Source organism: Haematobia irritans, chromosome 3, assembly GCF_050003625.1.
Source record: "Haematobia irritans isolate KBUSLIRL chromosome 3, ASM5000362v1, whole genome shotgun sequence".
Lineage (NCBI taxonomy): Eukaryota > Metazoa > Arthropoda > Insecta > Diptera > Muscidae > Haematobia > Haematobia irritans.
Window position 1 is genome coordinate 78,687,011 of NC_134399.1, and position 72,089 is coordinate 78,759,099.

Below are 72,089 nucleotides of genomic sequence, written 5' to 3' on the forward strand. Positions count from 1 at the left end.
AGGCCAATTTTTTGCTCCGATTTAGTTGAAATTTTGCACAAGGAGTAGATTTAGCATTGTAGCTATGTGTGCCACATTTGGTTGAAATCGATTCAGATTTAGATATAGCTCCCATATATATCTTTCGCCCGATATGCACTTATATGGACCCAGAAGCCAGAGTTTTATCCCGATTATCTTGAAATTTTGCGCAAGGAGCACAATTGGTAATAAAGTCATGTGTGCCAAATTTGATTGAAATCGGTTCAGATTTAGATATAGCTCCCATATATATTTTTCGCCCGATATGGACTTATATGGCCCCAGAAGCCCGAGTTTTGGCCCAATTTGCTTAAAATTTTGCACAGGGAGTAGATTTAGCATTCTAGCTATGCGTGCCAAATTTGATTGAAATCGGTTCAGATTTATATATAGCTCCCATATATAGCTTTCGCCCGATTTACTTTCATATGACCACAGAGGCCAATTTTTTGCTCCGATTTAGTTGAAATTTTGCACATGGAGTAGAATTAGCATTGTAGCTATGCCTGCCAAATTTGGTTGAAATCGGTTAAGATTTAGATATAGCTCCCATATATATGTTTTTCTGATTTCGACAAAAATGGTCAAAATACCAACATTTTCCTTTTAAAATCGCCACTGCTTAGTCGAAAAGTTGTAAAACTGACTCTAATTTTCCTAAACTTGTAATACATATATATCGAGCGATAAATCATAAATAAACTTTTGCGAAGTTTCCTTAAAATTGCTTCGGATTTAAATGTTTCCCATATTTATACCCTGCTCCACACTGTGGAACAGGGTATTATAAGTTAGTGCATATGTTTGCAACACCCAGAAAGAGACGAGATAGACATATGGTGTCTTTGGCAAAAATGCTCAGGGTGGGTTCCTGAGTCGATATAGCGATGTCCGTCTGTCCGTCTGTCCGTCTGTCCGTCTGTCCGTCTGTCCGTGAACACATTTTTGTAATCAAAGTCTAGGTCGCAGTTTTAGTCCAATCGACTTCAAATTTGGCACAAGTATGTGTTTTGGCTCAGAATAGATCCCTATTGATTTTGGAAGAAATCGGTTCAGATTTAGATATAGCTCCCATATATATATTTTGCCCGATATGGACTTATATGGCCCCAGAAGCCAGAGTTTAACCCTAATTTGCTTAAAATTTTGCACAAAAAGAACAATTAGTACTATAGTCAAGTGTGTCAAATTTTATTGAAATCGGTTCAGATTTAGATATAGCTCCCATATATATCTTTCGCCCGATATGCACTAATATGGACCCAGCAGCCAGAGTTTTATACCGATTTGCTTGAAATTTTGTATTAGCATAACACTTAGTAGTATAGTCAAGTGTGCAAAATTTGATTGAAATCGGTTCAGATTTAGATATAGCTCCCATATATATCTTTCGCCCGATATGGACTTATATGGCCCCAGAAGCCAGATTTTTGGCCGAATTTGGTTGAAATTTTGCACTAGGAGTACAATTAGTAGTATAGTCAAGTGTGCAAAATTTGATTGAAATCGGTTGAGATTTAGATATAGCTCCCATATATATCTTTCGCCCGATATGGACTAATATGGACTAATATGGTCCTAAAAGCTAGAGTTTTGACCCAATTTGGTTGAAATTTTGCACAGGGAGTAAATTTAGCATTCTAGCTATGCGTGCCAAATTTGATTGAAATCGGTTCAGATTTATATATAGCTCCCATATATAGCTTTCGCCCGATTTACACTCATATGACCACAGAGGCCAATTTTTTGCTCCGATTTAGTTGAAATTTTGCACAAGGAGTAGATTTAGCATTGTAGCTATGTGTGCCACATTTGGTTGAAATCGATTCAGATTTAGATATAGCTCCCATATATATCTTTCGCCCGATATGCACTTATATGGACCCAGAAGCCAGAGTTTTATCCCGATTATCTTGAAATTTTGCGCAAGGAGCACAATTGGTAATAAAGTCATGTGTGCCAAATTTGATTGAAATCGGTTCAGATTTAGATATAGCTCCCATATATATTTTTCGCCCGATATGGACTTATATGGCCCCAGAAGCCCGAGTTTTGGCCCAATTTGCTTAAAATTTTGCACAGGGAGTAGATTTAGCATTCTAGCTATGCGTGCCAAATTTGATTGAAATCGGTTCAGATTTATATATAGCTCCCATATATAGCTTTCGCCCGATTTACTTTCATATGACCACAGAGGCCAATTTTTTGCTCCGATTTAGTTGAAATTTTGCACATGGAGTAGAATTAGCATTGTAGCTATGCCTGCCAAATTTGGTTGAAATCGGTTAAGATTTAGATATAGCTCCCATATATATGTTTTTCTGATTTCGACAAAAATGGTCAAAATACCAACATTTTCCTTTTAAAATCGCCACTGCTTAGTCGAAAAGTTGTAAAACTGACTCTAATTTTCCTAAACTTGTAATACATATATATCGAGCGATAAATCATAAATAAACTTTTGCGAAGTTTCCTTAAAATTGCTTCGGATTTAAATGTTTCCCATATTTTTTTACTAAAATTGTATTCCACCCTAGTGCATTAGCCAACTTAAATTTTGAGTCTATAGATTTTGTAAAAGTCTATCAAATTCTGTCCAAATCAAGTGATATTTAAATGTATGTATTTGGAACGAACCTTTATATAGCACCCAACACATTTGACGGATGTGATATGGTATCGAAAATTTAGATCTACAAAGTGGTGCAGGGTATAATATAGTCGGCCCCGCCCGACTTTAGACTTTCCTTACTTGTTTTTTACTAAAATTGTGTTCCACCCTAGTGCATTAGCCAACTTAAATTTTGAGTCTATAGATTTTGTAAAAGTCTATCAAATTCTGTCCAAATCAAGTGATATTTAAATGTATGTATTTGGAACGAACCTTTATATAGCACCCAACACATTTGACGGATGTGATATGGTATCGAAAATTTAGATCTACAAAGTGGTGCAGGGTATAATATAGTCGGCCCCGCCCGACTTTAGACTTTCCTTACTTGTTTAATAATGGGCTCAATATTAGTGGCATACTAACTCCGTAGGTGCAATATCAACACAGCCAGTGTTGCTAGAAGTAGGGGAAATTCCCTATATGTACGGTTTTTCTAATATTTAGCGTCTTGTAGGGACGTATGGCCACAACATAGGACATTTTCACTCAACACAATTTGCAATAATTTTTACATTTTGGTGGCTCTAGAGGAGGAAATTAGAAGCCGGCAAGGCTTGATCTTTAACAATGTGTGGTAACAACAGTTACCACTCGTGCCAAAAAAATCTAACAAAATTTGAAGATTACCACAAATTACCACAAATCTATCAAACAAATATTTCGATAGAAATTGTTGTCAAAACTTTATTCCTGTAGAAAATTTTGTCAACATTTTATTTCTATAGAAAATTTTGTCAAAATTGTATTTCTATAGAAATTTTTTTCAAAATATTATTTCTATAAAAAAATTTCTCAAAATTTTATTTTTATAGAATTTATTGTCAAAATTTTATTTCTATAGAAAAATTTCTCACGAAAATTTGTTTATAGAAACTTTTTCCAAAATTTTATTTTTATAGAGATTTAACAAAAAAAACTATTTTGGGTAGAATTGTACCAACTGTGGCAACCGTGGTGGTAATACAAATTTATATTCTAAGTTATATACGTTGCATATTCATGTTTTAAGATAATAAAGTACTTAGAACCATTTTTGTTTTGTAAAATTTGTTTAAATTTAACGAAAAATATTGTAGGGAAAATTGTTTGGGAATAAATGAGAAAGTAGGGAACTTGTTTTGTCCTTGTAGGGTAAACCGTGGCAACACTGACTATGAGCTATAGTCAGATTGAAACAAAGCACCCATAAACATGTACCCCTTAATTTTCTTAAATATGCAACTGCGGTTTTTCTCCCATACCTATATCAATGTTACCCCACAATTGCTTATGTTTACTAATTCAGAAAGGGTGGTTTAGGGTATGATATAGTTGGCCCCGCCCGACTTTCTACTTTACTTACTTGTTATTTATGTTATTTATTCAATTTTTTCTGTTTTGTTTTTTTTTTCTTCAGGAGTAAAAATCGTCTTTAAAATAAAGTTTTGAAAAACAACTCATATTTAAAAAAAACAAGTAAGGAAAGTCTAAAGTCGGGCGGGGCCGACTATATTATACCCTGCACCACTTTGTAGATCTAAATTTTCGATACCATATCACATCCGTCAAATGTGTTGGGTGCTATATAAAGGTTCGTTCCAAATACATACATTTAAATATCACTTGATTTGGACAGAATTTGATAGACTTTTACAAAATCTATAGACTCAAAATTTAAGTTGGCTAATGCACTAGGGTGGAACACAATTTTAGTAAAAAACTATGGGAAACATTTAAATCCGAAGCAATTTTAAGGAAACTTCGCAAAAGTTTATTTATGATTTATCGCTCGATATATATGTATTACAAGTTTAGGAAAATTAGAGTCAGTTTTACAACTTTTCGACTAAGCAGTGGCGATTTTAAAAGGAAAATGTTGGTATTTTGACCATTTTTGTCGAAATCAGAAAAACATATATATGGGAGCTATATCTAAATCTTAACCGATTTCAACCAAATTTGGCAGGCATAGCTACAATGCTAATTCTACTCCATGTGCAAAATTTCAACTAAATCGGAGCAAAAAATTGGCCTCTGTGGTCATATGAAAGTAAATCGGGCGAAAGCTATATATGGGAGCTATATATAAATCTGAACCGATTTCAATCAAATTTGGCACGCATAGCTAGAATGCTAAATCTACTCCCTGTGCAAAATTTTAAGCAAATTGGGCCAAAACTCGGGCTTCTGGGGCCATATAAGTCCATATCGGGCGAAAAATATATATGGGAGCTATATCTAAATCTGAACCGATTTCAATCAAATTTGGCACACATGACTTTATTACCAATTGTGCTCCTTGCGCAAAATTTCAAGATAATCGGGATAAAACTCTGGCTTCTGGGTCCATATAAGTGCATATCGGGCGAAAGATATATATGGGAGCTATATCTAAATCTGAATCGATTTCAACCAAATGTGGCACACATAGCTACAATGCTAAATCTACTCCTTGTGCAAAATTTCAACTAAATCGGAGCAAAAAATTGGCCTCTGTGGTCATATGAGTGTAAATCGGGCGAAAGCTATATATGGGAGCTATATATAAATCTGAACCGATTTCAATCAAATTTGGCACGCATAGCTAGAATGCTAAATTTACTCCCTGTGCAAAATTTCAACCAAATTGGGTCAAAACTCTAGCTTTTAGGACCATATTAGTCCATATTAGTCCATATCGGGCGAAAGATATATATGGGAGCTATATCTAAATCTCAACCGATTTCAATCAAATTTTGCACACTTGACTATACTACTAATTGTACTCCTAGTGCAAAATTTCAACCAAATTCGGCCAAAAATCTGGCTTCTGGGGCCATATAAGTCCATATCGGGCGAAAGATATATATGGGAGCTATATCTAAATCTGAACCGATTTCAATCAAATTTTGCACACTTGACTATACTACTAAGTGTTATGCTAATACAAAATTTCAAGCAAATCGGTATAAAACTCTGGCTGCTGGGTCCATATTAGTGCATATCGGGCGAAAGATATATATGGGAGCTATATCTAAATCTGAACCGATTTCAATAAAATTTGACACACTTGACTATAGTACTAATTGTTCTTTTTGTGCAAAATTTTAAGCAAATTAGGGTTAAACTCTGGCTTCTGGGGCCATATAAGTCCATATCGGGCAAAATATATATATGGGAGCTATATCTAAATCTGAACCGATTTCTTCCAAAATCAATAGGGATCTATTCTGAGCCAAAACACATACTTGTGCCAAATTTGAAGTCGATTGGACTAAAACTGCGACCTAGACTTTGATTACAAAAATGTGTTCACGGACAGACGGACAGACGGACAGACGGACAGACGGACATCGCTATATCGACTCAGGAACCCACCCTGAGCATTTTTGCCAAAGACACCATATGTCTATCTCGTCTCTTTCTGGGTGTTGCAAACATATGCACTAACTTATAATACCCTGTTCCACAGTGTGGAGCAGGGTATAAAAATTTGTTTTGTTGTCAAGATGCAAAAAGACAACAAATTTAAAGACAATTTCATTCATTTTGAAGAATTTTTCACAATTGTTAAAGACAAGTTGACCTTAATCAAACAAAATTTTCTTTCATTTTCAGACACCCACTTTTATCGTTTATCGTCTTTAGAACAAGGAGACAAATTTTATATCAGAGAAATGCGTCGTCTATTCTAAACAAAACACGATTTGGCATTTGAAGGACATGAAATCTATGGCCTCACGACAATATTTCTTTCAGTGTAGATTGTCATTGCCAATAGTTAGGATTTCAAAGCCCCAGATGCGAAAATTTTGCTTTTTACGATTATTAACAAAAAGCGATTTGAATTTATCATACGCTAATTAAAACCATCTGGCAGCACTCAATACGAATAGTACTGCTTCTAGTTGCCAAATAGATTTTTTGGTATTTATATCTTCCCTTCTAGTCTTCATTTGTATTCTTTTTTTTTGTTTGTTGGTGATCCTCACCACTCATAGTTTTGTTCGTCGTGGCTATAGGCTTTGGTATCTTTGTAAGATTGGACCATTGCCGCTTTATTTTATTTTGCGTTCATGACCCAACAAGAGCTCAATAGTATTGCCATAAATTATGCTAAAGTTATGAGGGAGAATCTCCCAGTTCGCATATTCCAACCCAGCACCACAAATAGCACAAAAAAAGAACAACAGCCAACGGAATCCAATGAAGCAACGTGCATCAAAAAGAGGATACCACCAAAGAATCTGCCGATCGTTCGCGTCCATCGTCCATTCAACTGCCTATGCAGTCAGTCACTCCACCACCCCATACCACCAGTCAACTAACCCACAAGGCAGCCTCATCATCAATGGCCCCTTAACAATAAATAAGTTTTATTTCTTTAATTTGCTAAAATCATGAAAATCCAATGAAAATCGTGATCGTTGATAATATGGAATTGTTTACGAGTTGAGGCCAACTTTTCCTTAGCCATATATCTTTGCTAAATTCTTTTTCGAACTCTACTTTTTTTCGCCAATCTCTAACAGGAAATAATATGGAATGGTAAATTAATATGAAGTGTTTCCTCTAAATATTGAATGAAATAATCGAATGATGTTTTATTATAATAGTATTAGATATCCTTCATTAATGGAGTTAAGGTAGATCAAAGATTTCGTTTTTGTGATAAAATAGTGGGAAATGTTCCATCTTCATGGATGTTAAATTCTCACTTAAAATGAAATTTAATTGAACCAAATGATTTCGATCCAAAAATCTTTTGGGCTGTAATACAAATGCCCATATGCAAAACAATTTATTGGTAGTTTATTAAATGAATTTCTATGGTAAATGTAGGCTTGAATTTTTCTATAACTTTTTTTTGTATATGGGTGAAAGAGTTTAAGGAAATCACACTTTTATATACTGGAGGCTACATTAGGTAAACCTGGAGATTGGATTATATGGGGGCTACAGATATATTGCCAAGTTAAGTGTAATACCTAAACTGTTTGAGCTTTTGGTAACTAGGAGAATTTCGTGCTCCCTTTCTAATATTATATCAGGATGCCAACATGGTTTTATGAGAGGTAAGTCTACTGTGACTAATATACTTGAATTTGTTGGTCGTGTGTTCGAATCATTCTCTCAAAGACGTCAGCTGCATGTAATCTATACGGATTTTAGCAAGGCGTTCGACATGGTGAATCATAGGCTGCTATTGTACAAATTAGATGTTTTGGGATATCCACCTATTCTTCTCCGCTGGATCGATTCCTACTTGCATGGTAGAACTCAGAGAGTTGCATTTAGAGATAGTTTATCTATGCTTATACGTGTGACATCTGGAGTGGCTACCTTGGCACTTAGGACCGGTTCTGTTTAACCTATATTTGAACGATCTTCCGTCGGTTATCGTATCATCGAGGATACTGATGTACGCAGATGATGTTAAGCTGTTTCTTTCATTTGATAATGCTAGTGATTCTGTACTTCTTCAGGAGGACATTGACAAGTTTGCAGATTGGTGTGCTTCTAATTGTATGTTACTCAATCTTGTGAAGTGTAAGAAGATGACTTTTTCTCGTAGAGTTTGCTGACAGACTGAGTACTAACAGGTTGGCTGATAAGTCCCCGGTCTAACAAAGAAAAACACATTTTTTTGTCAAAATTAGTTTTTATTATTCAACATAGTACCCTTCAAGAGCGATACAAGGTTATAACGATCTTCCAATTTTTTGATACAATTTTGGTAGTACTCCTTCGGTTTTTCCTCAAAATAGGCCTCAGTTTCGGCGATCACTTCTTCATTGCAGCCAAATTTTTTCCCTGCGAGCATCCTTTTGAGGTCTGAGAACAAGAAAAAGTCGCTGGGGGACAGATCTGGAGAATACGGTGGGTGGGGAAGCAATTCGAAGCCCAATTCATGAATTTTTGCCATCGTTCTCAATGACTTGTGGCACGGTGCGTTGTCTTGGTGGAACAACACTTTTTTCTTCTTCATATGGGGCCGTTTTGTCGCGATTTCGACCTTGAAATGCTCCAATAACGCCATCTAATAGTCACTGTTGATGGTTTCCCCCTTTAATCGATAAAAATTATTCCATGCGCATCCCAAAAAACAGAGGCCATTACTTTGCCAGTGGACTTTTGAGTCTTCGGAGACGGTTCACCGGTCGCTGTCCACTAAGCCGACTGTCGATTGGACTCAGGAGTGTAGTGATGGAGCCACGTTTCATCCGTGTATTACGAGTTAACAGCTGCAAACACCGCTCAGAATCATCAACACGTTGTTGTTTTTGGTCAAATGTGAGCTCGCGCGGCACCCATTTTGCACAGAGCTTCCGCATATCAAAATATTGATGAATGATATGACCAACACGTTCCTTTGATATGTTTAAGGCCTCTGCTATCTCGATCAACTTCATTTTACGGTCATTCAAAATCATTTTGTGGATTTTTTTGATGTTTTCGTCGGTAACCATCTCTTTCGGGCGTCCATTACGTTCACCGTCTTTCGTGCTCATTTCACCACGCTTGAATTTTGCATACCAATCAATTATTGTTGATTTCCCTGTAGCAGAGTCCGGAAACTCATTATCAAGCCAAGTTTTTTCTTCCACTGTATTTTTTCCCTTCAGAAAACCGTATTTTATCAAAACACGAAATTCCTTTTTTCCATTTTTTCACAATAACAAAAGTTGCTTCACAAAAGACGCTCTATCTCACAAACTAATTGACTTACAGACGTCAAATTTTGACACGAATCATTTGAAGGTTGGTACTATATAAAAATAATATGCATTTAATACTAGCGACGCCATCTATGTGTCAGACCGGGGACTTATCAGCCAACCTGTTATGTTGGGAATTATAGGCTTGAGAATGTGCTTAGATTTAATGATTTAGGTGCACGCTCACAAAAAATCGCTTCTGTAACATATACTCCCAAACATATTTTGCTTCAAGCATATACATTTTTGGGTATTGCCCAAACATTTATATGTTTGATCTCTTCCAATATATAATATGTTTGAAAGCATATTGGTCTAAACAATATATGTTTGGGTAGTCAATTTCCAAACATTTTGTATTTTTGCATCCAAATTCAATAATGTTGTCTTCCAAAAAACAATATGTTATTATGTGAACATATAATATGTTTGGAAGCATTTTGCACCCAAAAATATTATATGCTTAAAAAAATTCTCCCAAACAATATTGTGCTCAAAATTTTATTTATTTATTTATATATTTACAATCATAATGAATTATGAAAATAAACAGGTAATATAGGTGCTAACAACATAGGTTTTCGACCTGAATGCTCAAAATTTTGTTTTTGCCTAATTGTATATTCCCTCACATCTTTCTCACTTCCACGAGATTTTTTAGTTCTTAGCACCTTTTTCTGTAATACAAACATTGTAGAAGAAATTATTCAATTTTATGATTTTTTTATTTTAATTTTACCTTTTGCCGGACGGGGATTCGAACAGCGGACCACACAGTTTGTAAGGATCAAAGAAGTAGCGGATCAATTGCCCATGGAAAAATAAAATGTTAATTTTGTAATAACAAGCAACAACCACCAACTTAATTCAATATCGCTCCCTGTTAAATAGCGCTCCAATCTACTAAACACATATATGTTTATAGGCTATTTCTAAATTAATATATGTTTGCATTCAAGCATATTATATTTACAAACATTTTATGTCCCAAACATAATATGTTCTAACATATTAACATATATGTCCCAAACATGTTATGCTAGTTTATGAACATTATATGCTTGCACTCAAAAATATTGTGTTTAAAAATTTGTGTTCCAAACATATAATGTTTATAGCCAAACATATGAAAAACAGTCTTTTTCAACCGTGTGTATTGTTTGATTCTAGGCTTGACTTTGGTCCTCATATTGAGGGATGTGTCAATAAGGCAACTGGTGTTTTTTGGTTTCATTAAGAGATGGTCTAAGAAATTTGTTGATCCTTATCTTACGAAGAGGCTCTTTACGACTCTAGTTAGACCGATATTAGAGTATGCGTGTGTTATCTGGTCACCGAGTTATCGTTGTTCTATTGATCGTATTGAATCTTTACGGAAGCAGTTTCTTATTTTTGTTTTGAGGGGGCTTGGCTGGAATAATTTATACAATTTGCCTCTATATTCAAGTCGTCTTATGTTAATTGATCTTCCATCTCTGGAACGTAGACGGTTTATGTACGGTACCACATTGTGTTTCTCACTAAACTTATTAATGGAGATACTGATTCACACTACTTGACATCGAGAATTTACTACAATGTTCCAAATCGTATAACTAGGAACTTTGTATTCTTAACTGAACTGAATTTTGCAGACATGACTATGAATTATTTAATCCCCTTAATGTTTTGTGTAAAAACTTTAATTCGGTCTATTCATTGATTTCTTTAACCGATCCGATTCCTGCCATCAAGGAAATTATTCTTAATTTTTAACAACAGAGTTTCTGATCCAAGGGTTGTTGCCTTCTAAATTTCCAGCTGTATTATAAAAAATTGTTGATTCTGCTCATCCAATTGCTGTTTCTATTATGTGGTAATTCCGAAACAGCTGTACATCCAACCATCTTGCAGTCTATAGGGCTTTGCCCAAATAAATTTGACAAGCATACTTTTTCTGTTGGTTAAGCTACACTTGTTTAGTCAATGCATGGTTTTAAGCTGAAATCAAAAACAACAATAATGATTGAAGAGAAACCAACAATAACAAACAAAACGAAAATAATTATGTCTAATAAATTTTCTGGAACTTGTCGAAAATTATTTATTTATTTTTGTGAAATCGGCGTGACATCTGCGTTTCTAATACAATTTAGTTAAAATTAACTAAAATTTTATTTACTGGTGGGTTCACTGTTTTTTTTTTCAGTGTATAGGCCGATCCATCGGTTTGATTTATTAGAAATTCTCATCTGATTTTCCTGAAAGTTTAAACCTAGATGTATTTTAGACACGCAAATAGATGAACAGAATAATTTAGTTTAGTGAGTTCTTCATGACATCGAAGCCGCAATTTTTATTGCGACTTGACTGTAATCCTAAATCTAAAGAAATTTCAGGTCCATCAAAGACCTTTTTATGGTATAGCCACCATACACTCAAAAAAAACTGTGAACCCACCGGAAAGGAAAATGTTGCTTAATTTTAGAAAAATAAAAAAAAAATAAAAAAACTGGATTACAAACACAGATGCCACGCCGATCATTTGTTTTACAAAATTTCTAAGCTTGAAGGACAAAATTGGAGTTCAAAATTGCAAAACTGTCTTTAGTACCATAAGAAGTTTATGATGGGCGCATTATTAGTAAAATTTAAAAATTTTAAGAAATTGGTAGATTTTGGGATAAAATTTTTAGGGTTCATTTGTGTATAATTCTCCCCCTTTTTAAGTTTCTTTAACTAGCGTACAAACAATTTATTAAAGCCAAGAAAACTTTCTCAAAACATAAAATTCTATGAACTTAAATAGATTTAATTTAGTTTTAGTGACATATAGGGTTCATTTTTTTTTTGAGTGTTAGGCACCGTTATATTCATCCAAATTTGCCTGAAATGTTATGCGCTTTACAGACTATCAGCTATTCGAATGTCGGTGTTTGTAAAGAATCTTACAGTGTGTCGGATCGATACGACTTGTCGGCGATGACTAAATAATCGGAAAATGTGTTATCGATCCCATAAACATGCAGCAGTATCGATTATGCCTTCGGACTTAACTTATAATGTGCACAATATATGGGATATGTTCGACACGAGCACTGTCTTCCGGAACTGATAGTATGTAAAGCGCATTAAACACAATATTGGTTTGAACCCACAAATTCATCCAAATTGGCCAGAAATTTTAAACAGTAACACTTACGCTTGTCGATGGCAAGGTATCTTAAAATTTGTTCACGTTGTCTTCTACAATGTCAATTAGTCCCTATGGGGTATATGTTAGACAAAACAAGTATATACGGTCGTAAGTTCGGCCAGGCCAAATCTTATGTACCCTCCACCATGGATTGCGTTGAAACTTGTGGTAATACTTGCCGATGGCAAGGCATCTTAAAAATTCTTAATATCGTCTTCTCAATTGTAAGTTAGTCCATACGTGGTATATATTAGACAAAAAAACAGGTTAAATCGGTATATAATTCAGTTCTTGACCGGTATATTTAGGGAAGTATACAAATAATTACGAACGGATATGAAGTTTTGTCCGGCAATTAGAGATCCAAAAATGCAATATGGGGATCGCTCTATATGGGGGCTATATACAATTATGAACCGATATGGACCAATTTTTGTGTGATTGGGGATGGGTTTATCCGGGGGCTATATCTAAGTATAGACCGATATGGACCAATTTTGGCATGGTTGTAAGCGGTCATATACTAGCACAATGTACCAAATTTCAACCGAGGCTCCAGAGGTCAAATCTGGGTTTATATAGGGGCTATATATAATAATCGATCGATAAGCACCAATTTTTGCACGGTTGTTAAAGACCATATACTAACATGACGTACCAAATTTCAACCGAATCGGATGAAATTTGCTCCTCCAAAAGGCTCCGGAGGTCAAATCTGGGTATCTGTTTATATTGGGGCTATATTTAAGCATGGACCGATATGGATCAATTTTTACATGGGGTTTAGAGACCATATACCAACACCACGTACCTAATTTAAACCTGATCGGGTGAATTTTGGTCGTCCAAGAGGCTCCGGAGGTCAAATCTGGGGATCGGTTTATATGGGGGCTATTTATATATAATTATCGACCGATATGAGTGGTTGTTAGAGACCATATACTAACACCATGTACCAAATTTCAACCGGATCGGATGATATTTGCTACTCTAAGAGGCTCCGCAAACCAAATCTGGGTGTCGGTTTATATTGGGGCTATACGTAAAAGTGTTCCGATATGGCCCATTTGCAATACCATCCGACCTACATCAATAACAACTACTTGTGCCAAGTTTCAAGTCGATAGCCTTTTTCGTTCGGAAGTTAGCGCGGCCACCAATATTACGTGATTTCGACAGACGGACGGACGTGGCCAGATCTACTTAGAAAGGCAGATTAACTACCTATTGAATTCAGTTATTTATAGATTCAGGGAAATCTATAAATAATCCCGGACCGATATGAATCAATTTTTGCGCTATAATTAGATAGCCAAAAGTGAAATATGGGGTTCGGTTTATATGGAGGCTATATATAATTATCGGCCGATATGCATGGTTGTTAGAGACCATATACTTACACCACGTACCAAATTTCAACCAGATCGGATAAATTTGCTCTCCCAAGAGGATCCGCAAGCAAAATCTGGTGGTTGGCTTATATGGGGTCTATACGTAAAAGTGGTCCGATATGGCCCATTTGCAATACCATCCGATTTACATCAATAACAACTACTTGTGCCAAGTTTCAAGACGATAGCTTGTTTCGTTCGAGTGATTTCCACAAACGGACAGACACCACGATCCATAATATATATAATTTAATGGGGTTAAGACCAATATTACGATGTGTTACAAACGGAATGACAAAGTTAATATACCCCCACCCTATAGTGGACGGTACAATAAATTGAATCAATACATTTCGTGATTGAATCGAAAAAGAAATATTTGAATGCGTAGCACCGAGAAATAAAATAAATAAAAACACAAGGATTTAGTTTTTCTTTTCAATAATGTTTCAATAAAACGTAATTTTATTGAATTTTTTGGGAGATTAATTATTTACCTTTTTTAACAATTCGCTGTTATATGGACGTAATCCAGAAAACGAAGAATAACAAAAGCTAGACGCCGCAAGACGGTAATGGCGCGACTCGTTAGAAAAATGTAACGAATTGTGCTGAAAGCACAGAGCTGCATCCAGAGCTTAGGGTACATTTTCTAGCGAGGGGGAAATTGTCATTTTACAAGATTTTAAGTCCCCATCTAACGAATAAATTTTGACCTTACGAATTTGAACTTAAACATTCCGCCCGCCTTGCAACATCCAGCTATGTTGTAATTGAAATTCATTAATACATAGACATTACATACAATATTTTAATATCAAAATAAATATAAAGTGCGATGTCAGTTTCATTTTCAAATTGAGCAATTTTTTTTTTTTATTAGTTCTTTAAATTTTTTTCAAACTTCATGAATTCTTAACTAAATGCTCGTAGAGCCGTTGACCCGGAGGGTCTGCAGTGTCTGGGTTATTGGCCAGGATGACCTACGACACTTATGGTTGGCATTGACCTGACACTATCCAGCCAAACATCGTTAGCTGCGCCAATGGGAATCCAGGACTCGAAAATATTTGTGTCTTTAGAACCCGTGCGTAGACATCGGGCCCTAGAACCAACCCCACCCCGGAAGGACGGTAAAACCTTGGGTCGGCCAGCTGGAGACACTCGAAATGTTCCCGTATCGTATCTGGAGCCGACGACGATGGGGTGACAACACGGGTCAGGTCTGTTACCCGGGCAGAAAAAACCAATTTACTTTCTGCATTGTGTCGGGAGACAGCAACAAGCGGACAAAATGCGTCTTGCGACGTCATCGCTGAGACAAGCCGTAGGCTGAGAGCTAAACTGCTACAAATCATACTGTACCCCGCACACGGGTCGAGGACAGCTCGGACAGGAATTCGACGATCGGACAAGACAAGCAAGAGGACTATAGTGGGACCAAGCGTGACGATTGGTTGTAGAACCAACATCGGATCAGATAGGGGAGCGGTATTCGTGATACAGTACGCGGACGAGTTAACGGACGAACTTGACTTGGACTTTCTCTTCGACAAGGTTTGAGCGGAAGGACGTTGTTGCTGGTCAAATGAATGTAGCAGCGTATGGTGGCTATCTCCACATTCGCGGCACCTCTCGCGACTATTGCAGGTCGATCGCATGTGAGACCTGCCCAGACAGTTTGAACATACCCGATGCAACACTACAGTGCGCAATCGTTGCTCCAAACGCATGTTCAAAAATTTGCGACACGACCGTAGATTGTGACTTCGCATACACAACACACAGACATTCGAGTGCCCTCTTTTATTCACACCTGAATTCTTTTGGGCAGTCCCCGTAGGGGATGACGATGGTTTGGCTACGTTGGTTGCGGATACGTCAGCAGGAGCCGTATCAGCCCCCGACGGAGGGACAACTTTCTGCGTCGGTACTACCCCTTGTGAAGAGGCGACGACTGGGGTCATCCCGACGTCAGGGACCTGCTCGATGGCTGGTAACGGCTCGCGGAGAACCGGTGCAACATTATTTTCTAAAATCTCTTTTTCCTCATCGGACATCGGGACGTCATCCTCGTAGTCAGGGAGAGTCTTAACAATTTCCCTCATATTTTCCATTGTACTGCGAAAAGAAAGATGACGCTTACTATATGAACGATCGAAAACTATTCGGTCAGTATGACCAATTTTACCACCGGTCGTCTTACAACACCGTTTGCCGTTCTCACGTCTGCAACTCTAACGCGACCGTCAGATCCTGGGTGGACGTCATCCACACGACCTAATTTCCACGATGTAGGAGGCAATTGCTCATCACGAATTACTACCAAGTCCCCTACTTCGATATCACGCTGCGGAAATTTCCATTTATACCTTTTCTGTAAGCCTTTCAAATATTCATCTTTCCACCGTAAGCAGAACTGTTGCGACAGCGCCTTCATTTTCCTAAATCGATGCACCAAATGAAGTGGTGATTCCTCCTCTAACTGTTCAGGAGGCGCCAAGATCGGAGATCCTACCAAAAAATGGCCAGGCGTAAGTGCCACCAACTCTTGAGAACTTTCACTCATCGGGCACAACGGCCTAGAATTTAAACAAGCCTCAATTCTCGAAAGAACAGTCGAAAACTCTTCAAATGTATATTTGAATCCAGATGCATGTTTCCTAAAATGCGTCTTGAAGCTTTTGACAGCAGCTTCCCAGAGACCACCCATATGTGGCGCCCCGGCAGGGATAAACTGCCAGGAAAGCTGCTGAAACTGGTATGCGGAACACACCTTATCACGTCCTTCTTTAAAAACACATCTCAAATCCTTTTCCATTTCGCGTGAAGCGCCTACAAAATTTGTACCATTATCCGAAAAAATGGTCTTGGGACAACCGCGTCGAGATATAAATCTGTGAAAAGCGGCCAGAAACGTTGTCGTAGACAAGTCTGATGTGGCTTCCAAGTGTATGGCCTTCGTCGAAAAGCATACAAAAACGCAAACATAACCCTTTGTTATCTTACATGCGCGCCCTATAAATGACTTAATTTCGAAAGGCCCCGCAAAATCAACGCCAGTCGTAGTAAACGGTCTGGTAAGTACAGTTCTCTCCGGTGGGAGAGCCGCCATGATCTGCGTACAAGACTTCTTCCTATCCAACAGACACCGTTTACACCGGTTAATAGTCGATCTAATCAAAGATGTTAAACGAGGAATCCAATACTCAATCCGAATAAGACGTAGAACCAACTGGTTCCCTCCGTGAATAGATATGTCGTGAACATATTTCACTAGTAACCTAGCGAATCTACTATTATACGGCACTATAATTGGATGTCGCTCACTATACGACAGGGTAGGACACCTACTCAAACGACCATTCAACCTCATAACCCCCTCCTCATCCAGGAATGGATTCAATGACAACAGCGAGCTCCAGGAACCTAACGGTTTCTTTTCCATCAAAAAACGGCACTCATCCGGATAATGAGCCCTTTGAGAAAGAACAGCTAGACGTAATCTCACTGCCTTTAATTCGGTTGCCGTCAACGTCGTGTCGTGATACACATTTCGACTAGCATGTGAATAATGGGTCCTGTGATAAAACCTAAATATATATGCGATGACTCGTAGAGCCCTATCTAACGAAGAAAATCTCTCTAAAATGTCCTCATAGTTCGTAAAAAACGATGCGTGAGTCTTGACCGCCCGTACCTCAACGTCAGTCTCAAGAGGGGTGAAATCATTTATATCCCACTGAGAACTATCTGAGCAGAGCCACTCTGGTCCATGCCACCAAAGCGACGAAACCGCCAACTCTGCAGGCGACACTCCGCGACTCCCCAAGTCGGCCGGATTGTCCTCAGAGCGAACATGGTACCAATTCTGTCCCCCAGTATTCTCCTGAATCCTACATACGCGATTCGCAACGAAAGTAGACCACGTAGATGGCGTCTTTCGAAGCCAAGAGCGGACGATCGTAGAATCCGTCCAACAATAAACACGTCGAAATTCAATATCTAACTCCCTGGCTATAGACTTGTAAAGTTCTGAGGCCAGAACTGCCCCACAAAGCTCCAAACGTGGCAAAGATATAGATCTGATGGGGGCTACCTTAGTCTTACAAGATAGCAAATGGGTGAAGATATGTCCCTGCGGCGTAACCACACGAACATATACTACCCCCGCGTATGCTTTTTCCGAGGCGTCGGAAAAAACATGTAATTCTACTTCACAGTCTGTGGAGTAATTGACCCATCGAGGAATACGAACGTGATTCACATCCTGATAGGTCTCGACAAACTTTCGCCATTGTCGCTCAGTTTGTAACGGAAGAGACTCGTCCCATCCTATCTTATCCAACCAAACCTGTTGCATAATTATCTTCGCCACTATAATAACTGGCCCCAGCCAGCCAACAGGGTCAAATAGCCTAGCTATAGCCGATAAAACCTCTCTCTTCGTAAACCGAGATTTTCGCTCAATCGGTTTCATCTCAAAATAAAATAAGTCCAACTGCGCATTCCACCTAATACCCAACGGTTTCGAACTACTGGCCTCAACAAATGCCAGTAATTTGGCGTCAACCAAATGGTCAGCCGGAAGCGATTCCAAAATGGCTAGCTCATTAGAAGTCCACTTCCTCAGTTCGAACTTTGCCGATGATAATACCCTAATCAATTGATCCCTAGATTCAACAGCAGTATCCACGTTATGGTACCCTGTCAAAACATCATCCACGTACATGCACCTTCGTAGAATATGTGCCGCGTGGGGATATTCATCTTCGGAGTCATCGGCCAATTGCAATAACGTCCGTATGGCTAAATAGGGAGCACAATTCACTCCAAATGTCACGGTCTGCAGCTCATAGTCTTGTACATCTTTTTGTGGGGAGTCCCTAAAGACAATTCGCTGCAGAGAAGTATGGGCCGAATTTACCCTAATTTGGCGGTACATCTGTGTGATGTCGCAATTAAAAACATATCTGAAAAATCTCCACCTCAAAATCAAATGAACCAATTCCAATTGTAATGTGGGTCCCACATAAAGAATGTCGTTCAGACTTTTACCATTTGAGGTCTTATGCGAAGCATTAAAGACAACTCGAAGTTTGGACGTCAATTTGTCCGGATTGATTACCGGGTGGTGTGGCAAATAACACACAGTTTGATCTGCAGGAGAAGTCGACGACACTGGTCTCATATGTTGCAAGTCCAAATATTCTTTAATCACCCCGTCATACATTAATTTTGTTTCAGGCTTTCGTAAAAGCGAAGCCTCACCACGAATAAACTGCTTCAAACAACTTGTCCGCGAATGTCCAAGCAAAACTTGTCCCTTTAATTCGGGTTTTATCGGAAGAGTCACTACGTATCTTCCATCGGAATCCCTATATGTGGTATTCTTAAAATTTTCTTCACAAAATTTATCTGCGGGAGAACAAATTGCCCGTCTTGGTAAGTCCTCTAATTCCCAAAACCGAAGAAGAGTCTTGTCAAGACCATCTTCCTCCATAAATTCTACAGTCGTTGAAAAAACTGTCACACTGGAAGTGGGAATTGAACCAGTAATGAGCCAACCGAAGACTGTCTGTTGAGCAATCAACGAACCTAAAATACCGGAGCGAACCCCCTGTAATATAATTCTGGGATACACGTCTGCCCCCAACAATAGATCAACCGGACGACTATCGAACAGATTAGGATCAGCTAAACGTAAATTAGGCAAACGTGACATATAATTCCGACTCACTTGGAAAGACGGTAAATTCCCAGAAATCTTAGGCAGGACCAACGCAGTCGCCTCTACCAAGACCGATCCATCTATGGGTGACCCTATACTCAGAGGGCAAATACCGCGAGAAGTTATCGAAACCGATTGATTCACGCCCGATATCGAAGACGTCGCACTCGTTATCGAAATCCTAAGCAACTTTTGCATTTTTTCGGTAATAAAGGAGGCTTCCGATGCTGGGTCAATAAGAGCCCGAGCTGGGTACGTCATACCCTGATGAACGATGTTCACCATAGCCGTCCCTAATAGTACCGACCTGTTCTGGGAAACATGAAATACTTGCCTGGCCGAAGTGCCAGACACGATTCCAGACGAAGTGGAAGGCTGCGGGTCAATCAAACCGCTAGAATCCGTAGGACGAGCGGCCGAAACCGTCGAAAACGTAGTCGCCACATTCGTAGAATGGGAAAAATCGCGATGAAGCAAAGTATGATGCCTTCCTTGACACTTCTCACAACTGCGAGATGTAGCACAGTTGTTAACGTCATGTCTACGAGATAGACAATTGAAACAACAGCGGTACCGTTTCACAGCAGTCAACCGATCATTCACAGAAAGATTCCTAAATCTCGGACAAACACGAAGATGATGGCTTTGTCGTGGACAAAGAACACACATCTTATCGACGGAATCTCTAGAAGAATGAGAAGTGTATTGCGAATTACGCGACCTAGATGGCGAAGATTTCGGAGCTGCATTCGTAAAATGCGTTCGCAGTTTCCTGCCATCAGTTTTCTTCGAAGCATCGATACCCTTCAAATCGCGGAGACACGTGAGTGTCTGAATCCTTTCCGTAAGAAAACGATCCATGTCCACCCAAGACGACAACGCAGACTTATCACTTATACCCTGTTCCCACAAAGTAACACTAATCTTCGGTAGACGTTGCACACACAAATATATCAAAATCGGATCCCAATCGTTCGTAGGAACGTTATTCACAGCCATCGCCGAAATACATGCATTTATACCACGCTGCAAGTTCTTCAACCCAGAACTTGTCTCAGTGTCTAAGACCGGAAGGTCAAAAAGTAGTTTCAACTGATTGCTGACTAAAATTCTCAAGTTGTCATAAGTTTCCTTTAACGTCCTCCAAGCTAACTCGAAACTCCTATCAGTGAGAGGAAATCTTCTTACAACTTCACGGGCGTCGCCACTAGTCTTTTTGAGCAAATGACACAAGCGCTCAATATCACTCAGACGGGAATTTTTTACATAAACAGCAGTAAACAAATCCCTAAATGTTGGCCAAGACTGAAAGTCACCATCGAAAACCTCAATATCGCATGGTGGTAAAGCCAAACTATGGACCGCACCATGGTCAACACCTAACAAAAGAGAATTTCCCGATACATCCACATTACCAGAACGAGCAGAAATATCCGCCACATCGGCCTGCTGTATAGGAGTTGACGCCCTAGGAACGGCTTTTAGACCGTCTATCTTCCTTTCGATAGAGGAAACAATACGAATATAGGCATCATAAGTTGCCTCATACTTGCCGTCAGCAGATTCTACCTTTCCCTTATCTGAATCCTCCTGAAGATCGTCTAAACACTCCTCATACCTCTCTTTCACTCTCTCCCAGAGTGATTTCGCCTCTTCGACCTGAGCCCTTAGAGAATAAACATCTAAATTCTCCTCCTTCAAAGAGCTAACCCGTGTCCCAAACTTCACAACCGCATCAGCGGCTCTAATGAATCGCGCGAATGTATTAACTGGCATATTGAAAATAATTTAGCGTCACAAAAATTCACAAAAACTCGTAAAGTATGTGAACACGCACTTATCGACAGCGAAAACTGGCCGAAAAATCAATAAATTTGCACAAAATGCCCAAAAATGCAAAAACAAAAATTTACAAAATTTTTCTTTCAGTGTATCAAATTCTCACACTGCACCAAAATTACCACAAAATTTCTTGAAGTGTAAACAATTGTTCGTAAAACAACCACTTCAAAACTTAAAATCAAAAATTTCAAACAATTTGTAAACTATTGGACTATTTTTCTCTCAGTGTAGAGACAATTAATTTTCGTTCAGTGTACCGAATCACAAAATATTTTTCCCCGTGTACAAAAAAATGAGCAAATTATTCAAGTCAAATTCTAAAAATCTCAAAATTCTACTAAAATCTTCGAACTATTTCTCTCAGTGTATGAATGAATTTACGAAAATTACGCTCAGTGTATCGAAGAATACTGACTGCCGCCAATTTGTATCAAAACTTCACACACGAAAACCAGATGATCAAAAAAATTCAACAAATTATAAGAAATTATAAAAAAAATGTCTGTAAGACCAAATGTAGGGTGCACGGACTGTAAAATACACCTCTACACTTCCACGCCAGATAATCTCCCCAAAAAAAATTCAAAATCACAAATAATAAAAAATATAGAAATAAAAATATATATACGTAATATATACGATAAAATAAAAATTATACGATCGTACCGGACCGCCTGTAGGGTGCACAGTGACCAAAACGATAATTTTTACTAATGCGCGTAACGCTAATGGGTCATACAACACGATAACCCAAAAAACTCAATTTCAAAAATTTTTATAATTTTCTTCAAAATATTTACGACTCGCGGCCCCGTGAGGGTTAACAAATAAACCAAAGAAACACAGCTCAAAAAAAATATGTATGTATATACGTGTGTGTATCACTGATCATACGTAGGTATGTAATTCAAACGTTGACTGCAGTGACGATTGATGTTTGTTTACAATAGTAATACGACCAACAGAGCCTTTGGAGTCTGCGTGTATTTTGTTATTGTTTTATTTACTTCAAGTTAAAGGCAACGTAATTGCAAATAATGTTTTGAAGTAAATAAGCACTGTCAACGTTTAAATTCACCACACAACACCAATATATACAATAGATTTTTCACTTTTTATTTTGATTATTCTTTCACTTGAATATCATTTAACAAAACGAAATTAAACAAACGAAAGAAATGTACGTACGTATGTAGCAACGAATGTGTGTTTTTTGAAATGCAATTTGCCGTCGGCAAAACGAAATAATTGTATCGATGTTGTAAAACGACCGCGGTTTAAATTTAAAAACACTCGCGATTTGCTCAATTATTTTAATAAAACACTGACATACGCACCTGTGTGTTGATAAATAATTATTTAAATAATTTTTCAAATGAAATCTTCCACAAATATGGCTGCAAAGTGGCTGCTTTTTTGTTGTTGCTTCACAATATCAGCACTTTCCTTTGAAAAAAAGACAAAACAAAATCCTTTATTAATTGCTGTAAGCAAGTATCCGGCTCGATTGGACCAATGAATGCGTAGCACCGAGAAATAAAATAAATAAAAACACAAGGATTTAGTTTTTCTTTTCAATAATGTTTCAATAAAACGTAATTTTATTGAATTTTTTGGGAGATTAATTATTTACCTTTTTTAACAATTCGCTGTTATATGGACGTAATCCAGAAAACGAAGAATAACAAAAGCTAGACGCCGCAAGACGGTAATGGCGCGACTCGTTAGAAAAATGTAACGAATTGTGCTGAAAGCACAGAGCTGCATCCAGAGCTTAGGGTACATTTTCTAGCGAGGGGGAAATTGTCATTTTACAAGATTTTAAGTCCCCATCTAACGAATAAATTTTGACCTTACGAATTTGAACTTAAACAATATTTGTCTAAAAAATCTCCACAATTAATAAATTTGTTGACTTTTTGCATCTTGAATACAAAGCAAAAAGCATTTAAAAATAGGACACTTTATTTTCAACACTTTATTTTAAAGACTTTTTTACTTGAAACAATTTCTACTTGTAGTCGAGTCCGAATTTGAAATTTAACTTGTTGTTAACTTGATTTGGAAGCATAAGAAGAAAACAAAATAAAACAAGGAATAAATTGAACATTGTTTCCTAGAATCTGTTGGAGAACAGCAATCATTGATATTTCAAATGTATATAATTTTAGAATAGCAAGCCTTGGGTTTTCCCTTTATAGTTTTTTTTTTTGAAATAGTATGTATACTTTTTCACTCTCTAGAAACCTTTTGTTGCAATCGGATCTAATTCAATAAATTAAAATTTTATTCAAATAAAAGCCAACCAAATCTATAAAAGGTTATGGGCGAACAAAAAGATAACGTTGGCATTCCGCAATTTAACGGTCGCGGTTATGATGAATGGCAATTTCGCGTAAAAATTCATTTTGAAAATTTGAATTTGGTGGAAGTTTTAACAGATTTACCACCATCTGAAGAAGTTGCTAAAAATGTTTTCATGAAGAAGGACCGACTGGCGAGAGACAAATTGGTATCATTCGTGAGCAATGACTGCTTGGGATATATTCGCGAAAAGCAAACGGCTAAAGATATGTGGGAGAGCCTGAAGAATGTATTTGCGAAGAAATCCATAGTAAATCAAATCTTGGTAAGAAAGCAAATAATGCATCTTCGTCTAAAGGAAGGCGAGTCAGTAGCTGAGCATCTTATGAAATATGAAAATCTTGTAAGAAATTTGAAGATGGCTGGGGCTGAGGTTCCAGAAAGCGATGTTTTAACACAATTATTTATGACACTTCCTGAAAAATTTGATCCGTTAATTACAGCACTTCAAAACATGGATGAATCGTCCATAAATTACAACATGGTCAAGGAAAGGTTGTTACTGGAGGAAACTAAATTTCAAAATCGAGCTGAGGAGGAAGAAATGCCGGTGAAAACAGCCTTTGCAGGAAAAAAAAAAAATTTCAAGGTCGCTGTTATAAGTGCAACAAAATTGGTCACAAAGCAAACGAATGCCGACAAAGTGAAGCCCGTAGTGCAACAAAGAATGGGAAATCTGAACAAACTTCAAAAACAAACTCTGTATGTTTCATGGCAGATGCAGGCAAGCCATCGAGCGGTAAGTCACGAGTGACATTTAAATTGGATTCTGGAGCAAGCGACCATTTAGTTAAAGAGAGCTGGCCCTTTAACTCAATGTCGAAATTGTCCAATCCAGTTGAAATTAAAATTGCAAAGGATGATCAATTTTTAGTTGCGGAAAAGTTTGGAGTTATAAAAGGACGAAGTGATAAAAATTTCGATATCACTTTGAAGGACGTCCTGTATGTGCCACAGCTAAGGGATAATTTGTTGTCTGTTAAAAAGATGACAGCTGCAGGTATTAAAGTTATGTTCTGCAAAGACAAGGCCTTTATTATGAAGGGAAATGATCAAATCGGTACAGCATTTTTGAAAGGAAGTCTCTATGAAATAAGTTTTTGTGTTGATCAAGGAGTTGCCCATCTATCCAGCGTTGAGAGGAACCAGTTGTGGCATAAACGATATGGGCATATAGGTTCGTTTTTGTTCAACGACTTACTACATAAAAATATGGTTGTCGGCCTAGATGCAAAACCACAAAAAGGAGAATTTTGTGACATTTGTGTTAAGGGAAAACACTGCCGTGATCCTTTCAATAAAACCCGTGAAAAATCAACACGTCCATTAGAGACAATACACTCAGATGTATGCGGACCAATATATCCAGTTTCTTGGGACGGCTCTAAGTATTTTGTATCGTTCATTGACGATTTTTCCCATTTTTCAGTTATTTATACGATAGAAAAGAAGTCAGATGTATTTAAAAAATTCAAAGAGTATGAAGCAATGGCAACAGCAAAATTCGGCACTTCAATTTCTAAACTAAGAGTTGACCAAGGTGGTGAATACGGGTCTAGAGAACAAAAGGAATGGTACAAAACAAAGGGCATTCAAGTGGAGGAAACGATTGCCTACTCCCCACAACAAAACGGTGTTGCCGAAAGGTTTAATAGAACCTTGATTGAAAAGGTAAGAACAATGCTTTTAGAGTCAAATATGCCTAAGAATATGTGGAATGAAGCTGCCTTGACTGGAGTGTACCTGATTAATCGTAGTCCATCAAAAGCAATATCTAAAGACATAACGCCAGCTGAAATATGGTTTGGAACAAAACCGGACGTCAGCAAACTCAAAGTTTTTGGATGCAAAGCCTATGCTTGGCTGCCAAAACAAAAGCGGCTGAAACTCGATGCTAAGAGTAAAAAGCTAGTTATGGTTGGTTATGTACCAAATGGTTACAAACTATGGGACATCGAATCGGAAAAAATCTTCATGTCCAGAGATGTTAAGTTTGATGAGAGAAGTTTTCCATTTAAAAATAAGAAGATCGAAAAATCTACTGTGGTTATAACAAGTAACATGCAAGAAGAGGAAGATGAATCTGTGCCTGTTACAAATAACCAAAAATGAAAACGAGCAAATTCAAAATACTGATTATGGCAGCGACGACCAAAGTGATGAGTTTTTTGAAGAACCAAATGAAAATGCCACAAATGATACAAATGCTATCATTCAAGATATTAATGACCAAAATACATCAGAAACTCTCAGAAGAAGTGATAGAAAACGAAATCCACCAAATAGGTTTCTGGGATTTATGATGGGATACGCAGCGTACAATGTCGACTATACTGAGTTAAAACCGCCCGAAAGTTATTGTGAAATACCTAAAAGACCAGATGCTGAGAAATGGCAGCAAGCTATTAAAGAAGAATTGGAATCAATGAAAATAAACAATGTTTGGAATCTTGAGAAACCACCACAAAATGCGAAGTTACTAAAATCAAGGTGGATTTTCAAAATAAAGCATGACGAAGATGGGAATCCAATTAGATACAAAGCTCGCTTAGTCGTCAAGGGTTACCTTCAACGCAAGGGGGTAGATTACAGTGAAGTATATGCACCCGTCGCAAAACTTTCTTCAATTCGGGTGATATTAGCAATTGCAATCAACAAGAACTTAATACTTTACCAGTTGGACGTAAAAACTGCGTTCCTGCATGGAGAATTAAAAGAAAATTTATATATGATGGCGCCAGAAGGGTTTGATGTACAGAGAGGATTAGCCTGTCGGCTTTTAAAATCGTTGTACGGATTAAAGCAAGCTCCAAGGTGTTGGAACGAAACTCTAAATCAATATTTAATCGTATTGGGATTCGACAGATCCAAACACGACTATTGTCTCTACGTAAAACTCGATGAAGACGGAATAATGTACGTTATTTTATACGTAGATGATTTAATAATTGCTGCAAGTGAAATGAAACTGATTGAGAAATTTATTAAACAATTGGAGAAGAAATTTGAGTTATCGCAACATGGACCACTTAAACATTTTTTGGGAATCAAGATAGAATGCAATAAAACCCACATATCCTTGTCACAAGAAGCCACTATCACAAGAATATTAGACAAATTTTCAATGCAAGATTGTAACCATGTAAAGACTCCCATGGAAAAAGGATTAAAACTTTCATTAGATAAAAACAAAGCAACCATCAACAAACCGTACAGAGAATTGTTAGGAAGCCTTATGTATGTTATGGTATGTTGTAGACCGGATATTTGTTATCATGTGGGATACTTGGGTAGATTCCAAGAACATCCATCTGATGAACATTGGCAAGCAATAAAAAGAATTCTGCGATATCTGAAAGGGTCACTAACTACAAAATTAGTGTATGAAAAGAATGATAATCAATATCCACTCGTTGGCTATGCCGATGCTGACTGGGCAAGTGATGAAACAGATAGAAAATCAGTCAGTGGCTACGTCTTTAAAGTTTTTGGGTGCACCGTTTCTTGGGCAAGCAAAAAACAACAAACAGTTGCTATTTCTTCAAGTGAAGCAGAATACATAGCATTGGGAGCAGCCGTAGTGGAAGCAATTTGGATCAGGGGCTTACTTCAAGATTTGAAAATAATTTCAAACGATCCAGTAACAATTTATGAAGACAATCGCGGCTGTATCTACATGGCTTCAAATAGCGAAACAAAGAAATCAAAGCACATTGATATAAAGCATCACTTTATTCGAGATTTTGTAGAAAAAGGCATTATCAAACTGGAACCAATTTCAACAAGCGATCAATTGGCTGATATATGTACAAAATCTTTGGACTGTGCAACTTTTTCTAAGTTTTGTAAACAATTAAATTTGTATGATTGAGAAGGGGTGTTGGAGAACAGCAATCATTGATATTTCAAATGTATATAATTTTAGAATAGCAAGCCTTGGGTTTTCCCTTTATAGTTTTTTTTTTGAAATAGTATGTATACTTTTTCACTCTCTAGAAACCTTTTGTTGCAATCGGATCTAATTCAATAAATTAAAATTTTATTCAAATAAAAGCCAACCAAATCTATAAAAGAATCAAGTACACAAAACTTAAATTTAAAAAAAAAGAATTGTGTCTTAAATTTGTCCTTACTTTGAAACCGGGCTTGCTTTTTTATTGCGTGTATGAATCCAAATTCTATATATTATCAAGTAACCCGCAGCGACGTGTTTGTTTTATACTTGATCCCTGGCAGCGGGTATTTAAGATTCGTCCCGATATATCTTATGACCGCATGTAATTGTTTCACTATCCGGTTTCGGTTTTGGTAACAGAATCCGAATAACCCGTATCAGTTTTGGATACTCTAATCACAATATATTGATTGACTAAATTAACCTGAGGTACAGACTGCCACAAAACACTAACCTAACCTAACCTACACAAGTAGCCAATAATATTTCTCCTCACATATGCCATGATATGAGAGCTGGAAACATGTCTCATACTCTACCATATATCGGATTTAATTTGTTGACTTCACCCTTTCCTTTGCTTCACAATTGAAATGTGCATGGGAATTAGGACGACATGCAACAAAATCATGCCATATTTTATGATGTCTTCAAATGTCATGTTAAAAACAAGAAGCAATAATTTTTGAATATAATTGGCTTGACAGAGTAGAGTTCCTCGTAATATTATGTAGTACATGCGTAGCTGCGTAGGGGATAGGAATCAATGCAAGACAATGTTTATAACAGATGTCATATATGTTTCCTGTTTGGTAATCCAAAGGTGTGTTCGTCACATTAACGCTTTGAAATTGGAGTGGATTTTGTGTGGGAGTTTGTGAAGTTGCTTATCCGATTGAGGTAGTCAACATCAACATACCAGCTTTTGACGTCAAAAAGAGAATGCAAATTATGACGAATTCATTTTAAAGTATTTTTTTTAAGTTTTCTTTTCCATGCAAAATGTGAAAGAAATAGTAATGTCAGGAACATTTCAATGGCCCTTTGTTCCCGTAAAATTAGTCTTCACCGCAAAATGGTCCTAAAGGAATTTGCATTCATTTGTTTATTCGAGAGAGCACAAACAAAAGAATTCCAAATGTAAAAAAGAAATTAATCAATCTGATAATTAGCACGGTCATTACGCATTCTCTCTCCACAAGCGAGTTATTGAGGAACAGTGTGCTATTTATTGCTCTTCAGAATCAATTTTTATTAAGCAATCAAAGTACTGCAAGAAATCTCAGGAAATAGTGTGAAAGCATTTCACGATCCATGAATAGAGGAAAGTTACTCAAATAAGAAGTAACTTTCTTTTCAGAATGACTTCTCTCAGTCAAAAGGTACTTCTTTGTGAACATAAAGCCAACATTCGCTCTCAAATTGTGTTTTTCTATATATAGCCTCTATATATACCAATACCCAGATTTAACATTAGGTATAGCCACCATATCAATAGACTGCCCGATTTGACTTCCCATGCCCATGTCCATGGAGCCCCATCAAGGCTGCCAATAAAATTTCAAGAAAACTCGTCACTTTTTTCGGTAAAAATCGTAATAATCGGCACTTGCATTTTAAAAATCGTCGAAAAATCACCATTTTAAATAAAATTAAAATATATATTTTTGTTAAGTACAAAGCAAAAGTATTTATTTCATATGTAAAACAGAAAATTAATATACACAACTATGAATTTCAATATACACGCACAGAAAACCCATGTTTGGACATGGTTGCCGCATCCATTTAATGCTTATCTAGAGCATGTAATTGCCGCGAAAACCATGTATTTTGTCGTTGTAAAAATTGTTTTCGAGCGGAGAAAAATGTATGGTGGCAATAAGCATTTGAATGAATTCTCAAATACTGCAAACATGTTCTATCATTTGAATGATAGAATTTGAGACCATTAAATGGTCGGGAAAATCATGTACCTGACCATTCAATTTTTTTACAGGGAAAAAAGTATTTTTATAGGTTAAGTATAGACATATCTAGAACCATTACATGGCCATAAAGACGATTTAAATTTTTTCGTTACCATTTAATTTTTTAACTTTTTTGCAGCGAAAAGAATTTTATAAAAACATTGAGCAGGTACACACGATTTTCATTTTGCGCGTCAGTCCTGTGTTGATTGTTTCTTGGAATGGACGGAGAATACGGATTTACTGTGTTTTGTGTTAATTTATTTATTCAGAAGTGGCACGTGGTGCTGAACACAAAAAAGGAAAGTGTAATTGAAAAAATTAATCTGGTTTTTGTTCTGCATTTTTATGGTATAATTTATTTTTATTTGCAGTTACATGATGTCTGCGTTGGTGCATTTGAAGTAAATATGGAATAATTACTTATTGTTGAAATTGAACCAAAATAGAGCGTGTAAAAATATATGATGTTTGCTTGCACGACATTATAAATACAAATAAACAATGATTTAATTTATAAATAAATAAAAACCAATAAATAAATTTAATTTCGTGTTTTTTTCTCAAGTGGCGTCCTTTTTTCGACGACGAAAAATGTTTTTTCATAAAGATCAAAACATTTTAGGTTGTGACAATGTTCTTTTAACTGGAAGAAAACCATTTTTGACGAATACAATGGTCACGATCTAAAATGTTATTTAGATCGTGACCATTGCCTTTGGATTCAAACAAAATTCTTTTTATCAATATAATAACATTTTAGATGAGGACAATTATATTTTTCTTAGAACCATGTTCACTGAGCCAACATGGTTGCAGGTGAAAATGTTACATGGTCGCCGCAAAAATAGCTCCTATCATATTATTTTGCTCTTCAAGTATGATTGTGACAATCATGTTTCTTCTCTGCGTGTATATTCCAATAAAATAATAACGAAGTCAGTTTTTTATTTCAATATTTTCAAAAATTTCTTCAAAATTTAAAAAGTTTAACTCCTTAAACTATGTTATGTGTCTTCAAGGCAAAAATCGGAATTGTCCATTTTTTGAGTAAAAAATCGTGAAAATGCCGATAAATCGGCGAAATTGGCAACCCTGAGCCCCATGTTAGGTTAGGTTAGGTGGCAGACCGATGTATCAGGCTCACTTAGACTATTCAGTCCATTGTGATACCACATTGGTGAACTTCTCTCTTATCACTGAATGCTGCCCGATTCCATGTTAAGCTCAATGACAAGGGACCTCCTTTTTATAGACGAGTCCAAACGGCGTTCCACATTGCAGAAAAACCACTTAGAGAAGCTTTGTCCATTTGTGCACTGTTAGAAAAATATGTTTTTCATATGTTCCGATATAAACAAAATGTGTTTCGGGCACAATTTTTAAACACAATACATTTAAGTACAAACATGTAATGTTCCTAAACTAACACAAAATGTTTGGGACACATATGTTAATATGTTAGAATATATTATGTTTGGGGCATGAATATTTCATAAAAATAATATGTGTGAATGTAAACATGTATAAATTTACAAATTTCGAGTAAACATATATATCTTGGGATACTTTATTCAGAGAGCGACAGAGAGAGAGAGAGAGAGAGAGAGTTAGTATAGAGAAAGAAATAGAGATGGAAACCGGGAGGGTTGAATAAAGAGATATCAACATAACACATCGAGAGAATGAAATGAGAGCAATATCTGTGAAACCGCTTGTATGTTGTTTCGGAAAACTGTTTCATGATAAGGCCAAAAATTTAATATGCATAAGTCTAAATATTATTTAATTTGAATATTAGAATGAATATTCGGAACCAAGAGAATAGACATTTGAAAAAAAAGCAGCATATTTCTATTACAGAAAAATATGCGAAGAACTCAAAAATTTCGTGGAAGTGAAAATTATGTGAGGGAATGAGCACAATCTTCTTTGGGGAATTCTCCCAAGCATATACTATTTTTGGACTCAAAATGCTTCCAAACATATAATATGCTCACATAAAACGTACATATTAATGTTTCGGCAGTATCCAATAATATATGTGCTTCCTGCAAAATATGTTTGGAGAAGCGATTTTTTTTTTTGAGGGTGTGGGCAAGGAAATAAACTTTATATTAGAGAAATGTGTCTTCTATGCTAAGCAAAATTTGCATTTGTATCTTAAAGACATGAAATCTTTGACCTCACGACAATATTTTTTTCAGTATACTATATTTTAACTGTGTACTTGCTTCTAGGAAGCAAGTACACAAAACCCACATTTAAAAGAGAATTGTGTCTTAAAAGTGTCCTTACTTGTATTCTCCGCTTCCTTGGTTCGGAATCAATACCAACTTTTGTTGCTTCACAAAGGAATTTCGCGTTTTGATAAAATACTGTTTTCTGAAGAGAAAATATACGGTGGAAGCAAAAACTTGGCTTGATAATGAGTTTCTGGGCGCTGCCCCAGGGAAATCAACAATAATTGATTGGTATGCAAAATTCAAGCGTGGTGAAATGAGCACGGAGGACGGTGAACGCAGTGGACGCCCGAAAGAGATGGTTACCGACAAAAACATCAAAAAAATTCACAAAATGATTTTGAATTACCGTAATATGAAGTTGATCGAGATAGAAGAGGCCTTAAAGATAACAAAGGAACGTGTTGGTCATCATTTATCAATATTTAGATATGCGGAAGCTCTGTGGAAAATGGGTGCCGCGCGAGCTCACATTTGACCAAAAACAACAGCGTGTTGATGATTCTGAGCGGTGTTTGCAGCTGTTAACTCGTAATACACCCGAGTTTTCCGTCGATATGTGACAATGGATGAAACATGGCTCCATCACTACACTCCTGAGTCCAATCGACAGTCGGCTAAGTGGACAGCGACCGGTGAACCGTCTCCAAAGCGTGGAAAGACTCAAAAGTCCGCTGGCAATGTAATGGCCTCTGTGTTTTGGGATGCGCATGGAATAATTTTTATCGATTATATTGAGAAGGGAAAAACCATCCACAGTGGCTATTATATGGCATTATTGGAGCATTTGAAGGTCGAAATCGCGGCAAAACGGCCCCATATGAAGAAGAAAAAAATATTGTTCCACCACGACAACGCACCGTGCCACAAGTCATTGAGAACGATGGCAAAAATTCATGAATTGGGCTTCGAATTGCTTCCCCGCCCACCGTATTCTCCAGATCTGGCCCCCAGCGACTTTTTCTTGTTCTCAGACCTTAAAAGGTTGCTCGCAGGGAAAAAATTTGGCTGCAATAAAGAGGTGATCGCCTAAACTGAGTCCTATTTTGAGGCAAAACCGAAGGAATACTACCAAAATGGTATCAAAAAATTGGAAGGTTGTTATAATCGTTGTATCGCTCTTGAAGGGAACTATGTTGAATAATAAAAACGAATTTTGACAAAAATGTGTTTTTCTTTGTTAGACCGGGGACTTATCAGCCAACCTGTTATGTCACTATAGACGTTCTTGCAATTTTGAGCTCCAATTTTTTCCTTCAAACTACAAAATTTTCTTAAACAAGTGAAAAAAATTAATATGCCTAATAAACTTTTCTAAATTTGTCGAATAAAATTTTATTTATTTTTGTGAAATCGGCGTGATGTCAGCGTTTGTAATATTGTTTACCTAGCAAAAACTCTCATTACCCGGTAAGCTTGTAGGTAAGCCTATTTAAAAATCAATAACCAGTTATTAATTGACATCGCTCCGGATTACATTTACACACGCATGTCCTAGGAGGAAAGTACTTCTCCCCAGGCATACCTTCGGCCATGAAATAAGTAGTGCTTTTAAAGCATATAATCACCTAATATGTAATCACTTATTCGTAGATATACCAAAGATTGCAAATCTCGAAAATATTTACTTCTCTAGCCGATTACAATGGATCAAAATATGTCGAGTAATGCTGTAATATGAGCACTACTTGAATAGAAACGAATTTTGCAGAAATAGACAAAAATGTAACAAATCATCTAAATAAGATTACACGCAAATTAATTTCACACTTAAAATAGAAATAAAAGTGGGTTACTTAGGGAGTTTGATTCGTGTTATACGTTATAATAAACCTAATAGACCACATTAGGTTCGAAAACTACTAAAGATGGATTTTAACTCCCTTTTTTATAAGGCAAATTGCAATTGAAATCTAGTTAAAGTCGATTTGGAAAGTGTAATGGGAATGAGGTATAATAAAGCATTTATTTAAAACATACTATGGTAATGTCATTAATTTAAAACACAATTATTATGAAATATTCGTGAAGAATATTCCTTAACTTTTTGAGTTTTTTAAGTAAATGCTCAATTATTTTAATAATTATACCGAATTATACCATCATTTATTTTATTGAGAATAACAATTCGAAAATTATCAAGAAGTATTTATTATTGTCATTACAAGTTATTCATTATAAATCACCGCAATATAATGCAATGTGTAATGACAGCTTTACGCCTGGTAATGCAAATTGTAATGAGATGTGTTTACCTAGTTTTCGCTGAGTAGTTACAATTTTCTAAAAATTATCTAAATTTTCTAAAATTAACCCAAATTTTTCTTCCTGGTGGGTTCACTGTTTTCTCAGTGTAAATCATCTTTAAGTTTGTTGACTTTTTGTATTTTGACTTGAAGCCTAGCATAATGTCTACTTAAAGACGAGTCTTAATTTAGAAATTTAAGGAGTAAAGGTAATGTTAAAACTACTTTGTTAAAATATTTTGTTTGGTTTGATTATAATAAAGTTACATGAATACAAACACAAATAAGAAAATTCAAATCTAAGGTTACTTGATGAAAATTGAAATTTTAATATTTAAAATATAATTATAAGTATAATAAAAATAATGGAGCCACCACAAGTTTTTAAATGACTTTGATAGCACATCAAGAAAACAGCTGAAGAAACGAATAAATTAAAATTTGTTTCCTACACACAGAAAACAAATTTGTTGTGCCAACCAATTTTTTTGCCAACCAAATTATTTGGTCCCATCTACTATCAGAATATAACCGACAAAATTTGTTGAAGCAACCAATTGTTGTCTGGCACAACAGTACATAAAGTAGTTTAAAGAACTAAATTTTGGGTACATTAACAGTCTAATTAGCCAACAGAACCATTAAAATTGCATTCGTTTGTACAACCAACTAATTATTGTCCGACGACCAATACTTGCGAATTTAAAGAAAACATCATTTTAGTTTTTATTTTATTATATATTAATGTATATTCTAGTTATTAACCAAAAAGGAACTTGAAAAAAAGTCCTTAATGAACGGTAAAAGATAATCCCATGAAATAGCTAAGGTGGAGATTTTCAAAATCTTCAAAAGCACAATCAAGTATTTCCAATTGTTGTAGTACCACATTATCATCGTTGAACGCGTCCCATAGCAAATGAGTATTGGCGGCAGTTGGATTTTCCCAACTGCCGCCAATACTCACGCCCATACACTAATTTTGTTAGTTCGGCCACGCTCAGTTAGTTCGACCACTCACAATCATGTGATCAATTTTCAGTGTGACTTGGAATTCAATCATGGCTCATGAAATTTTTCTTATATATCGGCATCAGGGGAATGTTGAAATTTTGAGACCGCTGATGAAGCAGACAATCTATATGTTTACCTTTCCCAACGTCAGTACTGGTAACATTTTCTATGATATCTATAGGAATTTTATAGAAATTAAGGGAAATGATGAAGAGTAAGTTGCAATTTGATGTTTATCTTACTTACATTGATGCTTAACTTACAATGCAGCTACCGGAATTAAAAAAATTATGAAAAAATCTAACTTTAATTTTTATATAACTAATGAAACAAAAGATTATTTGTTGTCATATATGTAGTCCATAGCAACAAATTCCTTTTATAACTATCAAATCTGTTAACACAATTAACTTATTTGCTATACAGACTTTCAGTTGGGTTTGGTGATACATTGGCAAAACAAATTAGTTATCACAACAAGATGGAATAAATTGAAATAGTTGCTTACTGCAATATATAAATAACGACCAATATTTGGTCGGGTGTACCAACTTTTAGTCACACAACTATTATATTGGTTACAGAAACCATTAAACAAGGGAAGTAACTAAAAATTATTCCAAACAATTAAAAATTGTGGGTCACCACAATCTATTTGTTGTCGTACTCGAATTCCAACCAATCATTTCTCTGGGTGTAGAATCAAATACGCAAAACTCAAATATAAAAGAGAATTGTGTCTTACAAGTATCCTAACTTCAATTCTCAACTTCTTTGGCTTAGAATCAAAATACCAAAATCATGTGTGTAAAAAATCTTTGGAACCGGGCATGGTTTTTTTTTTTCAATTATTACCACAACCCAAGTGATTCGACTGTGGATGTCAGTCTTTAATATAACTATGTAAGCAATGCATTGTAGAGGGTACGCAAAATCGGCCTGACCGAACTTTAAGTCGTATAATTGATACACGTACCTCGGAGTTAACTCCACTCCAAGTTTTTACATTTTCCTTGTCTTAACAAGGCATTGTGAGAATCTCAAAATATAGAGGTACTTTATTTTCCCACAAAACCGTTTGCTTTTCCCAATATTAAGTATGCAAAACTCAAATTCAACTCAACAATAATAGAAGCGAGGAGTTACAATAACGATACATTTAAGGCGTAGTTCACTTTTAAAATTTTGCGTACATGATACTAGGTCACAAATCTTAATTTATTAGTTTTACTGTCTGTCGCCATGTAATACCAAAATCCTCAATGAACTTTAAATTCAAACTCGCCTTCAAATATAAATTATGTCATTTTTCAAGTGAAGCTCGCCTTTAAATTAAAGTTTTGAAAAACATTTCCTATTTTTGAACGCTTTTTAGTTTTTTAGTCATGATACAAATGGTTAAGGAATTTAATGACTATTTCATTTATTTTGAAGAATATTTCAGAATTTTTAATGCCAAGTTGGCCTTAGACCAACAAAATGTTCTTTCATGTAAAGATACTCATTTTATGGTAAAGTCGAATCTCCTAACTCTAAGGACACGATGCCCTCAATAATGACTTTTGGTCAAGTAAAACTCTTTATATCACACAAATGCGTCTTCTATGCTATGCAAAAATTTTGTTCGTATTTTAAGGAGATGAAATCTTCGTGCCTACGAAAATTTTCAGTGAGAACAATAGTTCCTTATTTACAAAGGACTTTGAAAAAAATTGGATTTAATACGGTAAAGATAACTCTTAGAGTCTAACATAGAGTTACAGCATTGATGATGAGTTTACCATATTGAAAGATAATTGAAGTGAAAGTGAATTTAGAACAATTAACCCACTGTACATAAAACACAGACATTTGTTCCCTCTACCTATACCGTCAGAAATAGCCAGCAACAGGAAAACATCAATATTGGTCCGCTGAAAGATGTCGTAAATTACAAATCGTCATTAACCTTCCACTGAAGCAACACCGAACACAAATACTCAACCTTATTTCAATGATTTCAGAGTACTGACATCACATTCTTGACATCTCCCCACCACACAACTCCCCGAAGCATTGTTGTAATGGTTCAGTGTTAATGGTGTTGTGACTTGAACTAAATTAAAATTGAAGCAAAACAAAATGGGAATACAACCAATTGTAGACATTTGGCACCCGCTGAGTATTATTATCCCTCACGCGGGGCCTACAGAGCGCTACTAAAGTGATGCAATGTCATCGTGTCCTTTGAACGCGTAAGCACGTTCACATACTCGTACCCAGTGAGGCCGGCCGACTGGTTGTGGTTGTTTCAATTGGATCATGAAGTACAACACAAGCAATAAACCGATATGTCAATTCCTCTTAAGATGAACCATATTGAGAAGATAAACAATCTTGGAGAGGTTGTGTTCTCGTCTGTTTTTGGTGACAGCTCGTATTGAAATTGACACGCGTCACTTGTCGCACTTGTTGGGCGCAACAGCAGCAATAACAAAAGGCAATGAAAACTAAAGCAGACAGACATGACTACTCTAACACACGCTCATGTACACCGCTGTTGTCATTAACAAGTTTCATCCATCACAAAGAAATCACAAAGGATGCCCATACAAATTGTTCACAATTCCATGCTGTTTACCGCTGAAATACGGAGAGACAATTAAAAATGACAGCAAGGAAATTCCTATGCATCACATACCAGGATACACATATCTCAAAGCGACTGCAGATGATTTTTTATGCTGGTTTCACCGGAAAATGATATTCATCAATGAGTATTGCAAGTCGTAACTGTATGATCTCTAAAACAAAAAATTTGTCCATATCGGTCCATAATTATTTATAGACTTCTCTACATAAACCGATTAAGAACTAAAGTGGCTTATATAGGTATTTAATCTGCCTTTTTAGTAACCCTTAAATGCGCACTGCATCTGTTAAGATACAACTAGAAGAAAAACTGCTTAAGTCTTAAAATTTTGACCGTATTTACCAAAATCATGTTTGTTGTTTTTAAAACATTATAACGCAGCAGCGTTACCTTTGGAAATTTTGAAAAAGTCGCAAAAAAGGTCGCATATTCCAAAAAAAAAGGTTGCAAAAAAGTCGCAATGATAAAAAAAAAACAAAAGCGGAAACTCCTCAAAATAAGTCATAGTCTATATGTTTATCCTAAATCAAAAGTATCAATATTTCGTTAATTTAAGGACAATTTCTTTAAATTCTTTACTTTAAATAAAATTAGCGTTAGTTTAAAGATATGCGACTTTAACGGAGTAACGCAAATTTACAAAATTTGTGTCCTAAATTTAATGAAAAAAATTATAATGCAAAGATTATAAACTTTATTTTAATTAAAATGTCATTATTGTAAAGAAATTTGTCCTTAATATTGTTACGTTTTTATATTGAGGCGTGTTTAATAACCCGATAATTAAAACACAGTCCTTTTTAAATAACGACAATCTACAATTTATTAGTTTAACTGATGGCTTCACTTATTTGCTCTACGATGTGTACTGTATAAACTTTAGCTTACGACTGACTTGACTGCACCCTCCGCCAGGGGCTTATATACCGTGATTTGACGATTTCGAAAATTCTGGATAGTCTGGCCTACAACCTTCTAGAACTATCTTGTTACAATTTATCTAACACCACATATTCAACTGGTTATCTTCATTGCCTACAGCCATCTGGAATATTCTATCGGCGTTATTTTACAGGTGATATGGCACACATACTTTTAGGCTTATGCTAATAATCTAGTGCATTCTACTAGATTAGGTAGATGTCGTGCAGGCATAAAACAAAAGGCGTTACTTTTACAATGAATGATTGGAAACACAAAAGATGTTTAAGAAAGTACTAGAAAATAAAGAAATGACTCTAACAAGTTATGACGTAATTTTATCGTTACAATTTGAAATTTAAATTAACGTAAACTAATTTAAATAAACTTAAATCTAGAAATATCACATTCGTAACACTGCCTCCCGCTTAAGCCTGTTCGTCCCGAATAGGCACAGAACCCGTTCCGTATGGAGCCAAACGTTCCAGGTGAACGACTTTCATCTTTGACGTTGGGCTGTCGTCTTTTTGAATGCGGTATACAACATCATTGATCTTCTTGATGACTTTATATGGGCCTTCCCACTGTGTTTGTAGTTTAGGACATAATCCTTTCTTTCGTTGCGGGTTGAATAACAGAACCAGTTGTCCTTCACTAAAGCCCTCAGTGTTTGCTGCACGATCATATCTCGCCTTCATTCTGTTGCTAACCATTTTTATTTTGTTTCGCACTGATTCGTGAACTTTACCAAATGTGTTAGGTATGTCGTTACTGGTTTCTTCCATGGCGAGCTCATTGGGTGTAGCGCCAAATATCAAATCTCCGGGCAACTTCAATTCCGTTCCGAATAGGACCTTGGCCGGTGTTCGTGACGTAGAATCATGTATGGCTGATCTATACGACAGCAAAAACTTTGGTATATGATCGTCCCAGTCTCGTTGGCCGTTATCCACCACCTTTCGAAGATGTTCTTCCAGAGTGCGATTAAACCTTTCTACCATGCCATCATATGGCCGATTCAAAATTTCTTCCTTGGTCTGAGTGTATCTCGGTAGGCACACCGTAGCGACATATCCAGTTCTTGTCGACTACATCTACAATCGTCTTCGCCTCTTGGTTAGGAATGGCATAAACTTCTGGCCACTTGCTGAAGTAGTCCATGACCACAAGGACATATCGATTTCCAGAATCACTTACTGGGAAAGGCCCTGCAACGTCCATTGCTATTCTTTCAAAAGGCGCTCCTGGCCTATACTCTTGCATAAGACCTCTACTTTTTCGTCTTGGCCCTTTCGCCTTTATGCACTTCTCACAATTTGCTACCCATTCAGCAATTGATTTCTGGCATCCAACCCAGTAGAATCGTTGCTTCACTTTCTCGGCTGTTTTGGTTATTCCTAAGTGACCTCCACTAGGTCCATTGTGGAATTCCGTCAAAACATCCTTTACCTTAGAATCTGGCACGATTATCAAGTTGCGGCTATTCTTGCCATCTTCACTTTCCCACTTACGTTGTAGGGTTCCGTTGACCAGACATAGACTGTCCCATTGAGCCCAGTATGATTTCATAAGTGGGCTTTCGGCTGCGATGTCTTTCTTACTGGGTTTCTTATCTTCTTCTTTCGCCGAAATAATTTTTCTCAGAATGGGATCTTTACGTTGCTCTGTTGACCAGTCTGTGCCAGATTCGATGTGTAACTGCCTGACATTTACAACTGTCTCCTGTGGTTCAGCCTTCGAGTAGCGTGTGCTTTCTACATTGCAATGCCGTCGTGTCAAGGCTTGATCAATAACTTGTTTGCCACCTTTTCTATTATCCCCAAAATTTAAATTCGAGTCGCTTGGCTTTGTGGTTGCCTTCTTATGATTATTGTTTAATGGAGATGGCGAGATTGACCCCGACGTTTTACGCCACGCTTTACATTCCCGGGATAGATGTCCAGCCTTATCACAGTTATAGCATTTTATTCTAGATTTATTTGCCTGCTGCTTCATTTCTTGCATTATCTGCCTTAGAGCCTCTTTTACCAATTCAATGACCGATTGCGTTTCTTCACACTGGGTCTCTACTCTGCGTACTTTGTGAATTTGAGGCCGTGCCAACAATCTCGCAGTTTCTTGTGCATGTGCAAATGTTACTGTTTCTGCGAATGTAGCCTTTTGTGACGCATATGTTGCACATTTTATATCAGGGTCTCTAATTCCATTCACAAAGGTCTCGATCTTGATGCGGTCCACAAGTGGATGACTTTCTCCTGGATATGTCAAAAGCACCAACCGCTCAACCTCTGTTGCAAAGTCATGTAGAGTCTCATTTGACTTCTGGACTCTTCCTCTTAATTCCATTCTGAAGATGTCTTGCTTATGTTCTCCGCCGTACTTACGTTGAAGTGCCGCTATTACTTCATTATAATTATTTCTAGAGGCAGCGGGAATGCTTTGTATCACGTCAGCGGCATTGCCCTTTAATGCCAATAGAAGTTCAATTGCTTTGTCGTTGTCGTTCCACAAATTTCTACAAGCAACCATTTCGAATTGGAATTTGAAGACATCAAATGAAGTTGAGCCATCGAAAACAGGAGGTTTGGTTTTTGAGCCCTCGATAACGCGCACTGGTCCACCTTTAATTTCCAGCTCTGACATTTTTCTTTCAATGTGTAGAAACTTCTCATCATGAACCATAATTTTCTCATCCACAGAAATAATCTTCTTATCCAGCTCCCCAATTTGGCTTTCGATATGGTCCACACGTTTTTCCATGCCTTCAGCAATTTGTTGAAGATTCTCACTTAGAATTCTAGAATTTTCGTCCATCTTTTTTGAATTTTCGTCGAATTTTTCTTCCAATTTTCTAGAATTCTCTTGCATTTTTAGAGAATTTTCTTCCATTATTTTTCTAGAATTCTCTTGCATTTTTAGAGAATTTTCTTCCATCATTTTTCTTGAGTTCTCTTGCATTTTTAGAGAATTTTCTTCCATCAATTTGCTTAAAATATTGACCATCGATGTGTAATCAACAACATTAGAAGCTACAGATGGAGTTTCCAAGGCGCTGGCTACTACTGATTCGTCAAGATCTTCCTTATAATCGAACTCATGTGTTTCGATATCAATACTGCGCCGCTCGAACTCTTCCAGTAGTCGCTTTTGTAATTGAGCCTTGTTTCCTGTAGTCGACTGCCCTATTTTGCTCAATTCCTTTTTCAAGTCTTCCACTCGGAGCTGATTAAACTTCATTGTAGATTTTTTTCGTTATTTCACTTCCGACACCAATTGTTACGTTTTTATATTGAGGCGTGTTTAATAACCCGATAATTAAAACACAGTCCTTTTTAAATAACGACAATCTACAATTTATTAGTTTAACTGATGGCTTCACTTATTTGCTCTACGATGTGTACTGTATAAACTTTAGCTTACGACTGACTTGACTGCACCCTCCGCCAGGGGCTTATATACCGTGATTTGACGATTTCGAAAATTCTGGATAGTCTGGCCTACAACCTTCTAGAACTATCTTGTTACAATTTATCTAACACCACATATTCAACTGGTTATCTTCATTGCCTACAGCCATCTGGAATATTCTATCGGCGTTATTTTACAGGTGATATGGCACACATACTTTTAGGCTTATGCTAATAATCTAGTGCATTCTACTAGATTAGGTAGATGTCGTGCAGGCATAAAACAAAAGGCGTTACTTTTACAATGAATGATTGGAAACACAAAAGATGTTTAAGAAAGTACTAGAATAAAGAAATGACTCTAACAAGTTATGACGTAATTTTATCGTTACAATTTGAAATTTAAATTAACGTAAACTAATTTAAATAAACTTAAATCTAGAAATATCACATTCGTAACAATATTTTGTAAATTTCGCATCCTAAAATTTAGGTTGCGTAATCTTTAATATCACGTAAATATTTTTTTACTGTAGAGAAGCTTTGAAACACTCAGCCTCCTCCGCTGAAAAACTTTTTGCTGTTTGGTTTAAACTGGGGTTGAATCCATGACCCTTTGTACGCAAGGCGGGCATCACGGTGTCTCCAGCGTGAGCTGCACGGCGAATTCCCATTTATAAAAATTGCTTCAAATTTAAAGGGTGTGAAGATAAATTCGCGAGTTAAATTCGTGGTTTGTGTCTCGGCTAAGCAAAATTCAAATTTGTGGAACGAATTTAACTTTGTGGGACGAATTTAACTTGTGGAACGCATTCAAAAAAATAGCTTTCCTTAAAAAGAGGCAAATTTGTGGTGGAAAAACTGCCAAACACCGTCAGTTATTTTATGTGTAGTCATACTATGCATTGGTGGTTTTATATCGTCGAAAAATTTATCCATAAGAGATAACCGCTAATAATTCTAAAGTCGTATCAAAATGTCAATATATCCTGAAGTAATGGACATAAGATATTAAAATACAATAATAAAAACATCTAAGGGGTACCAAAACAAGATTCTTAAATAACTTCAAAAATCTCGTGCACAGTTTTTGAGATATAGTGTCACCAGATATCGGTTATATATAGCCCCGATATTAAATCGCCTATACCTAAGGAACCATTTGAGAGGAATTGACCAGACAAAATGCCAGTGGTAGATATTGGCCTGCACCAAAAACCAAAATTAAAAAATCAAAATTTTCATGTAGGGTATTTGAGATATAGCGTCACCGATATCGGCTATATAGTCCCGATATTGGATCTCCTATATCTACGAAACCATTTGAGAGGAATTGGCCAGACCAAATGCCAGTAATAGATATTGGTTATTGCAAAAAATCAAAATTAGAAATTTTAAAGTCTCATGTACAGATTTTGAGCTATATTATCGCCAGATATCGGCTATATATAGCCCCGATATTGGATCTCCTATATCTAAGAAACCATTTGAGAGGAATTGACCAGACTAAATGCAAATAATAGATATTGGTGACTACAAAAAACCAAAATTAAAAAATAAAATGTCTCATGTACAGTTTTTGAGCTATATTATCGCCAGATATCGGCTATATATAGCCCTGATATTGGATCTCTATATCTAAGAAACCATTTGAGAGGAATTGACCAGACCAAATGCAAATAATAGATATTGGTGACTACAAAAAACCAAAATTAAAAAATAACAAGTATATACGGCCGTAAGTTCGGCCAGGCCGAATCTTATGTACCCTCCACCATGGATTGCGTAGAAACTTCTAAGAAAGACTGTCATCCACAATCGATTTACACCCAGAGAAGGAATATGATCACCTCAAACATGTTTTAAGAGCAAAATTTTATTTTTGGGTGGTGACCATGTAACATAGTTTTCGCAACCATGTTATTTCCTCGGAAATCATGTATCTGATTTCGGCAAGCAGGTTATATTTGACGAGAAAATAATATTTTAGTGACAAACATGTTACATGGTCACCATACAAAAATAACATTTTGCTCTTGAAACATGGTTGAGGTGATCATATTCCTTCTCTGCGTGTATCTGAGGGATATGTATAACTATAGACCGATATGGACCTAGTTAGGCATGGTTGTTAACGACCATATACTAGCACAATGTACCAAATTTCAACTTACTCCGATGAAATTTGCTCCTCCAAGAGGCTCCCAAAACAAATCTCGGGATCGGATTATATGGGGCTATATATGATTATGGACTGATATGGACCACTTTTGGCATGGTTGTTAAATATCATATACGATCACCACGTACCAAATTTCAAGCAGATCGGATGAATTTTGCTTCTCCAAAAGGCACCGGAGGTTAAATCTGGGGATCGGTTTATATGGGAGCTATATATAATTATGGGCTGATAGGAACCAATTCCTGCATGGTTGTTGGATACCATATACTAACATCACGTACCAAATTTCAACCGAATGGAAAGAATTTTGCTCTTCCAAGGGGCTCTGGAGGTCAAATCTGGGGATCGGTTTATATGGCGCCTATATATAATTATGGACCGATTTCGACCAATTTTTGTATGGGAGTTTGAGGCCATATATTAACACCACGTACCAAATTTCAACTGAATCAGATGAAGTTTGGTCTTCCAAGAGGCTCCGGAGGTCAAATCTGGTGATCGGTTTATATGGGGGCTATATATAATTATGGACCGATGTGGACCAATTTTTGCATGGTTGTTAGAGACCATATACTAACGTACCATGTACCAAATTTCAGCCGGATCGGATGAAATTTGCTTCTCTTAGAGGCCTCGCAAGCCAAATCGGGAGATCGGTTTATATGGGGGCTATATATAATTATGGACCGATGTGGACCAATTTTTGCATGGTTGTTAGAGACCATAGACTAACACCATATACCAAATTTCAGCCGGATCGGACGAAATTTGCTTCTCTTAGAGGCCTCGCAAGCCAAACCGGGGGATCGGTTTATATGGGGGCTATATATAATTATGGACCGATGTGGACCAATTTCTGCATGGTTGTTAGAGACCATATACTAACACCATGTACAAAATTTCAGCCGGATCGGATGAAATTTGCTTCTCTTAGAGGCCTCGCAAGCCAAATTTGGTAGTCCGTTTATATGGGGGCTATACGTAAAAGTGGACCGATATGACCCATTTGCAATACCATCCGACCTACATCAATAACAACTACTTGTGCCAAGTTTCAAGTCGATAGCTTGTTTCGTTCGGAAGTTAGCGTGATTTCAACAGACGGACGGACGGACGGACGGACATGCTCAGATCGACTCAGAATTTCACCACGACCCAGAATATATATACTTTATGGGGTCTTAGAGCAATATTTCGATGTGTTACAAACGGAATGACAAAGTTAATATACCCCCATCCTATGGTGGAGGGTATAAAAAGTCTCATATACAGTTTTTGAGCTATATATTTCGCCAGATATCGGCTATATATAGCCCTGATATTGGATCTCCTATATCTAAGAAACCATTTGAGAGGAATTGACCAGATCAAAAGCAAATAATAGATATTGGTGACTACCAAAAATCAAAATTAAAAAATACAAGTAAGTAAAGTAGAAAGTCGGGCGGGGCCGACTATATCATACCCTAAACCACCATTACAGAATTAGTAATCATAAGCATTTGTGGGGTAAAATATAGGTCTGGGAGATAAACCGCAGTTGCATATTTAAGAAAATGAAGGGGTACATGTCTATGGGTGCTTTGTGTCAATCTGACTATAGCTCATAGCCAATGTTTCCACGGAAAATGTTCGGTTTACCCTACAAGGACAAAAAAACTTCCCTACTTTCCCATACATTCCCAAACAATTTTCCCTACTATATTTTTCGTTAAATTTAAAAAAAAAATTACAAAACAAAAATGGTTCTAAGTACTTTATTATCTTAAAACATGAATATGCAACGTATATAACTTAGAATATAAATTTGTATTACCACCACGGTTGCCACAGTTGGTAGAATTCTACCCAAATTAGTAATCTTTTTTGTTAAATCTCTATAAAAATAAAATTTTGGAAAAAGTTTCTATAAACAAATTTTTGTGAGAAATTTTTCTATAGAAATAAAATTTTGTCAATAAATTCTATAGAAATAAAATTTTGAGAAAAAATTCCATAGAAATAAAAATTTGAGAAATTTTTTTATAGAAATAATATTTTGAAAAAAATTTCTATAGAAATACAATGTTGACAAAATGTTCTATAGAAATAAATGTTGGCAAAATTCTCTACAGGAATAAAGTTTACCACACACTGATAAAGATCAAGCCGTGCCGGCTTCTAATTTCCTCCTCTAGAGCCACCAAAATGTAAATATTATTAGAAAATGTGTTGAGTGAAAATGTCCTACATTGTGGCCCTACGTCCCTACAAGACGCTAAATATTAGAAAAACCCTACATATAGGGAATTTCCCCTACTTCTAGCAACACTGGCTGTGTTGATATTGCGCCTACGGAGTTAGTATGCCACTAATATTGAGCCCATTATTAAAAAAGAGAAAATCATTAAATTAGTGTGGGTAATAAATACAAATTTGTAAAAATCGAGCAATATTCTTATGTAAGAGCTACAAGTACGTATAAGTACGATCGGCTAGTACATCAAAATTTGAAATTTGTGTAACATTGGTTAATAAATAAGAGTACTATGACCAAATTTGGGAAAATCGAGCGATGCATATATATGGAAGCTATATCCAAAACTGAACCAATTTGCATAATATTTTGCGGGTTTGATTAATACCACAAAAGGTTACCTTGTGCAAGATTTGAGTAAGATCAGTTAAGAAATGAGGCCTGTATGGTCAAACATAAGGTTATTAGGGTCGAATTTTTCAAAATCGGGTGATACATATATGGGAGCTATATCTACATCTGAACCGATTTCGATGAAATTTTGCCCATATAGTTAGTACTGTAGAGGACTGGATCTAGCCAACTTTTAGTTAATAAATAAGGGTTCTATGGCCAAATTTGGGAAAATCGGGCTATACATATATATGGGAGCTATATCTAAATCTGAACCGATTTCGATGATTTTTTGCACATATAGTTAGTGCTATAGAAGACTACATTTAGCCAAATTTGGGTAAGATCGGTTGATAAATAAGGGTTTTATGGCCAAATTTAGAAAAATCGGGCGGTACATATATGCTCCCATATATAGCTAAATCTGAACCGATTTCGATGATTTTTTGCACATATAGTTAGTGCTATAGAAGATTATATTTAGCCAACTTTGAGTAAGATCGGTTGATAAATAAAGGTTTTGTGACCAAATTTGGGAAAATTGGGTGATACATATATATGAAAGCTATATCTGAATCTGAACCGATTTGGATGAACTTTTGCAGACTTGAAGGGCAATGAAAAAGATTACCTTTTGCAAAATTTGGTGCCGATCCGTTTGAAAAAACGCGCAACGTGACCCCATTTGTCGAAATCGGGCGATACATATATATGGGAGCTATATCTAAATTTGATCCGATTTTTTCCAAATTCAATAGCGTTCGTCCTTGTGCCCAAAAAACTCGCTGTACCAAATTTCATCAAAATCGGTTAATAATTGCGACCGGAATCCTGTGAACAACAAATACATGGACAGACGGACGGACGGACGGACACCAAGCGCTAGATCGACTCAGGAGGTGATTCTGAGTTGATCGGTATATATTTTATGGGGTCTGAAATAGAGGTGTGCGCGTGACACGAAATTCTCGTGACATGCGTGGTTCACGCGTGAAAAACGTCGTGAGTCGTGAACGAAATCCAAAGCAACTCTCGTGAATGTGCGTGAATGGGACTAAAATAAATATGTCGTGCGTGAGAAATAAAATCGGTTCGTGAATGTGCGTGAATAAAATTTCTGAAAAATCACGCTCACGATAATAACCAAGATTTAATTCATACTCGAATGTTAATTTAGCTCTTGAACTATATTCTATTTTTGAATTTTGTTACTTTTGCTGATATCCGTTTGGAAAATATTGTGAGTCTCGTGAATTTATGGTGAATTGTCGTGAACCTGAGTCTTTAAAAGTAGTTCGTGCGTGATTACTGGTTTTCATTTCGTGAATGCGCGTGAGTTGGATTGGCTACCACACGTATCGTGCGTGAGCATGCGTGAATAAATATTTTGAATGTGAGTGAGTGTGAGTGAAATTTCAGTCACGCACACACATCTCGTCTAAAATCAATATTTCTGGTAGGCACATTTTTTGGCAGATCAAACTTATTATACCCGGACCACTATATGGTTTAGGGTATAAATATGAAAAATATAAAGCTAGAGTAAATTTTATTCAGCTGCACAAAAGTGAATTTATGATTTATCGGGCGATACATATGTATTAGAGGTAGAGGTAAATTTGTGTAGCCGTCGAGATTTTACAAGAATATGGGCTAGATCCCACAAAGATAGATGGTCAATTGTGGTGTTTTTGACAATGATTGACCAAATCGAGCGACATTTAAATAAGTGGGAACCTAATCTAAATTTTAACCGGTTCCGTGAAAAGTCTAGGAAAAGCATTGCTGACGTTGTGCCATTGTTGCCTAAATCGGAAAAAGTTGTGGTACTTAATATAATACTGAACCGATTTGGATAAAATTTGACACAGTTAAATCGAATGTAAAATATTTTGTCTGTGTAAACTAAAATCAATTAAAATCCTGTTTAAAACGGGTGTAAATATATCATATTTCCCCAAATATACATTTCTATTATTTCTTTCAGACTAAAGGGTGATACGGTCAAAATTTGGTCAATATAAACTTGACGTATTTCTTTCAATTTTGCATTTAAAAAACCTGAACACCTCTCATTTTGAAGGTGTGTGTGTAGAATGTTGCTCCTATTTTGATTTTGGAATTCACCCTTCAGTTGTCAAAATGCCGTCCAAGCAAGAAGAGCAGCGTATCAAAATTTTGCTCGCGCATCGCGAAAATCCGAGCTTCTCGCACGCAAAGCTGGCAAAATCGCTAAAAGTTGCCAAATCAACCGTTACAAATGTAATTAAAGTGTTTGGGGAACGTTTGTCGACAGCCAGGAAGTCTGGATCGGGGGGAAATCGAAAACCGGAAGCCACTGAGACGACAAAGAGAGTTGCCGGTAGTTTCAAGCGAAACCCTAACCTCTCTCTCCGAGATGCCGCAAATAAGCTGGGTGTATCGTCTACAACCGTGCATCGAGCCAAAAAACGAGCCGGGCTATCGACTTACAAGAAGGTAGTGACTCCAAATCGCGATGATAAACAAAATACGACGGCCAAAGCGCGATCCCGGAGGCTGTACACGACGATGCTGACGAAGTTTGACTGCGTGGTAATGTAAAAATAAAATTATGAAAAAAAATTCTATAGAAATAAAATTTTGACAAAATTTTCTATAGAAATACAATTTTGACAAAATTTTCTGTAGAAATAAAATTTGACAAAATTTTCTATGGAAATACATATTTGACAAAATTTTCTATGGAAACAAGTAAGGAAAGTCTAAAGTCGGGTGGGGCCGACTATATTATACCCTGCACCACTTTGTAAATCCACATTTTCGATACTATTTATTACCGGCTTACGGGACTGCAGTGGAGGACCTAGACAGATCTGAAGGACATTATACCATATGATGGGATTATCCTGGCCGGCGTGGAAGAGATACGAAGAGGAATAGAAAAGAATTTTGAGAAACCGCAATGGACCAACTACCATATGGTCTAAGTGGACACAAATCCGCTTTGCACGGATTCAAGACATCCTCCAAATTTCTACTTGAAGTCAAGTCTGAATTTGAAAGGTGGACAAAAATGAATATATTAAAATTTTATTCCTAGAATCTAGTACGCCAAACTCAAATTTAAAAGAGAACTCTCAGCTTCTTTGGTTTGGAATCAATAACAAAATCATTAGCGTTACCGTAAATTCGGCCAGGCCGAAGCTTATGTACCCTCCACCATGGATTGCGTAGAAACTTCTATTGAAGACTGTCATCCACAATTGAATTATTTGGGTTGCGGAAACACTTGCCGATGGCAAGGTATCTTAAAACTTCCTACCACCGTAATATATACCACATAATCCATACGTGGTATATATTAAACTAAAAAATACCGATTAAATACGTATATGATTAAGTTTGACAAAATTTTCTATAGAAATAAAATTTGATACACTCATAGAAAAAAGTTTGCTAAAAACAGCAGTCGATGTCTGCTGTTATATTTTTGTACTTCAGGGCCTAATGAACAGCAATTTATAAGATTTTTAGGTTATAAATTTAAGAACCAAAAGTAGTTTTTTGGTATATTTTTGCACTGTAATATACTTACAAGCTCCTAAATACGATCAGCAAACATTTTGTTTGCTGTTATGCCTCAATTCGATAAATATTCAGATTTTTGATCAAATACTATAGATATTCATAAAATATTGTTTTAATTATGTTAGCATACCTCCTAAGTTGACATTTTTATTTGTTTTAGCCAAAATAAAACATGTTTTAGAGTAATCGAGCTTCAAAAATAGCAGGAAATGTTTGCTATTTCAGCAAACAGTGACTGCTGTCCCTTTTGTCAGCAGACTTTCTGCTGTTTTAGCAGACTTTTCTGCTGTCCCTACTAACAAATTTTTTTGGGTGTAGATTATTTTTGGCTCGAGTGGCAACCATGATTATGAACCAATATGGACCAATTTTTGTTTGATTGGGGATCGGCTATATATAACTATAGACCGATACGAACCAATTTTGGCGTGGTTATTAGCGGCCATATACTAACACCACGTTGCAAATTTCAACCGGATCGGGCGACATGTACCAAATTTCAACCGAATCGGACGAATTTTGCTCCTCCAAGAGGTTCCGGAGGTCATATCTGGGCATCGATTTATATGGGGGTTACATATAATTATGGACCGATATGGACCAATTTTTGCATGATTGTTAGAGACCATATACTTACATCATGTACCAAATTTCAGGCGGAACGGATGAAATGTGCTATTCTTATAGGTCACATTGAAATCTTGGATACGCATTAAATTTGGATTGCAAAATATTTTCTTAGTATCTTCACACCCATTGCAGTATTCCCATCGGTCATAAGTCATGATAGTCGAATTTGTGGATTACAAAAGGTCAAATTATAGTGTTTTCTTGAAAAAATGCGCAATTTTTTGCATTTTGCCAGGAAAATGAAAATTAAAAAACAGACAAAAGTGCGAAATGGCTACGAATTCTATTGAGAAAATAGTGCCACGCATAGAGTCAAATTGCGAGCACTGCCAACAAACGTGAGTACTGAGAATGCCCTTTCATTCTGTACAGACAAAATGAAGGCAAATCACTTTTTTTCAGAAAAGAAAACACCTTTAGACTTCGAATTTTGTATCCCTGAAATATTTTTAATAACTATCAGTCAATTTATTCGGTGTTTACGTTTTAATTTAAAATTATCCTCTTATACACTGAAAAAAATATTATCGTTAGGTCAAAGATTTCATGTCTTTAAAATACGAATGCAAATTTTGTTTAGCATACACTCAAAAAAAGTGAACTCTCTATTTCACTAAAGCCAATTTAACTTTATTTTAGTTCATGGAATTATTATGTTTGGAGAAAGTTTCCTTTACTCTAATAATTTTTTGTGTACGTTAATTAAATTAATTAAAACCGAGGAAAAAAATAAACTCAAATGAAGCATAAAGATTATCATAACATGAAAGAAAAATGTTTGGGCTAAGATCAACTTGACTTTAATAATTCAGAAAAAAATCTTACATTTAATGAAATTGTCTTTAAATTTGTTGTCTTTTTGCATCTTGAGTACAATGCAAAAAATCGTTCAAATGTAGGAAAGTTTTTCAACACTTTATTTTAAAGACGTTTTTTACTTGAAACATAGCATAATTTCTACTCGAAGTCGAGTTTGAGTATGGAAAATAAAGTTGTCGTTAACTCGTTTTTAAAGGACTTTGAAGAAAATGAGCTGAAAAAGCGAAAATTTAAAATTTGCTTCCTAGAAGCAAGTACACAAAACCAAAATTTAAAAGAGAATTGTGTCTTAAAAGTATATTACTTGTATACTCCGCTTCTTTGGCTCGGAATCAATACCAAAATTTTTAAAGTAAAGACAAAATCTTTGGAACCGGACATGGCTTTTTTTCAGTGTAAGGAATCCGTGGGTACCTCACAAACATGTTTCAAGAGCAAAATATTTACTTGTTATTGTTATCACTCAATTGTAAGCCATCAAATCTTTGGATACATGAGGAATTCCTATAAATTTCGAAATAGATCAAATAGAACCATAGACGTACATCAGAATATTTTGGTTGTGCTGTGAATGAGGTCACACGATTGCAACTCTTTATTTTAAGAAAAAAATGGGATATTTCCCCATGTATTCCATTGCAATGATCTAATCTATGATGACAGTTAGATAATACACTAGCTTACATTTCATGAAATTTTTGAAACAGGTGCGGATGGACTACTTTCGTAAACATCAAATCGAACATAGTCATGATCCATAAGATAGCCATAGAATAATGGAAATGCCATGGATGCACTAATGATTGTTGTGTCTATGTGTCATGTATCAATATATCACTCTTGGATCATTACGAATAGCTTCAGTAAGTTATCACATCATATGTCCGATGCAGAAACGGGATTGTGTCATTCATTCTTCAAGGGATTAAATAGAATTTTTAGAATATGTCTGTAACATATAATGTTGAACACAGAAAATGAATATTCTTGCAATTTGGAATATACAGTGGTTCGCGCTTCAGTGAGATATTATAATTCCACCAAATCTAAAAAACGGTTTGTTAAATGAGTATCGCAACACAGTAAGAAATATCTCCAAAATTTTTCCAATTTAAAAGTTGATTGAAGCTGAAAATGTTGTCAATTAAAAACCTAATTGATACAATTAACTTGTTAATCAATCAAGAAACATTAACCCCCATTTTCATGAAGCTCCGTTACTGCTTCGTTAGCTAACGAACTTTTAAACCGCACTATGAACAAATTTGTCATCTTGCCTATATATTTCATACGTCAGTTAGAAACTTAACTGCTGACATTTGTTCAGTTAAAGTTAACCGGAGAGTAGACATTTGCAATTTACTTTCTGTTAACTGGCAGTTAAAGCCTAACGGAGCTACATGAAAATCGCCGTAGGTCAATTAAGACAATGATTGAAAATTTTTTAATTCTTAATTAAAACATTAATTGACACAATTAACTTTTTAATCAAACTCGGAAGACTAACCCCCATTTTCATGATGCTCAGTTATTGCTACGTTAGCTAGCGAAATTTTAAACCGTACTATGGACTTAGCTGTCAACTTTTTAGCAGTTAAGAACATAACTGCTAAAAATTTTTCAGTTAAAGTTAACCAGAGAGAAGTTATTACCATTTTACTTTCTGTTAAAGTCTAACTGAGCTATATGAAAATGGCCATAAGTCAGTTAAAAAAGTTATGGAAATTTATTAAATTTTTAATTAAAAATATATTTGAAACAATCAATTTTTAATCAAACTAAAAATGTTAAGTCACATCTATATAATTCAGTTCTTGACCGGTATATATAGGGGAGTCTCTAAAAAATAATTTCGGACCGATATAAATCAATTTTTGCGCGGTTTATATTGGGGCTATATAATTATGGACCTATATTAACCAATTTATGCATGGTTGTTGGAGGCCACATACTAACTCAACGTACAAAATTGTAAGCGGATGAAATTTCCTCCTCCAAGAGGCTCTAGAGATCAAATCTGGGATCGGTTTATATGGGGCCTATATATAATTATGGACCAATATGGATCAATTTTTGCTTGAATGTTAGGGACAATTTAATTACACTACGTACCAATCCGGATCGGATGCAATTTGCTCCTTCAAGACGGTCCGCAAGTAAAATCTGGGGATCGGTTTATATGGGAGCTATATATAATTATGGACCGATATGGACCAATCTTTGCATGAATGTTAGGGACCATATACCAACACCAAACTAGTACCAAATTTCAAACGGATCGGATGAATTTTGCTCCTCGAAGAGGCTCCGCAGGTCAAATCTGGGTATAGGTTTATATTGGGGCTATACGTAAAAGTTGTCCGATATGGCCCATTTGCAATACCAACTGACCTAAATCGATAACAACTACTTGTGCCCAATTTCAAGTCGATAGCTTGTCTCGTTTGGAAGTTAGCGTGATTTCAAACTAGTACCAAATTTCAAACGGATCGGATGAATTTTGCTCCTCGAAGAGGCTCCGCAGGTCAAATCTGGGTATAGGTTTATATTGGGGCTATACGTAAAAGTTGTCCGATATGGCCCATTTGCAATACCAACTGACCTAAATCGATAACAACTACTTGTGCCCAATTTCAAGTCGATAGCTTGTCTCGTTCGGAAGTTAGCGTGATTTCAACAGCCCGACGGACATCGCTCGATCGACTCAGAAGTTCACCACGACCCGGTCCCGTTTGTAACACATAGAAATATTGGTCTAAGACCAATATTTCAGTTGGAATGACTAAGTTAATATACCTCCATCCTATGGTGAAGGGTACAAAAATTGAGTTTGGTTGGTAATATTTGTATAGGCATATCAACTCAAAAGTATAAAACACATGCTCGGTTTTGAACGCTACTGTATATGGGTGTTATACCAAAACATGGACCGATTCACACCATCTACGCCACACCTATTAACGGAACTAAAAAAGCTCTAAATTTTCAATTTCAGGCAAATCGGATAAAAATTGGGATACCTACACGCTAAATCGGGAGGTTGGTCTATATGGGGTAGATACCAAACATGGACCGATACACTCCATCTTCGACAAACTTATGTATGGACCCAAAACACATGTAGATTTCCAGTTTCAGGCAAGTCAGATAAAAATTGCGGCGTACAGAAGCCCAAGAAATCAAATCAGGAGATCGGGCTAAATAGAGGCTATATCCAAACATGGACCGATACATACCATCTTCGACACACTTGTTTCTGGACCCAAAACACATCTAGATTGCCAGTTTCAGGTAAATCTAATTAAAACTTCAGTGTCTAAAAGCCCAAGAAATCAAATCATGAAATCTTTGACCTCACGTCAATATTTTTTCAGCGTATATACATATTTATCCGATACAAATTTGTTGGCGCCATTAATAAAATCAAATTAAAGGAATACAGACCTCTATGAGATTTGTTGTACAGCTAATTTTACAACCGAATATAGAATTTATTCATATCTACTTCTGATTGAATTTGGAACATTTTCGTAGGTTCTTTCCTTTTTGCTGTGAATAAAGATACACAACCATTTCTGAGAACATATGATGCACAAACTATTAATGATATGAAATCATCAAAAAAGCGATATATGATTAAATCTGGCCATCATACAAACAACAATTGCATCCATAGAAACTGTTATGCATCCGGTAGGAAAAATCATGCGTACTCATTGCCCCTGGTAAAATTAAAGCTAGTTATGACTCCATTATATGGGAAAAATTCCACATTGTGACCATCAAATATCACAGTTGGTCAATTCAAAAGTAATTGGCGTTGTTGGGTCCCAGTGAGTTAATTTAAAAGCCATAAATCTTATTTAAATATTTCCCTGCCTATGCAGATAGGAAGAATGAGTGCCATTGAATATGTTTGGAGCTGCATCATTTGAATGAATACGACGAGCACAATTACTCCACTTCATTAGGAAATATTGTTGTCATTATAATGACAAAATGCACAGATTCCCTTCTCCATATACGACACGATTTTTTGTGACAGCAAGTTGGTGATCAGAGGAAATAGTCCCTCCTACTACTCAAGAAATCATAATAAACAATTAACTGAAGATACACAGAAGCTTTAATACTCGTATATGAAATATGCCTACATGGTGTCTATATAATTCATATATTTAACCCCTTTGTACTTTGTACTAGCAGTTCAATTGCATACTGGAGGGTTTTCGTCGTCAGAACAAAGTACTGCATTTTAAGAATATTTTTGACAAAGAAAGGAATATTTTCAACATTGGAACAGATGAAACAAATAAAACGGCATACAATTACAAAGGAAATCGGTCAAGAGAGGAGCAGTAATGCTACAAGAACTCATTGGTAATTTTCTATTGCCCTAGTCTGATCCCTTGTTATTCTGCTTCGCCATTTATTTAGCATTTAATGCAAACAAAAAACAAAACGTCAAAAACGGGTATCGCAAATAATTTTATTTCTATAGAAATTTTGTCAAAATTTTATTTGTATAGAAACAATTTGTCAAAATCTTATTTCTATAGAAAATTTTGTCAAAATTTTATTTCTGTAGAAAATTTCGTCGACATGTTAGTTTCATAGAAAATAATGTCAAAATTTTATTTTCATAGAAAATTTTTTCAAAATTTTATTTTCATAGAAAATTTTGCCAAAATTTTATTTTTATAGAAAATTTTGTCAAAATTTTATTTCCATACAACATTTTGTTAAAATTTTATTTCTATCGAAAATTTTGTCCAATTTTATTTCTATAGAAAATTTTGTCAAAATTTTATTTCTGTAGAAAAATTTTCCAAAATTTTATTTCTATAGAAAATTTTGTCAAAATTTTATTTCTATAGAAAATTATGTCAAAATTTTATTTTTATAGAAAAAAATTGTCAAAATTTTATTTTTATAGAAAAAATTTTCAACATTTCTATAGAAAATTTTGTCAAAATTTTATTTCTGTAGAAAATTTTTCCAAAATTTTATATGTACACAGAAAAAAATTTCACGAAAATGTTTCCAATTAAAATTTGAATTGAGTTTTAAGAAATATTGAATTAAAAATTTAATTGATTCAACAAATTTCTTAATTGAAATAAAAATTAAGAGTATCAATTAATTTTTTAATTGAACCAATTAATTTTTAATTGCCTTTCAATTAATTTTTTAATTGATACTATCATTTCTGTGATTGAAGACATTTCAATTAAAAAATTAATTGGATCAATTAATTTCGTGATTGAATCAGAAAAATATTTTTTTGTGTGTATAGAAAATTTTGTCAACATTTTTTGCCAAAATTTTATTTGTATAAAAAATGTTGTCAAAATTTTATTTCTGTAGAAAATTTTGTCAAAATTATATTCGTATAGAATTTTTTTTTTTAAATTTTATTCCTATAGAAATTTTTTTTTTCAAAATTTTATTCCTATAGAAAACTTTTTCAAAATTTTATTTGTATGGAAGATTTTGTCAAAGTTGTATTTCTATAGCAAATTTTGTCAAAATTTTATTTCTGTAGAAAATTTTGTCACAATTTTATTTCTATAGAAAATTTTGTCAAAATTTTATTTCTATAGAAAATTTTGTCAAAATTTTATTTCTGTAGAAAATTTGGTCAAAATTATATTTGTATAGAAAATTTTGTCAAAATTTTATTTCTATCGAAAATTTTGTCAAAATTTTATTTCTATAGAAAATTTTGTCAAAATTTTATTTTTATAGAAAATTTTATTTCTATAGAAAGTTTTGTCAAAATGTTATTTCTATAGAAAATTTTGTCAAAATTTTATTTTTATAGAAAAAATTTGTCAAAATTTTAATTCTATAGAAAAAAATTTTCAAAATTTTATTTCTATAGAAAATTTTGACGAAACTTTATTTTTATAGAAAATTTTGTCAACATTTTTTGCCAAAATTTTATTTGTATAGAAAATGTTGTCAAAATTTTATTTCTGTAGAAAATTTTGTCAAAATTTTATTTCTATCGAAAATTTTGTCAAAATTTTATTTCTATCGAAAATTTTGTCAAAATTTTATTTCTATAGAAAATTTTGTCAAAATTTTATTTTTATAGAAAAAATTTTTCAAAATTTTATTTCTATAGAAGAAAATTTTCAACATTTTATTTCTATAGAAAATTCTGTCAAAATTTTATTTGTATAGAAAATTTTGTCAAAATTTTATTTCTGTAGAAAATTTTGTCAACATTTTATTCATATAGAATTTTTTTTTTCAAAATTTTATTCCTATAGAAATTTTTTTCAAAATTTTATTTCTATGGAAGATTTGGTCAAAATTGTATTTCTATAGCAAAATTTGTCAAAATTTTATTTCTATGGAAAATTTTGTCAAAATTTTATTTCTATAGAAATAAAATTTTATTTCTATAGAGAACTTAGTCAAAATTTTGATAGAATTCTAACACACTCAAAAAAAAAGTTTACTTGGATCCAAAGATTTTGACCGTACCTAAGGATTTTGGTATTGATTGCGAGCCAAAGATGCGGCTTCTTTAAAACAAAGAAATTTTTTTGACTATCTGGCTACACTGAATAAAAAGCATACTCGGTTCCAAAGATTTTGTCTTTACTTTAAAAAATTTGGTATTGATTCCGAGCCAAAGAAGCGGAGAATACAAGTAAGGATACTTTTAAGACACAATTCTCTTTTAAATTTGGGTTTTGTGTACTTGCTTCTAGGAAGCAAATTGTAATTTTTCGCTTTCTCAGCTTTTTTTCTTCATATGCTATCAAAGTCCTTTAAAAACGAGTTAACGGCAACTTTATTTTCCAAATTAGGACTCGACTTCCAGTAGAAATTATGCTATGTTTGAAGTAAAAAACTTCTTTAAAATAAAGTTTTGAAAAACATGTCCTATATCTGAACGATTTTTTGCTTTGTAGTCAAGATGCAAAAAGACAACAAATTTAAAGACAATTTAATTAAAGTTAAAGAATTTTTCTGAATTATTAAAGTCAAGTTGACCTCAGCCTATAAATTTTTTCTTTCATGTTAAGATACCCATTTTTAAGTCAAATCACTTAATTATAAGGACAATACGACTTCATTGAAAAGTTTATCGACTTTTGGACAAGCAAAAATGTGTTGCTTTGAAGCAAAAATGTGTTTCTTTACTTTAAGGGAAATTAGCCTTAGTTCAAAGACATGGAACTTTAACGGAGGGACGCAAATTTACAAAATTTGTGTCCTAAATTTAATGAAAAAAAATTTTTGAAGCAAATTATAAACTTTATTTTAATTAAAATGTCATTATTTTAAAGAAATTTATCCTTAATATTTTGTAAATTTCGCATTGTAAAATGTAGGTTGCGTAATCTTTAATATAACCTAAATATTTTTTTTTCAGTGCAACTATGGCAACCGTGGCTACTCAGCGTCTTCAAAAGAGAAACCACCTTTAGATCGAAACGATTGTCTATCAAACCGTCTTGGAGTCTAAAGGGTTTTGCGCGAATCAATTTGACAAATCTATTTTTCCTCTCGTGCACTGAAAGAAAAGTTTTCTTTTACATGGAACGAAATGTTACACAAGCAAAGTTTTCTTTTCACGGAAAGAAATTTTCTATAGAAGCAAAATAAAAAATATTAAGACATACATTGTATCGCTTGTCCTAAATTCGGGTTTATGTGTTCGTAAAGAATATACTTTATGAGAAAAGGGAATTTTGTTGGTCTGAAAATTCGTTCCGGAGGAAAGTACTTTTTCCTTGGTTGTGGTTATGCTATTCTTGTAGTTAAGTCAACACATGGTTTTAAACTGAAGTCAAAACTAAAATATTTTATTGATTGCAACATGACACAAATAAGTTAATACTTTTTTATGAAATTGAATAAAATTTAACAAAAATAGATGTTCAAGACAAACGCCATTTTCTTTTTAATTTTAGAAAAATATTAACACAATTTAATTTAATTTATTTCATTTATACACCCTCAAAAAAAATCGCATCTTTAACATATGTTCCAAACATATTTTGCAGGAAGCACATATATTATTGCATACTGCCGAAACATTAATATGTTTGTTTTATGTGAACATAATATATGTTTGGAAGCATTTTGAGCCAAAAATATTATATGCTTGGAAGAATTTTTCCCAAACACGATTGTGCTCATTCCCTAACATACTCGTAATTTTCACTTGCACGAAATTTTTTAGTTATTGGCACCTTTTTCTGTAATACAAATAATGTTGAAGAAATTATTCACTTTTATAAATTTTTTAAATTTTACCTTTCGCCTGCACGGAGAATCAAACCGAGGACCATACAGTTTGTAAGCCAACACACTATCCACTGGGCTACGTAGCTGTTATAGTCACCAGTAGATAATTATCGTTTTAAGTTACATTTATATAGCATAGTTTGCAGCGCCCACGAGCCCATACAAACATAACATTATTTAACAGAAACATACATTTGTTTGCCACGTGGAGCAGTGGTTAGCATGTCTGCCTTGCATGCAAGGGGTCGTGGGTTCAATCCCTGCTCCGACCGAACATTTTTTTTTTTAATTTACACATTTATATTTATACTATATTAAATTTTTTTAAATGAAACTTCGAAATGTGCGTTATTAAAGATTTATAGTCAGTAACAGTGCTTGATATAAACGAAATTGACTGATTTTTGGATAAAATATTATTTTTTATTGCAAAAATAACAATTTTGTAATAAAAAACTGTTTTTGGACAAAACTTTAAAATTTGGAAGGAATTCAAAAACTAACAAAAGAAGAACGTGGAGTCGAGTATAAACATACATACATAATTTTATAATATAAACATAAATTTATTTAGGAGTGAAAAGTTTTTTACTAGCATTTAACACCATCGCTCTAAAATTCCTTTTATTTTTCTTAATAATTCATTTTAAAGAAAATAAACTTTTTAAATTGTTTTAGCTGTAAAACTCGAACTTAATGCCCGCTTTTATATTTGATGGTGTCCGTCAACTCCTCGTGGACTACTAAAGAGGAACTAAAGTTTGTTTTTTTTATTTCATTTTACTGTCCCAACTCTAAAAAGTGTATAGTGCCCTTTCGCTATTTTTATGAAGACCCCTGATTTCTTTTAAGGAACCAAGAAAAAATTGTGCCCATAATGCCAAAATGATAAACAAAACACATGACCACACATACATAAAATGCTGCTCTCAAGGCGAAAACATATGCTGTTTGTTTTTCAAATGTCTATTCTCTTGGTTCCGAATGTCTATTCTCTTAATTCAAATTAAATAATATTTAGACTTAAGCATATCAAATTTTTGGCCTTATCATAAAACAGTTTTCCGAAACAACATACAAGCGGTTTCACAGAACTTGTTCTCTTTTGACTCTTTTGCTGTGTTATATTGATATCTTTCGTCAACTCTCCCGTTTTCCATCTCTATTTCTCTCTATACTCTCTCTGTCGCTTTGAATAAAGTATCACAACATATGTATGTTTAGTCGAAATTTGTAAATTTGTATATGTTTGTATTCACACATATGATTTTTATGAAACATTCATGCCCCAAACATAATATATTCTAACATATTAACATAGATGTCCCAAACATTTAGTGTTAGTTTACGAACATTACATGTTCGCACTTAAATATATTGTGGTTTAAAATCGTGCCCGAAATACACTTTGTTTATATCGGAACATATGAAAAACATATTTTTCTAACAGTGTATACCCAAAGAAAAATACGTTCCTCCGGAACGAAATTTTAGGCAGACAAAACACCCCTTTCTTATAAAGTATTTTTTAGGTCAAATAAACCCGAATTTATGACAAGCGTGACAACGATTATCTCAAGTTTTCTTATTTGCTTTTAAAACAAATTTTAGCATCAAAGAAAACTTTGCTTGTCTAAATATCGTTCCTCAAAAAACAAAACTCTTCTTTCAGCGTATAACTCATTTTCCTCATTTTAGTTCATGTCATTAATATAAGCAAAAATATTAAAATGAGAAAAAATTTCTTACACACCCTCAATAAAAATCGCCTCTTTAACATATGTTCCAAACATATTTTGCAGGAAGCACATATATTATTGGATACTGCCGAAACATTAATATGTTTGTTTTATGTGAACATATTGTATGTTTGGAAACATTTTGAGCCCAAAAATATTATATGCTTGGAAGAATTTTTCCCAAAGACGATTGTGCTCATTCCCTAACATACACGTTATTTTCACTTCCACGAAATATTTTAATTCTTGGCACCTTTTTCTGTAATACAAATAATGTTGAAGAAATTATTCACTTTTATAATTTTTTTAAATTTTACCTTTCGCCTGCACGGAGAATCGAACCGAGTACCATACAGTTTGTAAGCCAACACACTGTCCACTGGGCTACGTAGCTGTTATGGTCACCAGCAGATAATTATCGTTATAAGTTACATTTATATAGCATAGTTTGCAGCGCCCACGAGCCCATGCAAACATAACATTATTTAACAGAAACATACATTTGTTTGCCACATGGAGCAGTGGCTAGCATGTCTGCCTTGCATGCAAAGGGTCGTGGGTTCAATCCCTGCTCCGACCGAACACTTTTTTTTTGGTTTTTTTTTTTAATTTACACATTTATATTTATACTATATTAAATTTTTATAATAAAACTTCGAAATGTGGGTTATTAAAGATTTATAGTCATTAACAGTGCTTGATATAAACGAAATTGACTGATTTTTGGATAAAATATTATTTTTTATTGCAAAAATAACAATTTTGTAACAAAAAACTGTTTTTGGTACAAAACTTTAAAATTTGGAAGGAATTCAAAAACTAACAAAAGAAGAACGTGGAGTCGAGTACAAACATACATAAATAATTTTATAATATAAATATAAATTTATTTAGGCGAGAGCAGTTTTTTACTAGCATTTAACACCATCGGCCTAAAATGCCTTTTATTTTTTTTAATAATTCATTTTAAAGAAAATAAATTTTTTAAATTGTTTTAGCTGCAAAACTCGAACTTAATGCCCGCTTTTATATTTGAAGGTGTCCGTCAACTCCTCTTGGACTACTTATTAATAAAGAGGAACTAAACATTGTTTTTATACATTTTACTGTGTAATTTTTCACTATTTCCTCCTTATTTCATTTTACTGTCCCAACTCTAAAAAGAGAATAGTGCCCTTTCGTTATTTTTATGAAGACCCCTCATTTCTTTTAACGAACCAAGAAAAAAATTGTGCCCATAATGCCAAAATGATAAACAAAACACATGTCCACACATACAGAAAATGCTGCTCTCAAGGCGAAAACACAGGCTTTTTTTCAAATGTCTATTCTCTTAGTTCCGAATGTCCATTCTCTTTATTCAAATTAAATAATATTTAAAGTTAAGCTTATCAAATTTTTGGCCTTATCATAAAACAGTTTTCTGAAACAACATACAAGCGGTTTCACAGAAATTGTTCTCTTTTGATTCTTTCGCTCTGTTATGTTGATATCTTTTGTCAACTCTCCCGGTTTCCATCTCTATTTCTTTCTCTATACTCTCTCTGTCGCTTTGAATAAAATATCACAACATATGTATGTTTAGTCGAAATTTGTAAATTTATACATGTTTGCATTCACACATATGATTTTTATGAAACATTCATGCCCCAAACATAATATATTCTAACATATTAACATAGATGTCCCAAACATTTAGTGTTAGTTTAGGAACATTACATGCTTGCACCTAAATATATTGTGTTTTAAAATTGTGCCCGAAACACATTTTGTTTATATCGGAACATATGAAAAACATATTTTTCTAAGAGTGCATTTGACAAAATTTGGCTTAAATGAACTAAAATTTTATGAACTAAAACAATTGAGTAAATGACCGACTACATAATACTCTAAACCACCCCAACTGATTTAAAAAACAAGTATATACGGCCGTAAGTTCGGCCAGGCCGAAGCTTATGTACCCTCCATCATGGATTGCGTAGAAACTTCATCTAAACACTGTCATCCACAATCGTAAGGCAAGGTATCTTAAAACCTCCTAACACCATCTTCTAAATTGTATGTAAGTCCATACGTGGTATATATTAAATCAAAAAAGATCGATCCAATACGTATATAATTCAGTTTGACAAAGTAGACATAAAATTTTGACAAAATTTTCTACAGAAATAAAATTTTAACAAAATTTTCTATAGAAATAAAATTTTCACAAAATTTTCTATAGAACTAAACTTTTGACAAAATTTTCTATAGAAATAAAATCTTGGTAGGTTATTTTTTGGCTCGAGTGGCAACCATGATTATGAACCGAATAAAATTTGAACAAAATTTTCTATAGAAATAAAATTTTGACAATGATGAAAATTTTATTATGAACCGAATAAAATTTTAACAAAATTTTCTTTAGAAATAAAATTTTGACAAAATTTTCTATAGAAATAAAATTTTGGTAGATTATTTTTGGCCCTAGTGGCAACCATGATTATGAGCCGATATGGACCAATTTTTGTGTGATTGAACAAATTTTGGTATGGTTGTTAGCGACCATATACTAACACCACGTGCCTAATTTGAACCGGATCGGATGAATTTTGCTCCTCCAAGAGGCTCCGGAGGTCAAATCTGGAGAATGTTATATATGGGGGCTATATATAATTATGGACCGATATGGACCAATTCTGGCACGGTTGTTAAAGATCATATACTAACACCATGTTCCAAATTACAACCGGATTGGATGAAATTTGCTTCTCTTGGAGACTTCGCAAGCCAAATCTGGGGATCGGTTTATATGGGGGCTATATATAATTATGAACGGATGTGGACCAATTTTTGCATGGTTGTTAGAGACCATATACCAATATCATGTACCAAATTTCAGGCGGATCGGATGAAATTTGCTTCTCTTTGAGGCTCCGCAACCCAAATCTGGGGATCGGTTTATATGGGCGCCATATATAATTATGGACCAATGTGGACCAATTTTTGCACGGTTGTTAGAGACCATATACCAATACCATGTACCAAATTTCAGCCGCTCCTCTTTGAGGCTTCGCAAGCCAAATTTGGAGATCGGTTTATATGGGGTCTATATATAAATATGGACCGATGTGGACCAATTTTTGCATGATTGTTAGAGACCATATACCAACACCATGCACCAAATTTCAGCCGGATCGGATGAAATATGCTTCTCTTAGAGGCTCCACAAGCCAAATCTGAGGGTCCCTTTATATGGGGGCTATATATAATTAAGGACCGATATGGACCAATTTGTCCATGGTTGTTAGAGACCATATACCAACATCAAGTACCAAATTTCAGCCGGATCGGATGAAATTTTCTTCTCTTTGAGGCTCCGCAAGCCAAATCTGGGGATCGGTTTATATCGGGGCTATATATAATTATGGACCGATGTGAACCAATCTTTGCATGGTTATTAGAGACCATATACCAACACCATGTACCAAATTTCAGCCGGATCGGATGAAATTTGCTTCTCTTTTAGGCTCCGCAAGCCAAATCTGGGGATCGGTTTATATGGGGGCTATATATAATTATGGACCGATGTGGACCAATTTTTGCATGGCTGTTAGAGACCATATACCAACACCATATACCAAATTTCAGCCGGAACGGATGAAATATGCTTCTGTTATAGGCTCCACAAGCCTATAACAAGGGTCCCTTTATATGGGGGCTATACACAAAAGTGGACCAATATGGCCCATTTTCCTACATCGATAATAACTACTTGTGCCGAGTTTCAAGTCGATAGCTTCTTTCGTTCGGAAGTTAGCGTGATTTCAACAGACGGACGGACATGCTTAGATCGACTCAGAATTTCACCACGACCCAGAATATATATACTTTATGGGGTCTTAGAGCAATATTTCGATGTGTTACAAACGGAATGACAAAGTTAATATACCCCCATCCTATGATGGAGGGTATAACAAGTAAGGATAGTCTAAAGTCGGGCGGGACCGACTATGTTATACCCTGCACCACTTTGTAGATCTAAATTTTCGATACCATATCACACCCGCCAAATGTGTTGGGGGCTATATAAAAAGGTTTGTCCCAAATACATACATTTAAATATCACTTGATTTGGACAGAATTTGATAGACTTTTACAAAATCTATAGACTCAAAATTTAAGTTGGCTAATGCACTAGGGTGGAACACAATTTTAAGTAAAAAAAATATGGGAAACATTTAAATCTGAAGCAATTTTAAGGAAACTTGACAAAAGTTTATTTATGATTTATCGCTCGATATATATGTATTAGAAGTTTCGGAAAATTAGAGTCATTTTTACAACTTTTCGACTAAGCAGTGGCGATTTAAGAAGGAAAATGTTGGTATTTTGACCATTTTTGTCGAAATCAGAAAACCATATATATGGGAGCTATATCTAAATCTGAACCGATGTCAACCAAATTCGGCACGCATAGCTACAATGCTAATTCTACTCCCTGTGCAAAATTTCAACTAAATCGGAGTTAAATATTGGCCTCTGTGGTCATATGAGTGTAAATCGGGCGAAAACTACATATGGGAGATATATCCAAATCTGAACCGATTTCAACCAAATTTGGCACGCATGGTTACAATGCTAATTCTACTCCCTATGCAAAATTTCAACTGAATCGGAGCAAAAAATTGGCCTCTGTAGGCAAATGAGTGTAAATCGGGCGAAAGCTATATATGGGAGCTTTATCTAAATCTGAACCGATTTGGCAGATATTTTGCAAGTTTTTCGAGACTCATAAAATATTCGGATGTACGGAATTTGAGGAAGATCGGTTGATATACACGTCAATTATGACCAGATCGGTGAAAAATATATATGGCAGCTATATCTAAATCTGAACCGATCAATAGGGATCGTCTTTGAGCCGAAACAGGACCCTATACCAAATTTTAGGACAATCGGACTAAAACTGCGAGCTGTACTTTGCACACAAAAATACATCAACAGACAGACAGACGGACAGACAGACATCGCTAAATCGACTCAGAATTTAATTCTAAGCCGATCCGTATACTAAAAGGTTGGTCTATGATTACTCCTTCTTGGCGTTACATACAAATGCACAAACTTATTATACCCTGTACCACAGTAGTGGTGAAGGGTATAACAAAAGCATTTAATTGTTTTTATTGAAATAAGGTTGATAGATAATCCTAAATCCCCGATGAAAGGTCCTTTATAACAAACGATACAGTTCTTGGTATAAACGAAATAGACTGTAATTTTGGAATAACAGTATTTTTTATTACAAAAATAAAAATTTTGTAATATAAATTTAATGCGATTTTTTTTTTCAAATTCTGCAGCATTCGTCCTTAGCCAAAATGCGCTATACCCAATTCATCAAAGTCGCTTAATTGTTCTATTTTTTTTAAAGGTGGTGTAGGGTATACTAGGATCGCCTATCTTCAAACTAAGCACTTCCTTCTTACTTGCCTTTATAAGGATTTACTATGTCATGTCAATTGAGGGATTACCAATGTCTAATATTTCAAAGAAACCTACCAATAAAAAAAAAAACGATCTATCCTTTGAAAGCCTCAGGAATTGAATGCCCAAAAGGATTGTTCAAAACTAATAAAAAACATATACGTAATTAACCAGGAATTAGCTGTCTCTAACCCCTGTTGATAGCTGCACAATTGTTCATTATTAGTTTTTTAAAAACAGCGATATCGATTTCACAGTAATTACCCTTGCTATTTTATGAGGGCAAAATACAGGACATGTTAAATCGGAAATAATGTAATATGATATCCTCACTTTTTTTATTCTGAGTAAAAGAGGACAATTGCATTCGTTTTTTCATATGAGTTCTATTTGCAAAATAATATAACAATGCGAACCTCATAGGATGTGAAAGAGAAATTCATAAGCAATGGGGGAAATGAACGAATACGTCTTACGGGCAATTGTTAAACTAAATTTCAATGAAAATATATCGCGGTTAGTCCATTGAACTGTTTAAAATCATGTTTTCTAAACACCACTACTGTGGGGCATGGTTATAATAAGTTTTTACCTTTACCTATATAAAGCACCACAAGGAACACTCCGAGTTCCATAATTTAGTATACCAATCGTCTTAGAAATAAATTCGTAGCCGATTTAGCGATGCCCGATGTTCATGTATTTTTGTATTCAAAGTACAGCTCGAAATTTAAGTTTGATCGTCCTCAAATAGTCTTCCTTCGGCTCGAAAACAATCCCTATTGATTTGGGGTTCAGATTTAGATATAACTGACATATACAAGATGACAGATATGTAATGCTACAAAGTAAAGTTCAATATTGTTTCATTATATCCTTCACCACTACTGTGGTATAGGGTATAATAAGTTTGTGCATTTGTGGACTGAAAAAAAAAATTACGTGATATTAAAGATTACGCAACCTAAATTTTAGGACGAGCAATTTACAAATTACAATTTTAAGGACAAATTTCTTTAAAATAATGAAATTTTAATTAAACTAAAATTTATAATCTTTTTTATACCCACCACCATAGAATGGTGACGGGGGTATAATAAGTTTGTCATTCCGTTTGTAACACATCGAAATATCGATTTCCGACTATATAAAGTATATATATTCTTGATCAGGGAGAAATTCTAAGACGATATAACGATGTCCGTCTGTCCGTCTGTCTGTCTGTCTGTCTGTCTGTCTGTTGTAATCACGCTACAGTCTTCAATAATGAAGCAATCGTGCTGAAATTTTGCACAAACTCATCTTTTGTCTGCAGGCAGGTCAAGTTCGAAGATGGGCTATATCGGCCCAGGTTTTGATATAGTCCCCATATAAACCGACCTCCCGATTTGAGGTCTTGGGCTTATAGAAATCGTAGTTTTTATCCAATTTGCTTGAAATTTGAAATCTAGAGGTATTTTATGACCATAAAGAGGTGTGCCAAAAATGGTTAGTATCGGTCCATGTTTTGGTGTAGCCCCCATATAGACCGATCTCCCGATTTTACTTCTTGGGCTTATAGAAACCGCAGTTTTTATTCAATTTACCTGAAATTGGAAATGTAGAGGTATTGTAGGACCACAAATACGTGTGCCAAAAATTGTGAGTATCGGTCCATATTTTGGTATAGCCCCCATATAGACCGATCCCCCGATTTTACTTCTTGGGCTTATAGAAATCGTAGTTTTTATCCAATTTGCCTGAAATTTGAAATCTAGAGGTATTGTAGGACCACAAATACGTGTGCCAATAATTGTGAGTATCGGTCCATGTTTTGGTATGGTCCCCATATAAAACGACCTCCCGATTTGAGGTCTTGGGCTTATAGAAACCGTAGTTTTTATCCAATTTGTCTGAAATTGGAAATCTAGAGGTATTTTAGGACCATAAAGAGGTGTGCCGAAAATGGTGATTATCGGTCCATATTTTGGTATAGCCCCCATATAGACCGATTTCCCGATTTTACTTCTTGGGCTTCTAGAATCCGAAGTTTTTATCCTATTTGCCTGAAATTGGAAATCTAGAGGTATTTTCGGGTCATAAAGAGGTGTGCCGAAAACGGTGAGTATCGGTCCATATTTTAGTATAGCCCCCATAAGAACGATCTCCCGATTTAACTCCTTGGGTTTCTAGAAACCGTAGTTTTCATCTGATTTGCCTGAAATTGTAAATATTCTGGTATTTTAGGCTCACAAAAACGTGTATCGGATTAAGTTTTTATCGGTCCATTTGGTAATGCCTCCATATAGACCGACTTCACTTCTTGAGGGTGTAGAAGCCGCACTGGTCATGAAAGTTGCTTGAAACTTAATGTAAAATTTCCAGATATTACTTCTACAGATTTAAGATTTCAAATCAAGACATTATTTTATAATTTTCTTGCACACTTACAAGAGATGATAATGATTCCTCTAAAACGCAAACAAAAATGGTTCTTATAAATCCAGAATCTGATATAGTCCTCATAGGTGAAATCTTTAAATTTATCTTCGGGAAGTGTCATCAAGTCCTCAAGCCCTCCTGAAATTTCAAAGGAAACCCTAATATTTGGTTCATGGTGGTGGGCAGGGATCCGGAGCGGTCCATTTCCGCTCCGAGAAAAAAAAATCGCTCCGCTCCGCTCCTCTTCGAGAAAATTATAGTACAAACATTGTATTATTTGTTCAATTGAGTTTTATTTTATTTAGAAAAATCGGGCGGTACATATATGGGAGCTATAGCTAAATCTGAACCGATTTCGATGATTTTTTGCACATATAGTTAGTGCTGTAGAAGATTACATTTAGCCAACTTTGAGTAAGATCGGTTGATAAATAAGGGTTTTATGACCTAATTTGGCAAAATCGGGCGATACATATATATAGGACCTATATCTAAATCTGAACCGATTTCGATGAAATTTTCAGACTTAAAGGGTGATACAGAAGATTATTTTGTGCTAAATTTGACGACGATCGGTTAGTAAAAAAGTGCAACGTGACCCCATTTGTCGAAATCGGGCAATACATATATATGGGAGCTATATCTAAATTTCATCCGATTTCTTCCAAATTCAATAGCTTTCGTCCTTGTGCCCAAAAAAACTCCCTGTACCAAACTTCATCAAAATCGGTTAATAATTGCGACCGGAATCCTGCACTAGATCGACTCAAGAGGTGATTCGGAGTCGTTCGGTATATATTTTATGGGGTCTAAAATCAATATTTCTGGTAGGCACATTTTTTGGCAGATCAAACTTATTATACCCTAACCACTATGTGGTTTAGGGTATAATGACTTTAAAACAATGTGTTGAAACATTTTATTAATTTTGAAGATTTTTTTCAGAAATATTAAATCCATTTTGACTTCATTAAAACGAAATTTTCATTCAAACAGACTTCATTGAAAAGTTTAGAGACTTTTAGACAAGGAAAAAACTTTATTTCAGAGAAATACGTCTTCTATTCTAAGCAAAATTCGTATTCGTATTTTAAGCATGTGAAATATTTGGCCTCCCGACAATATTCTTTGCGGTGCACCATCTACACGCACAGAAAAAACATGTTTGGACATGGTTGCCGCATCCATTTAATGCTTATTTAGAGTATGTAATTGTCGCGAAAACCATGTATTTTGTCTTTGTAAAAATAATTTTCGAGCGGAGAAAAATATATGTTGGCAATAAGCATTTAAATGGTTCTCAAATGCCGCAAACATGTTCTATTATTTAAATGATAGAATTTGAGACCATTATATGGTCAGCAAAATCATGTATCTGACCATTCAATTTTTTTGCTTTTTTGCAGAGAAAAAAATATTTTTATAGTTTACGTATAGACATGTCTACAACCATTACATGGCCATAAAGACCATGTACATTGTTTTCGTGACCATTTAATTTTTTAATTTTTTTGCAGCGACAAGAATTTTATAAAAACATTGAGCAGGTACACACGATTTTCATTTTGCGCGTCAGTCGTGTGTTGATTGTTTCTTGGAATGGACGGAGAATACGGAATTATTGCGTTTTGTGTTAATTTATTTATTCAGAAATGGCACGTGGTTTTATGTGAATACAAAAAAGGAAAGTGTAATTGAAAAAAATATACCTGGTTTTTGTTTTGCATTTTGATATATGATATAATTTATTTTTATTTGCAGTTACATGATGTCTGCGTTTATACATTTGATGGTCACGAAGTAAATATGGAATGATTACTTATTGTTGAAATTGAACCAAACTAGAGTGTGTAAAAATATGTGAAGTTTGCTTGCACGACATTATAAATACAAATAAACAATGAATTAGTTTATAAATAAATAAAAACAAATAAATAAAGTTGATTTTGTGTTTTCTTTTCTCAAGTGGCGTCCTTTTTTCGACGACGAAAAAAGTTTTTTCATAAAAATCAAAACATTTTAGGTTGTGACCATGTTCTTTTAACTAGAAGAAAAACATTTTTGACGAATAACATAACATTTTAGATCGTGAC

At 35.1% G+C, this 72,089-nt stretch overlaps 2 protein-coding genes across 2 annotated transcripts; both read right to left on the reverse strand.

The window, feature by feature from the left end:
• Positions 1–14,362: 14,362 nt before the first annotated feature.
• On the reverse strand, positions 14,363–23,066 carry LOC142228732 (uncharacterized). Its single transcript, XM_075299232.1, has 2 exons — positions 22,849–23,066; positions 14,363–16,059 (listed from the first exon to the last, which is right to left on the reverse strand). Exon 2 carries the CDS (start codon positions 16,053–16,055, stop codon positions 14,931–14,933), a length of 1,125 nt encoding a protein of 374 aa, XP_075155347.1. The 5' UTR covers positions 16,056–16,059; positions 22,849–23,066; the 3' UTR covers positions 14,363–14,930.
• On the reverse strand, positions 16,103–21,445 carry LOC142231006 (uncharacterized). Its single transcript, XM_075301625.1, has one exon. It carries the CDS (start codon positions 21,443–21,445, stop codon positions 16,103–16,105), a length of 5,343 nt encoding a protein of 1,780 aa, XP_075157740.1.
• Positions 23,067–72,089: the final 49,023 nt, after the last annotated feature.

Bases quoted from the DNA above. Each gene is read 5' to 3' on its own strand.
- LOC142228732 (XM_075299232.1), bottom strand. From the start codon at position 16,055: ATGGAAAATATGAGGGAAATTGTTAAGACTCTCCCTGACTACGAGGAT.
- LOC142231006 (XM_075301625.1), bottom strand. From the start codon at position 21,445: ATGCCAGTTAATACATTCGCGCGATTCATTAGAGCCGCTGATGCGGTT.